Here is a 60,948-nt window from a genome sequence, read left to right as displayed (position 1 = left end):
CCGCCAGCCTGATCACCCCCAACTACCTCCCCTGCCAGCCTGCTCACCCCCAACTGCCCTCCTCTCCTGGCCTGATTGCCCCTAACACCTCTGCCTCAGCCCCGCCACCATGGCTTTGTCTGGAAGGACATCTGGAAGGTCTCCCGGAAGGTCTCCTGGTTTGATTAGCATATTACCCTTTTATTAGTATAGATAAGAACATCCACTAACCCCAAGTAAGACAGAAGTCAAAAGTAGGTAAAATAATGGCACGGCTTTATTTCACTACAAGGCAGTAAGTACATTGTCGTATCAAAAATTCAGTGCTAGTGATGATGTACCAAATGCTGTTAAGGCAGCCACTGGCCACGGACCCTAGTCTCTCCAGCCTAGCCGCAAACACAGGTTCCACATGTGCGGTAGTTCTCAGACCAGACACTTCAAAACCAAGAGGAATGATCAAACACATACATCTGAATTAAGGAACAGTCAGGCGAAACTCAAAACAAAACATAGAACACCAACAACATAAATCTCCCAAAAAATAAGTGCAATCCATGCTCTTATGAACCACAGTTAACAACAACAAAAAATAACAAAAAACAAATGCAAAAATCTCCCAAATAAGTTTTCCAATGTATTACAAAAGGAAAAAAAAAAGTATACATATAAAAAATAAAAAAGTCTGAAATACTAGTGCATAGTCAATTACCTAACACCAAGTCTCTGTCCAAAGCTCTACTGCTTCTCTCATACTAGCAGCATGTCTACAGGCTAAGACCATAGCAGCAAGACACATCTTTTCATTTGGCATTTACAAAATTAAATTACTGAATAAAAATATAATTTGTTTTATAAAACTATTTCATACAGTAATAATTTTTAAAGCAAGCCAACAAAAAACTCACCAAATGGTTTAGTACAATAAATGTACCTCCAATGTTAGTAACCATAAATGAGCATTTACAATCTCGATTAATTATCCCATGGTATTAAACCAACATTTATAGTAATGCATTGTGTTTAGTGGTTGAGAAAAGTGAAATATTGGAGTAACATATTTTGGGTAAAATTTCAAAAACCTCATCATGAAAAAATACTGGTCTGTTGGATCCTCTAAAATACAGGTAAATCGCTTTACGTTTTAAAACATCTGCACTAAGATATTAACAACTGGATACAATTCATTACCTAATAATTTAGGTAAGACTGTTATTTATTTTTTTTAAAAAATCCTTTTAGTTGGGTGAAATCTGATAAGATTTCATCCACCTAAAATGCACTTGGTGCTGCTCTCAACTGTTGTACCACAACAAAAATAGGTTCTTCTCCCTTTCATGAAAAGTTTCATGTAGAGGAACGACATATCCTAAGCCGACGTGAAGTGTTCTGAAACCATAATGCTTGTCTGGGAACGTCTCACATGACCAGAGTCCGGGTTGAGAAGGCATTCCCATATTTCCGAGCCTGACCGGAGGCTGTTACCTGATCTTCCATCTTCCCACAGGATGCAGCTTCCCAGGCCCCACTACAAGGCTGGTGGGGAAAAGAGGGCAACAGCAAGGTCAGACAGGAAGCACATATGTTAGCACCCAAACGGAGTCCCAATCCTAGCACCACCAGCAGAGGGAATTTTGACCTCCAGGTAGCAAGTGGTGGACACCAGCGAGCCTTGGTCAGGTAAAATTTTAACTCTCTGACACCCAGGAATCCAGCAGAAATTGTTTATACCTAAGAGAAAAACATCCACTCCAATCAGTATCTTAAAATATAGCCACATTTTCATACTTGAGTGCCTTTTGTCTATTAGGCGATTTTACAAAGACAAGAATGGGGATAAAAATTCCCCAGACACCAAAGGTGAGCTCTATTTACCCATTAAGCAAACTCGTGAGTGCGTGAGTTCTCTGAATGAAGCTCTCATAAGTGCTAGAATTGATCACCAATTCTTAAACATGGCATATGGTTTTTTAATAGCAATTAAATAAATAATTTAGAATATCTGTTTACCAGGAGAGCTTACTTTTATTTATTTATTATTTTTTAAATTAAATCTTTATTGTTGAAAGTATTACATATGTTCCCTCCCCCCATTGACCCTTTCTAGCCCCCGTCCCCCACTCCAGGCCTTCCCCACCCTATTGTCTGTGTCCATGGGTTATGCATTATGCATACAAATTCTTTGGTTGATCTCTTTCCACCCAGCCACCCACTCCTGCCTTCCCTCTGAGAATCCAGTCTGTTCCATGCTTCTATGTCTTTGGATCTATTTTGTTCCTTAGTTTATTTTGCTCATTAGATTCCACAGATGAGTGAGTTCATGTGGTACTTGTCTTTCTCTGATTGGCTTATTTCACTTAGCACAATACTCTCCCTGTCTCTCCATGTTGCCTCAGGATAGCTCACTTCTCAAAGACACACTGGAAGATGGAATGGGCAGCATCCAGACCCAGGTCCAGTGCCTGGCACCTCACACACATGATCTTATTTGCACAGCACTGCTACCCCATGAGGAGGTTTCATTCTCTCCTGAGTCGGGCAGAAAACGGACACTCAGGGAGTGGAAGTAACTTGCCCAAGGCCACTGCCAGGGTAAGTGGTGGTGTGGCTTTGAGTCTAGGTCTGTCTTCCACAGAGCCCCAGCTCCTGCCTTCCCTCCGTGTTGCTACAAACCAAAATAAGTACTCTCTGTGCCCTACTTAGTTCTCAAAAGGATCTGAGATGCTCACAAAATAAAGACAAGATAACAGGTTTTTAAAAGTAGACAAGGCAGGGCCACAAATAAATGGATAAAAATTAATAATAATTGTACTTCCCATGAAGCACAATGCATCTGCTAAGTGTAAACCTCAGTTTTGGCCCTGAGCTCTCCAGCAGTCAGTGCAAAGAGGGAAATAGAAACACAAACTCAAATCTAAACCAATGGTTTTAAAAAAGCACAACTATGCCTGGTATGGACATCAAAGAGATGTTTCTTTTCCATGGGACAAAAGAAGAATAAGGAAAGAAAGGCCTCTGCTCTCTAGAGCCTCGAGTTCCCTTCAGGAGACAGAATGAACACATGAGAAACAGCCGGGACAGTGTGAACAGAGTGTGGTGGCAGGCCCGGGGAGGAGGTGATGGGACAGCCAGGAACTGCCAGGGCAACACTAGGGCAATGATTTCCAACCCTCTGCATCTCATGGCACACCTCAACTAGTTACTAAAACTCTGATTTGACAAAACAATAGGTATACTTTTGATTCATTCACATTGGATGGCTATTATGTCATTTGCTGTTGTTGTTATTGTTAATTCTCACTCAAGAATATTTTCCCATTGATTTTTAGAGAGAGTGGAAGGGAAGGGGTGAGACACAGATGGAGAAACATCGATGTGAGAGAGACACATCAATTGGTTGCCTCCTGCACATGCCCCGACCGGGGCCAGGGATTGAGCCCTTGACCGGAATTGAACCCGGCACCCTTCAGTCCAGGGGCCAATGCTCTATCCACTTAGCCAAACCGGTTAGGGCTGTGCCACTTTTTTAAAATTTGAAAATCTAAAGGAAAAGAGGTCAGTATCTAAATAGTCAGGAATTGCATGTTTTAAACATTCTGCAGCACACCAGTTGAAAATCACTGCTATAGGGAAAGGGCAACAACAGGCAGGATTTAGGTAGACTGGACAGAGAGGAGTGCAGCCCAGGTGGGGAAATAGCATGAAGGAGTCAGGGAGCTGAGATCTGTACATTCTTTGTGGGAGGACCTGGGAGAGAAGAGATACAGTGCATTAAATGACCCTTCACAGGTGCTTACGACATACCTCCCATGCTTCCAAGTGTTTTACATGATCATCTCATTTAATTCTCACACAACACACGTGAAACACTGTACCTGTTTTACAGACCAGCCATTTAAAAGGAAGAGAGAATTTAGGGAACATCCCCAAGGTCACCCAGCTAAAAAGTGATGAAGCAAGAATGTGAACCCAGGCCCTAGTGAGTGTAAGAAGCTGCACCCACTAGAGTTCTTATCAGTGGACAATTGTGGGGTCAGGCCAGGAAGGCCTTGGAATGCAGAAAGAAGCACTTAGTTGGGGTGTCGAAGTTATCAGACTTTAGCAAGGAAGTATGATAAGTCTGAATGAATGTGGTGATGGGGTTTCCTCACCTAGTGGCTGGGACAAAGTTTCAGTGACATAAGGTGTATAGCACATGTGTCTAACTTGCAAACTTTCATAGGACACAAACTGGGTTCACTCACTTCTGCCCAATCTGCCACCCATCTCCACCACCAACATCAAAGGCACCGGCCAAGTTTACACATGTTTACCCCAAAAGGCTCAGAGGCTCCACATGTAACCTGAACTGAATGACATAGCAAGGTGGATTATTATCGCAATATTTTCCTGGAAGTGGGTCACAAAGATGGCAGGACAAAGATGCCAGGTATCAGGGCTGACATCTGCCACCGAGCCACTTTAATATTTTCTCAAGCAAAAATCATCAGGGTAGTTATAGCCTCCTATGAAATAGTTCTGAATAAGTGATGTTTCTCTAGGTTCGAACAAGTAGATAATTCTCATACAAATTTCATGTTTTAGTTACTTGACTGTTAACATTTTTCAGTGCAGTATTGAAACACCAAATTGACACAAGAAGCCCAATTAAAAAATAAAATGCAATGTTATCATTTGAAATCTTGAGCTCACATTTGTAGTCACTGTAGCAGTGTGACATAATAATAACTACCATTTGAGAGCAAACAGCTTTACTATGGTGGATGTCTACCATGAAGTATTAAGCAGTGCTTGAAGTACTTGGATCTTACAAAGCTAGTGTCTAAAGAAGTAGCAAAATGAAATATCTTAATATCCTAATATCCTATGTGTAAATCTAAAATTACATGAAGATACACACAAAAACCAAAAATACAAATTTTGAAAGAATGCATTCAAAAGATGGAGGGAAAGGGGAATCTAAGTGAGAATGGAGATGAAAATGAGGAGCAGGGAAGAATGTTCCTGTTTTTCCTGCTTAAGAATTTTTCTACTTAATTGTGCTTCAATTAATATAGAATTAATTTCTAAAATACTATGTTGAAACAGTCTTATGCTTGCTTTTACTACACCTCTTGGTTAAAGTCAAGCTCTGATCCTTGGCTATATGATACTTAAGCTAATTCAGAATTCCCAAAATCTGTTTGGGAGAATCTAATTCCAAGTATTACCAGTTCAATATATTTTCAACTTGAAATGTGGCTGTGTTCTTGCTGGATCTCCTGCACGTTATCGCTTTATTCGTATTTGGCTCTCCTCCAGGACCAGATGTTTAAAATATGATCAGTATAAGGAAGATACCATATATTTTAAAGTAGGATTTTGAGATAAACTTTTCAGTCAACTTTTCTTAAGTCAAAGTGGAATTTACCAAGAAATAAATCAAATGGACTGAAATATTCAAATTCCAGAAAGCAGAGCATTTCAGGGGCATATAAGCCCTGAAGCTCAGGGCCTAAGAAGGGCAAGACGACTTGAAACACCTGACTCTCCCAGTGCAAACACCAGGACAGAGTACTACTGTGCACAAGAGCCACTGTGTGCAGAACAATAAGCCAACAGGTAAGTGTGCGGGCACCTCCTTTTCTGCACCGTGAGAGCACAAAGCAAACACTTCTTACAGCAATGAATGAATAAAACTGGTCAGAGCGGGCACATACCCACGCCTACAGCATGAAAGGGAGAGCAGAAGGCTGAGTACTTGGGTAAGAAAAGAAACACTCAGGTGCAACAACCCAAATGGCAGCTGCCTCCTCGTCTGCTATTTCCTTCTCCCTCCTTAACTTGAAGCTCTGGGGCCCTGGGCCAACTTTTCATGCAGACAGAATAGTTTTGACAAACAAGGATTAAATGTCTTTGGGCTGGAAGAAGATTTTTTAATACTGTCATGTAGATCTTTGTGCATCCTTCTCATTTCCTCTCTTTAAATTTTAGTTTCATTTACCATAAAGGATTGATAAGAATTACAGATTTGTGCACACAAATTCTTGTTAAGTTATAACCCATGGTACTATTGCAGACATGTCACTCTACCCAGATTTATTTCAACATTAATAATCCTACCACACATCCTCCTCCTCTTGCCTGCAAGTCACCTTGCTTATCCTACAATCTACCTTTACTGCCCCTGGGCAGAAGTGAACTGTAAACAGACTGTCAGAGCTTTCACTGAGATATCCTGCTAAAGCACTTTAAATAAATACTCGGATCCTTTGTAGAAAACAGAAGAAATAAAAGGAGACAAGACCATGTCCGCAGGTGGTTTTCTGTCAGATTATCTTCACATTTTTCACTTAGAATGTGAATAGTTTTTTCATCATGCTGAACAACAACTACTATTATCATTACATTCAAATAGCAACCTCACACAATAGCTGCTGATGTCAAAGGCCTTGGAAAGGTATGTGCTCTGCAATCCGCAGGCCTAATAAGAAATTTGCATAAATCATAAAAACCAATGCAACTTGTGAGATGATATTATGTTTTTCTTTTAAATTATAAGCAGATACAAAAGATGTCCAAAAGAGTATGAATAAGAATGATCTGATTTTTCTATTTAGCCCATCTGAAGAAAATAGTTTGGGCTAAAATTATAAAAGTTAGAATTCTTTCCTGAAGGGGCATGTTTTTAAAAGTATCAGTTATAATAGATAATAAAGAAATATTTAGTTGTATCTTGAAAGTCAAGGATGAACCTGGGTGAACTGTCACTAAGATAAGGTTATTTTAGGTTTCCAGACTTTTCTCAGGCATTAATGCCACCCTATGCATAAATGCACAAAACAATGACTGTCCCTAACTTCAGGATGTTAACTTTTCATAGTAAAGAGCCCTAAAAATTAGGGGAGAGAAGGCCCAGGCAGTGACAGGAAGTTGCCTAATCCACCAGTGTCTCCACTTCCCATCCAAGCCTAAATTAACAATTGCTAATACGCAGGGACTTTGCCTAAATTTGGAGTTTGTCCCAGATATCTCTAGGGGTCTCTTCACTTTACATCTTTATAGATTTTCCAACAGTTTTTATCTTATAGCCTAGGGTGTTACAAATTTTTGGAAGAATAGCTCTTTCCTTAGTCACATATTAGTTCCAGACTATTAAGATTAAGCCAAGTGCCAAATTGCTCTAAAGTAAGTCTATCTTTGCTGGCCCGAGGAAGATTCAATGTCATAGTGTTAGCAAACCAACCCAAACAAAATCACCACATTTTGTAATATCTGGGGCAGGGCACCCTGAATTGGAGAACTTGACATACCTTCCTACTCATTTAGCCTTTCTCAGGTCAGCCCCAAAATTATACCCAGCAAGCTAGCTTAATTTATTTATTTTTAAAATTTTTTATTGAATTCATTAGGGTGACTTTGGTTAAAAAAAATTAAGTAGGTTTCAAGTGTACAACTCTATAATACATTATCTGTATATTGCATTGTGGGTTCACCAACCAAACTCAAGTCTCCTTCCATCACCATTTATCTGCCCCTTCCCCCCATCTCCCCTCGACCCACCAAACTTGCTTATTATATAACGTATCTTAAATGCAGGTTGCTGAAATATTACTGACAGTTATGCAAAATTCTTGCTAGGACAAGTGGAAAAAAGTGACCCAAAGGGAGACCCAAATGAATATGAACGTATATGACAACACACTGTACTAAAGAATGCCCGGAAAGCTCGATGCCACATGGAGACAGACTGTTTCCATATCTGTTGACATGCCAACACAAGTAACAGAAAAAATAGAGAAAACCAGTAAGTCAGTTGTTTCATTTCCATAGCACCAATGAGATCTGACTACCTTTATTTCAGGAATCAGTTGAATCAGCCCTTTCTTTTGGTGACCCACTAACACAGTTCTGCATGAGTGGAACAGGGAATGAGACACAGTTTGCTAGAGGAAATAATACACCACAGTGCAAGAAGACTGGTCGTTGGTGAGGCCTCCTTGCCTGTGTTTCTAAGGAAAGGGCTGCACACAGCCTTTGCCTAATAATAGACACCACCAATGTACACTGGCAAGTGAGCTGCCATTTTGAAAGCATTAGAATATCCACTTGAACTTCATAGCAACCTTGTGGGATGAGTGAGGGATGTGCCATGATCCTAATTTTCAGACAAGAGCATTTTGATCTGAAGAGGCTAATGAATTAAAGACATGCATGCAATTAGAAAAGGATGGTGTCTAGACTAAAACCCAGGTTCCTGCTATCTGTGTGGTAATTTATTACACTCCTTAGCAACGCTGATCAGGCAAAAATGTTTTTACCCTATTAAAATATCATAAGTAATTTATATAAAAATAGGAGCAATCCAAAAGACACGAAGCTGAAAAAAGTGAGCTTTAATTGTTTGTAATAATATTTTAAGATTTTTTGATGCTGTGCAAATGTGTTTAAATTATAATGGCTTGAGAAATTGACTTAAACTCACTTTTTAGAAAAGTAAGGCCATGACAAGCCAAGTCAGGAAATTAAAATTTAAGGCTGTCATTCTGTGGTTACCAAAAAGAGGAAAGTGAGTGAGTAAAAAGCATATGAACACATCTTTTACACTTGGGTTTTAAATAGGAATAAAAGGAAATTATAATTTAAGAGAAAAATACAGAAGTTCAGAAGGCTTATAACTTAAGCACAGTTTCAGATCTACTAATAAAAATGTCGATCTTAAGAAATGCTTGGCGGTAAAATGTATTTATTTAAAAATGTAAAGCAAATTGAAAGCATATTGAGGAAAATAGGCACCTCTTTTCTTCTTGCCGAGGAGGGAGTGTGTGTGTGTGTGTGTGTGTGTGCACCCGCCGCAGGCTCTCTCAGGGTAACTTTTGAACAGCTCAAGCTTTCTAGGCTGAATGTTTATTTCCTCACTGTGATCGTTTTTTAGCTTTTAGACTCCATTCTCTACCCCCCACACAAAATGGGGGGAAAATGGTCCAAGATGAGGAAAATGGTCCAAGGTGAAAATCTCACATATTTTAAGCTACACAAAAGACACAAATATCAAACATGTCTCAGAACATTTATATTATGATTCCCTGTCTGCTTTTATAATTTAAAATTAAAGCACCTTAGAAACCAACAAGAAACCCAATAATTATAAGATTATGTAGCTGTCACAAACTACTTTTGGCAAATATTCAACATAAATAATTTTAAAAACAAATATAACATTAGTTGTGCATAATGGCTAATAATTGCCTCTAAGCATTCTAGCTTATGTGTTAGGAGATATATGGAGAGTTCTGATTTATAAAATTTATTGCTTCTCAATGCACATAAGGAATGGACATATTTAGTACCCTGACTTTGGTTTCTACAGACATTTCCCACTAAAATGGCCAATCTTGGGGAAATGGTTGGTTTCTAGGAAGAGAGGAAGGAAATGTGGCTATTAAATTAAAGCCATTTGAATTAAATAAAATTAAAAATTCTGTTCCTCAAAAGCACAAGCTACATATGACAGCAGCATACTAGTATGGAACATTTTCATCATGGCATAGGTTCTATTGGACAGCATTGGTCTAAAGATTAAGAGAGATTTAAGAGACTTAAACACCAAATGCAATGTGTGAAATTGTTTCAATTTTGATCAAACAAACAATAAAAAGATTCTTTTCTGAATTAATGGGGAAATTTAAATAAAGCCCAGGAATTAGAATATCAAGGAAGTATTATTAATAATGTCATCAATAGTATTAAGTTATATATGAAAATGTTCTTACTTTTAGAGATACATAAGGATAAAACGTTGCATTGTCTGGAATTTTAGAATGCTTCATAAAAAATGGATGAGATATAAAAAATAGATGGCAAAGTGTTAATAATTGCTAAATCTAATTCATAGAATATTTTCTAAACTTCTATATATGTTTGACATATATCATAATGAAATGTTAAACTCATAGCTTCTTGCAGTTCTAGTTTAATATATCACATGTATTTACACATATTTCTGTATAAGCATGTGCATGTATATGTACATGAAAAGCTGAACCGTAAGGCCCAGTATCTGGGCTTCGATCAGAGTAATTGGTTTGTGTGAAGTGTTACTGCCATAATAAAGCCAGCGATGATTAAAACCAAAGTGACAGAACCCAGAGTTGCACAATTATGTAGTCTTCAATAAACTGTTCTTATACCTAAGGAAAGTTATTTAGACAACCAGATGGATAGAAAATAGTTATGTAATACTGCACTATTACAAGTGGCAAATATTTTAGAAGTCTCAGAATTTTAAAATACTGTAGGAGTCATATTTAGTTGTTTTAATTAAAAAGCACTATGATAAAATATGTAGTTTGGCTAAAATCTCACTTAATATATGATTTATTGTAAGTATAAATAAAGTTTATAGAAGTTAAATGTATATAAAGTACTTTAAATCAAATAGCCACATCATTTAACAAAAGCACAATAGGTTCAATAATACCCTGCATGAGAGATCTGCCTAATTAGGTCAAATTATCAATGGATACATATGATAAAGCACTGTTTTAAACAAACAAAATTACCAAATTGCATAAAAACCTATATATTGTTGAGCTAGGATTATATGAAGTATAGGCAATATATGCTTAAATATTTAGAATTATTTGATGCATTCTTAATGTTCATCATAAGAGTTTGAAGCATTTTAGAAATCACATATTTCGCCGTAACCGGTTTGGCTCAGTGGATAGAGCGTCGGCCTGCGGACTGAAAGGTCTCAGGTTCGATTCTGGTCAAGGGCATGTACCTTGATTGCGGGCACACCTCCAGTAGGAGGTGTGCAGGAGACAGCTGATCGATGTTTCTCTCTCATCGATGTTTCTAACTCCCTATCTCTCTCCCTTCCTCTCTGTAAAAAATCAATAAAATATATATTTAAAAGAAAAGAAAAGAAAGAAATCACATATTTCTATGGTATCAGAAGCTAGATCTTCATGTCACAAAACAAAGGAGATACTTGGTGTGTACGATTCATTCATTTAATAAATATTTCTTAAGATGAATTGGTTACCCATTATAACAGGTTATTAAAGTAAATTTGAGCAGTGTACATCAGTAAACCATATAGTGCAGACAGAGAATTGACTCTAAAAATAACTTTCAGGTCTCAGTTACTCAGTTTAGTAGAATTGACAAATACCACCTTCACTGTTGGATGAACATAGCTGGCTTAAACTTAGTATATAGATGTCAGAATCGCTAGAGTTCCAGATAGGACTTGTTAACATGCTGGAAATACAGATTAATAAAACAGAGCTATTACTTAATTTTGAATTTCAAAGATAAGTAATGTCTTCTTGAAATAAAATATAAATATGTTGATAATAAAGTTCCATACTGATTTTTAAAAAATGCAGTAGCGTTAAAAACTTAAATACAGTTGACCTTTAACAACGTGAGGGTTAGCAACACTGACCCCTGCACAGTAGAAAATCAGTGTATAACTTTTGACTTCTCCAAAACTCAGTTGTCCTTTGGTACCCATGGGGAATTGGTTCCAGGACCCCCTCAGGTACCAAAATTCACAGATGCTCAAGTTCTTTATATAAAACTAGAGGCCCAGTGCACGAAGTTCATGCATGGGTGCGGTCCCTAGGCCTGGCCAGCGATCGAAGCGTGAGCATCTGGTGTGGAAGGGCAGGTCCCAGCTGACCTCTGGGCCCTGGGCAGCACCTGGGCCCCCAAGCCCTTGTGCACTCCCCTCCACCTGAATCATCGGGCCCCCACCCAGCTCCCTCAGCACCTGGGAGCCAGGCAGCACCCCCGCCCCCAGCTGGTCGCCATCTACAGGAGATCGGCAGGGCATTTGGGCCCCACTCAAACTCGACTTGGCCTGGCACCGCCTGCTCACTTGCTCCACCATCCTGTTGTGGGTCTACTCTCTTCGGGGCCCATCGGGGCCAGCAGTGCCTCCACTGCCACCCGCTGCCAGCACTGTGTTGCCAACACCCATCATGCTCCACGCTACCCCCTGGTGGTCAGCACACGTCATAGCAAGCGGTTGAACTTCCAGTAGAATTCCCGGTCAAGGGGACAATTTGCATATTAGGCTTTTATTATATAGGATAGTGTAGATCAGCCCTTTGCAATCATAAATTCAACCAATCACTGATTGAAAATACTGTTTTTGATCCAGGGTTGGTTGAATCTGTGGGTGTGAAACCTGAGGATACATAGGGCCTACTATTATATATTTATTGAAAAAAATCCGCATATAAATGGACCAGAGCAGTTCAAACCCATGTTGTTCAAGGGTCAATTGTACTGATAACTTGCCAATTTTAGATAATATATATTTTATATCAGTACCATGTTCAACCCAATGGTTTTGGCTAAATACTAATTGGTTATGCCACACACTTTTAGGATTTGATTTTAGAAAAATAACCAAGGGTTTTCACCTTAATCATAACTACTTAAGTGTATATTACATAGTTGCTCTTTGAAATTTAGAATGCCTTTTATATACTACTAAAAATGTGGGTTGAGTCCCACAAGCTAAATTACAAAATATATGCAAAACTTAATCTACCTTAATGTACGAATAGCACTTAGTCAAATTCTGTGCTGTGGAAACCAAGGGCCAAGTAATTTAGGAAGGGAAAGGGAAAGAAAAACAAGGAAGGCATCTTCCTTCTGGAGCCAAGATCAGCGCCAGGTGAAACTAAGAAGTACAGTGGGGCCTTGACTTATGAGTTTAATTCATTCCGAGACCGAGCTCGTTAAGGAGCTCGTTAGTTAACTCAAATTACTCTATCAACTCAATGCAAAAAATCAGCCGAGAGACAGCTGGTATCTCAAAAAACTTGTTAGTCGGGACACTCGTAAGTCAAGGCCCCACTGTAGCTACCTTTGCCTTGACACCCTTCTAAACCGCCTTCTGTGTCCCTCTTGTGCTTTGGTGGAGTTCGTTCCCTTTGTCATCTCCCAACTCTTTGTGATATTCTGAATCTTCTGCACATGGGGCCTACCCAGGAGACACTCCGGGTGCCCCACAAGCACCGACTCTGCCTACCCACACTTTGGTTAACAGCCACCTTTCACCAATGCCCGTTGGATCAGCTAGAGGCCACAGGAAAGCAATATGATCGAATGAAGCATCAAAATGTGCCTAGAGCCCTTCCAGCTGTATTACTTGCATTACATTATTTGTATCACTTGAAAAATAATGCTAAATATCACAAATCATTAAAAGGGGGAAATTTTAAGATACTCACAATTTGGAGAGAGAAGGCCTCCCCAAAGATGGGAAAGCCCTTTACAGAAAGGGCAAGCTCCCAAAGCACACATCCTATTCCAGTGCACTTAACTCACAGGATACCCTTGACTGTCCACTTCTAAACCCCAGTTATTTATATGCTCCAAGGCTTATGAAGTTCCCCTTCATGTAGCTCAGGGAAGTGGAGGGGGCGCTCTGCAGGTGGCTGGGCAAGGAGCTATTTAATGTTGGGAAATGCTTTAAATAATTTAGGGGAGTAAATTTGCATTCTCATTTACATCTGGTGCAGGGTTAATTTGGAATTTGTTGCATTTCATTAACACATACTGACTTCAGAGTTATAAGAGAAATTCTTTTGACATGAAAACCCAGCAGCAGATGGTCAACAACAGGTTAGCCCTATGATATTGACACTTGACTTTCTTATTCTCATAGTCATATATGTCGTAATTATTATTATTATTATTTTAGCTAGCTCATTTCAAACTTCATTTAAACTCTAAATAGCGGCTTGAGTTGATGGCTTAGTGATGAAGCATAAAAAATTTTTGGAACAAAAAGTAAACTATAGCAATGAACTTTATAGAATTTTTAAAAGCAGAAGGAGATATTGACACATGTGTAATATATGAACTTAGTCTCAGACACAGTAAGAAATGTTTCATCTCATCATGCATTGGGAACCTGCTCTAATAAAAATTTCCAGCATGTCTCATATGAGTGGCAGCAAGGAATTTTTAATTTTTTGAAAAAATATTTTTATTGATTTCAGAGAGGAAGGGAGAAGGAGAGAGAGATAGAAACATCAGTGATGAGAAAGAATCATTGACCAGCTGTCTCCTGCATGCCTCACACTGGGGATCAAGCCCACAACCCAGGCATGTGCCCTGACTGGGAATTGAACCCTGGCCTCCTGGTTCAAAGCTTGATGCTCAACCACTAAGCCACAACTGAGTTTTTATATCAAGAGTTGTTTAAAAGTACCACTCCTCTATGCCTAAAAACTCTTATCAAAGGATTATCGGTCGATGGACTGATTGATTGTCAAAGTGGACTTTACTTCAGTAGCTCACAGTGGTCCTGCTCACCCCACATGAAAGAGGAGTCCTGATTGGGGTTGAATGGTCCACCTCAATTGTTGCCAGTTGCACCCAGCCCTGGGCCGGGGGAGGGACAGGCTTTGCCCAGCCCTCACCCCTAGGGAATGACTTTTAAGATACCAATGTTGGAATGGTAATTACCTGCAAGGGACTTGCCAGGGACCTGTTTTTAGGTACTGTAAAAGCTTTGAGAACGTTGTCTTCATCTTCTGATACTGGCGTCATTAAAACGGAACTTGTAAGAATATTCTAAAGGGAAAGAGAATAATTTGAAATTCAAATGAAGTTGGATAATATGAAAGCCAACACAATTCTGACACTATAGTGAGTAGATTGCTATGAGGTGATACACATTAGTGGGGAAAATTCAGGTATCTGCCAGAAATTCTCTTCTCAATGAACTAAAAGGAAAACTCAACTATGTATTAACCCTAATCCCACTGTGGCCAACACCAATAAGAAAAAAAACTAGGCACTCTGCTAAATGAATTACTAAATACATCTTTAAAAATGAAAGTTTTACTAATCTCTAGTGAGAAAATTACTTATTTTATATATTGGCACAAAAATATTTCAGAGGTACAAATTAGTGGCAGTAAATATTAATGGTTAAAAGTATGTAATTTAAAACTAGACTTTCTGAGTTTTAACCCACTTATTAGCTATATGATCTTGAGCAAGTGACTATGCCTCCTGATGCCTCAGTTTCTCAACTGATATAATGGAAATAATGTTACCAACCTTGTAAGGATGTTGAGAGCATGAAATGAGTTAATGTATCTAAAGCTCTTAGAATAGTACTTAACACTTCGTACATATTGAAAAAATATTAGCAATTGTTACTAGCTTTGATTCACCATAAAGGACAATCATTTACAAATTAGAAACTTAAAAAAATAGTCATAACTGGTACTAAAAAAAAAGAAATGAGCCATCAAGGCATGGAAAGACTTGAAGGAAACAAAAGTACATATTATTAAGTGAAAGAAGCCAGTCTAAAAAAGCTACACAATGTATAATTCCAACTATATGACATTCTGGAAAAGGCAAAACCATGGAGACAGTAAAAAGATCGGTTGGTTGCCAAGGGCTGAGGGGGAAGAAGGGCTAATAGGTGGAGCATAAAGAATTTTTAGTGAAACTACTCTGTGTGATACTATAATAGTGGCTACATGCCATAAATTTATCTAAACCCATAAAATTTACAACACTAAGAGTGAGCCCTGATATAAACTATGGACTTCGGGTGATAACTGTAACAAATGTATCACCCTCGGGGGATGTTGATAATGAGGGAGACTGGGCATGTGTGGGACAGTGTGTATACGGGAAATCTCTGTACCTTCTGCTCAACTTTTCTGTGAGCCCAAAACTACTATAAACAATAAAATCTATTTTAAAAATGGTTGTAACCAAAGCAATCTATTATAGGGTACAATAAAGGGCATCCACTACAGACACTATAGCACTATGCCACATGCTACATAGAACCAACCAGGTGACAACTTAACAAGGAAATGCTACATTTAAAAGACAAATAAATGAAAAGAAAATTTAAAAATTAACATTCTGTTTTCATGGAAAATACATATGTTCATACAGGAGATTTTTTAAATGGCAAGGACTTTCAAATCCTAAGAAAACAAATAATGACAAAGTCTGCAATGGAATAGAACCTATTTCCAATACATAAACAAAACCTCAACTTTACATTCAACATTAATAACAGTAAGAAAATACTCATGCAAGAGAGTATTTCGATGATGCATTGAGGAGTGCCGAAACCACAGTAGCCCACGGGCCACACACAGAATCCTGTGTGCACCAACATCTCATCACATGGATGTGTACTTACTGGCATATCTGCCACAGGTGATGCCTGTGTGAACAGCTGAGTGTTCAGATTCTCGCCTTCCCAATGGTTCGAGCAGAAGAAGTTTCCTGCTTTATCAGTTGGAGATTCCACCTAAAAGCAAACAGGAAGTGCTTTGTTGTTTCAAGAACCAGAATTCCCCAGGAAACAGTTCTACTCAAGAGTAAATTTCTGTAAAATGAATAGGGTCTGAGAGGATCATGTATAGCATGGTAACTATAGTTGATGTCACTGTATTGTATCTTTCAGTGGTTCTCAACCTTCCTAATGCCGCGACCCTTTAAAACAGTTCCTCATGTTGTGGTGACCCCCAACCATAACATTATTTTCGTTGCTACTTCATAACTGTAATTTTGCTACTTTTATGAATCGTAATGTAAATATCTGATATGCTATATGTGTTTTTCGATGGTCGCGACCCACAGGTTGAGAACCGCTGGTATAATTGCAATCTGCTAAGAAAGTAGAGTTGAAATTTTCTCACCTATAAGGGCGAATATGTGAGGCGATGGATGTGTTAACTAACTCAGTGAGGAAGAATCCTTTCACAGTGTATACATATATCAAATCATCACGCTGTACACTTTAAACAATTTACAACTTTACTTGTCAATTACATCTCAATTAGGCTGAAAAAGAGTAAATGTCTAGCCAGTCTCCTAGTCACTATCCTTATATGAAAATACATTCAAGAGGCACTGTATCTAAGCTGTTAGAAACATTTCTTACTACCAAGCTCAAACTTTGATCCTTGCAATTTAGATTCCTTTTTTTATACCATGAATTAAAGATACTATTATTTTAATTTTCAATTCTCCATAACATCTAAAACTTAAATATATATATGTATCAATAATCTTTCCATCTATGTAGCCAGGGACAAAAGTAAGTAAAAAGCTCCTTCCTTCTCATTCCTTTATCCTCTCCAGCATGTTTTCTGTTCAAACATGAAGTAGATAGAGGTGGCTTGGCTTCCCAAATGACAGGCCACATGCCTGCAGTCTGACAGCAGCTCTGAACTGCCTCTGGCATGAAAATCTTGTAGGAAAAGTGGTATTGTTCCACAGTGATGATGCAGACTCGTCAATAAGGAACAGAGGGAACAGCATTCACAGCCTATTCCTTTCAAAGGATTGCGAATTTACCTCTTGTTTGATCTTCTTCAGTAAAGGTCCATTTCCTTGAAACTCGGTAACAATTTCAGATTCATCAGATTCCTGTTTGATCACATCCTGCAGGTCTTCTACGAGATGAGATGGTGTCTGAGGCTGAAGGGAAGAGTGGGCATGCCGTTTGCATCAGAGGAAAATTTCTGTCTGAACTAACAAACCAGCTAACCCAAGAATTTTACGAACACTTACTAGCATCTTCAGGGGGCCATATTTTATTTCTTGAGCTGCAAGTGCATGTTTAAATGGTGTAGGGGTTCTCGGAGAGCTTTCTAGGATTGACTTTTTGATAGCTGGAGTTCTGAAACTTTAGAAAGAAAACAAGTGTTGGCTCAATACACAAGAACATATGTCCCTCACACTGCTCTCCCTATTACATTTAATATTTTTCTACTGAATAAAAGACTTTGTTATTGATATGGAATTGGGTATGCTGATTAATCACACATGTATTGTTAACAAAAAGATATTAGGTACATCAATCGCTCTGAAAACACATGTACTGCCTGCCCCTGGGTTTCTATAATGATCATAAGCATTGTGAAGGTCTGATGTAATTTACAAATACATTTCACCTATTATTAAAACAGGGTCCACAGTAGAAAACATGTTAATATTTTAAACTACTTATTGTACTTGGAAATAATAAGATTAAAGGTTGATTATAACTCATATTGATGTTCTCTGCCATTTCTTTGAATTGGTTAAGCCTTTATTGAATATAAATGACTGCTTAATCATTCCTATGATATCCTATAATATTACTGGGGGTGTCAGAAGCAGTCCTAATCTATATAAATTTCAAAAGAAAAAAAATAAGATTAAAAAATATGAACTAAAGAGAACTATTCTCATTCTTGTTCTGAAGTGTATAATCAAAGAGAAATGGAGGCTAAAAATCTTATTTTCAGTGAAGAAGAAAAGGCCTATTGAACAAACAGAAAAACTTGAATGGAAAAGTTATATAAAAACTACCTCTGCAAATATGGGAAAATTTGAGGTAAACTACAAAAATTAATTTAGTTTATCCTCCCACCATCTACGTCTGGATAGTTAGAATAGGCCCAGGACACATATTCAATGTGGAATATACATGATGAAATACATACAAGTGGATCCATAACATTATATACATTCAAATGGATCACAGTGTTGATGCCAGACACTGGGGACTATATTGAGACATTGGAGACTATATTCTCTTAAATAACTATAAGTAAATAAGATCAATAATTTCATTCTTGAACCAAGAACTTACATAGTATTTTCCTTTTGAGCTTTCACAGTCTGGTCTCTATGAAATGGTGTTGTAACAGTCAATTTGTGACCACTGAGAGGGGTGGCAGTTAAAGAAGGCATTTCCAAGTCTAAGTTTTCATGATTACTGGAAGTGTTTAAGAACTAAATATGGGAAGAAAAAAATTACTTAGATCAAGCAGTCATTCTTCATTGAGCCAAGTTTAAAAATTACACTGTGAAAACAAGCAAATATGTTTTACTGACCCACCATATAAAATAATAAAGATGCTCACAACATGTAGTGTTGGACAAGGGTATCCTTTTTATGTTAATTGAACACCAAGATTTGGAGTCTGATTTCAAAAAAAAAACAAAAACAACAACCAAAAATCTAGGGTCAATGCTGGAAAAATTGCAAAATCCTAAGAAAATATTCTCAATAAATGACATTTGCCATTAAAGAAATAAGATGCGCTCTTCATGAAGATTAAAAGTGTTCCAGTGATTTGGGGGAAATAATGATTATTTTTCTTTTATACTCTGTTGTCTCTCTTTAATGATCGTTGAGCCATTATATTATAGAAGGCTTACATTAGGTGGAACATTTTTTAATAATAAGCTATTTCTCTCAGAACATTAATGTTCTAGGAAAATAATAGGTGTTCCTCAAACAGTTCCAAGGTAAAATAAATTTGGGAAACACATGTCATAATCTCCTCCTGGACATTCACAATGCACATCAGTGAACTAAAATCAATCTTTAACTTAGTTTGAGTCAGTGTTTCCCAAACTTATATACTTTATATGTGGATGGAACATCTATCAAAATCTTTCAGGATGAATATTATCTAGAACACAATTTGGAAAATACAAGCAAAAAGCAGGATAAATTGTTTTGGTGAGTGCATCACATTTGTTCATACTTAGTGCTGTTCTTAACACTCAACAGACATAACTGGAAAAACGTTTTAAAGGGCCAAATTACCTATTAATTTCAATTATTTTAATAATTAAGAAACACCCAAGTTTTTAAAGGAATTATAATTTCCATGCCTTTAAAAAATACTGTATGAAACAAGAATATTCATTGGCAATAAACTATGCTAATAAAATCTTATGGCACAACTCAATATGCCATAATTGAGAAATTGAAATTAAAACATAAATTGTTTTCCTTAAGCATTTGTCCCTCATGCTCTTCCCAAACTTCTCCACTTAAAGATGGAACGGAACCTTTAAAATTTCTAGTTGCAACCCAAACATAGTTTGCTTCCCTCCGCCCCTGGGTCAGTGAATCATGTAAGTGAACAAAGAGGCAGAAAAACCTGTGAAAATTTTTAAAGGGAGTGAGGGAAGGGAGAAGAGAAAGGGATAGAAATGTTAAACTCTAGTAGTGGAGGAAATAACAGCACATCTCATGCAACTAACCATCTTTCAAATCACCCGAAAGAGAGAATTATGACAAAATCATCAGTCAACGTACAGACAGCCTAAACTTTGGGAGGCAGTATAACTTAGCAACAGCTAGATTCAACAACGCAACAAAATCAGTGAGGGTAAGAATAATTAGTCATTTGTCTCTAGGATTAGTTTCTAGATTATTAAGGCTTGATTGTCTGTTGAAAATTAGTAACAGCTGCGCAGAAACTGTGCTCTACCTGAGAGGGGGAGAAGGACAGGCTTTTGACAGGGGACCGATTGGGAGGTGAACTGCTGACGTCAGCAAATATGAAGGACCTAGGGTCTCCCGCGGCTAAGGGGCTGGCCTGGCGCCGCTTTGTTCGAAGGATGACCAGTGGAATGGCGCTGTGCCTCGCAGGAGGTACGGGCTTGAGCGGGCCAAGTGAACCCTCGCTCAACGTGCGTTTGCTAGGCTCTCTGGCGGGTCTATTCACATTGCCCTCTCTTTGCTGGAGCCGTAGGGCTTTGCCTGCATGCTGTTGGCTAGGTGAAAATTCTGCTTCTCCAAAGAGTTCAAAATTGCTGAGGTCACACCATGATGAAGAATCCTGAAAGAATGTGGGAGGCGCAGAACTCTGAGACATGTGTGCATGATATGTGCCATCACCTGAAACGGCACTGAGAAAGAGATGCTGAATGCAGAGAAAACACCTGCCGGGCCCCCTTCTTTACCGTCTTCAGGGTTAACAATTGTTCTGATACCGGGCTGGTCCTACAGGAGCGGTGCAGGGGCCTCTGGGTACTCTAGCATTTGCATGCAGTCCAAAGCAAAAGGAAACCCTTTCCTAGATGGCACACTTGGCAATGGTTATCCCCTGCCTGAGGGGGACTGATTGGAAGCTGAACTGCAATAAAGGCTTTTTAACCACCGGGAGACAGTGGAAATGAGTGGAGTGTTTGCTCTTGAGGGGCTGAACCCGAGTCTGTTTCACGGAAGGTGGTTTGTCTCAGTGAACCGTATGAGACTGGTAATAGATAACCAATGCTTTGTGGAGAAAGCCATGCACCACCAATGAACCTATTACCACTTCAAATATATTGAAAGATTGCTTTAAGCTCTGAGCAAACATAATTCTGAATGTGCTGTCCAAAAGCAAGGCACAATTCTAGAGAAACACAAAGAAGGAAACAAATTAAAAAAATAAAAGATAACTCAAACATCATTCCCATAACCCACGCTCTACTTTTAGGTCACTAACTTCGCTATTTTAAAAAAATATGCATTTTGAAGGAAATGTGTGAAAAGCTACCTTTTATCTGGGTAGCCTATGAAATCAGATCTTTGAAAAAAAACATACACAGAAAAACTAAAATAATATTTTTACCTTATATGTTAATTACATGACAGTTGGCTCTAGAAAATGGCAATGCTTTGAGAAACGGGTTTCCTCACTCCCCTTCTAGCAACATTAACATGCCTGAATAATCTACTTACAGAATCTATAAATTGAAGTGTTTCTGCAAATTCTAAGAGGTTCTTAACATTATCCAGAATGGCTCCTTGGTGGACGATCATGCACCTCGCAGGAGAGGCGCTTTCTTCAGGTAAGCAGCCGGGATCCACAGGCAGAGATGGCGTGGAGTGGTGCTCTTCCAAACAGGAAACAGGTGCACTGTCTCCGTGAGGTCTGGTGTGGTCGGCGATGGTGGTGCTGTGCCACCCGGGGTAGCTGCATGTGTGGTTCTGTGTCTAAGGAGGTGAGGGGGGGGAGGATAAAGAAAGAGCGGGGAGAAGAAAGGGAGAAGGAACTTAGCAATGAAGTTGCACAAGGTATCAGATGCTGTTGGAGGAAAGATAAAAGTAGTTGCATCATTCAGAACTTGCGCCTATGAAACAGTTGTCAAGATGTTTCCTTTTATTAATGCAAGACCCTGCTTTTTAATAGTGGTATAGTCTGTCATCTACAGGGTGACCTTAATTGCCCATCCTTTCGTTAAAAATGCAAACAGGGGGACCATGTGACAAAGCCCGACTCTCACATGGAGTTAAAAATCTATTAACATAATTTCCAATAGGACCATAAATGTTTGCTGTGAATTAAGAATTCTCCTATTCTTTCTAACCTACATATAGGCTGGAGAATGCAAGAGTTAGAGTTGCCTTTCTCTGAATATATTCTTGTTGCTTCTATCCCCTTCTACTGCAAAGGATTGCACCGGTGCAGAGAAGGAGTGCCAAATCGACGTGGTTAGGAAAGCAGAAGAGCAAATTAACAGAAGTCTCCTTTCAGCATGACCACGAAACAGGAGAAATTGCAAAACATTCAAGTTAAAAAGTGGGTGAACTAACATAAGCACATAATAATGGTATTATTTAACCAAAAAAGTTTTTACTCCTAGGAATACCTACTCTGTATCACATCTCTTTTATTTACTTGGTTGGTTAACTACATATGTTACAAATTACAAGCTTCTTTCCCAGTTTGCTGCTCAATCACTAAAAAAGATGTCAACATTCAATAATGGTTCACATAGCTTTCACATATGCAAACAAAAGAGAGCAGCTAATGTTATTCATGGAGAGAGTATATGCATCTTTTTCACATGTATACACTGAACATGCACCAAATCACGTATAAAATAATAAAGTATGAAAATCTAGGTTAAGAAACATAATAAAGAAAAAATGAAATGAACAGGCATCATACAGATGCAAAGTTTTGTGAAAAATAGTTTCATTCATTTTTAACTTTGATAGTCTTCGAATTGATTCCAGTCCTTCTAAAAAAAAAATCAATGATGACAATCACTAAAAAAAAATCAATGATGACAATCACTAATAGATGTTGAGTGTCTATTGCAACATAAAAGGACCACTTCCAATTTAGTCAACATTCTTATACCAACTGGGTTTTATTACACAAAACTCATGTTTAAATGTCACTAATGGATATATAGAGTATTGACTATGTAATATTTAGAAGATAAGAAAAAAGATACAGAGGAGCACTAGGGTAAAGCCACACTCCTCCCATTTCGGCCCACGGTGACATTCTTACTGGTAGCGCCTGCTGTCCTTTGAGCTCATTCTCAGTAGACATTAGGAGCAACTCTAATTCCTTTATTCGTTTTTCTTTCTCAGGGTCTTCATCATTATAGTGTCTCTGAAATTAAAAGTTAAGAGAGAAAAAAAGAAAAGGGCCTGAATGGAAGCTGTAAACACAATGGTTGTGGCCTTTAGTCAAGAGGGAACACACAGCCCAAAGAGCCTGGGCATGAAACCCAACTGAATTGGGCCACGGTTGAAATCTTTGTGAATGTCATTCTGGATGTAAGAGAGTGATGGGACATCTGAGGCTAAAGTGGAGGCTGACTGATGAGTTGTTTATAATATGAGAGAATCTGAGAATCCCTGAGCAAACTCACTCTCGAAGTGAAGACTGGCAGATGGCTGGCTGGAGTTCCCCCACCTTTCCACTTGTCCCTGCTTTTTTTATTTCAGTTGGTCAGGTGACAATATGTGTTTAGAAGAAAGAAATAAAGCATGTCTCAAAAATGGTGCCTTAAACAGCTAGTGAGTTTCTTTAGGAAATGACCTTACAATGGTCTTACCTGAATGGCTGCTGCAGCAGGCTGTGGAACATTGACTATATTGACATGTAATGCGACAGGATATGGGACATGACTGGAGACCTAGACACAAAAAAAAAGGCAAAACAAAGGACGAATCATTCATGGTTACATATGCTTCAGGGCACTTGGCTTGCTCGAGGACTGAGAAAAAGAATACTTCACTGATCAAATTCACTAAACATTAAACATACACACTCACACACACACACACACACACTCCTCTAATTTGAAAATTTAGCCAGGCTTTTAATAATGGCTAAATAGCTAAAGCAACATAGTGAAAAAAAAAAATTTAAAGTGCTCATCATCGATCCTGACAGGAAGTATTCCTTAGAGAAAAATACATCTAAAATACATTCATAAATGGATGAAAGGAGTTTTGGTGGGAAAAACTGATGGCACTAGCTGTTTATAAATAAAAATATTTCTCTGGGGATAATATGAGTTTTAGTAAATAGCACAGAACTGCTTAAGATAGTTCGTTCACCTGAGACCTTTCTGGAAAGTCTGTAGTCAAATATATGTCAAAACTCTTCACAAATATGCTTTGTGTAGAATTTGCATATGAGCTCTGTATTCTTGGGTAAATTTCACTGTTTCTTATTGTTAATATAAAGATTAAAACTTCTTGCTTTTTTTCCTCTTTATTCTTCTCTTTCCACTCACTAAGAATATTTTTTTCCCTAAGTATAAATATCAGGAAATGAAAAAGGAGTCACACTAATCCAAGAAGAATAAAAGGAGACACCAAAGAATAGTGTCACAAAACTGCTCTTGAGCCCTGGCTGGGTAGAACATTGTCCCCATATGCCAAGGTTGCTGGTTTGATCCCCAGTCAGGGCACATACAAGAATTAACCAATGACTGCATAAGTCAGTGGAAAACAAATCAATGTTTTTTTTCTCTCTTTCTCCCTTTCTTTCTCTAAAATCACTAAATAAAAAACAAAAATTAAAAAACAACAACACTGCTCCTGTCCTAGAGTATGAAGGTAAACACAGAATAAATAAATTAGGGCATTTCTGCTCCATCACTACCAGAATGGAACTTACAATTATCTGTTGAATTTCAATGTTGAACTATCTGCTCTTTAAATGTAATATTATGTTCACTTTCATTTTGGAAGACAAAAATATTTGACTACAACTGCATCCCTATTTCCCCAGTCTTCTTCAGCAGGACCTTGTTAAGTAAGGTTACATTCAAACTCTAAACTCCAAAATTAGATTAAAAGCAGCATCAGAATCTAACAACTTGGCTTGCAGCCTACACTGTCTCTAAGAGTTGTGTAACCGTGGACAAATCATTTAATGCCCTTGTTTCCAGAACCATATCAGGAAGAACAATACCTATGCCATGATCCTGTTTATGAAAGCTCTCTGAAAAGTATGCAACTACAGGGTATTATTACCTGGAGCTAAAATAACCACCTCTCTTGTTAAACAAAATTCTCAGGAATGGCTTACATTTTGTGCTTCAGAAATGTGGTAATAGGAATAGTCGTTGTTCACTGAGGGCTGTCCAGTTGGAGGGAGGTGAGCTGACGGCGGAGCATGAGCAAAGCCCATTAAATGACTGTTCTTCTGGAAACTTGCGGCCACCGTTGGCTGGCTAGCTTTGGAAGACTCCTGTAGATAACCTTCCTGCTCCACCTTCCGACGCATTGTAGAATTCCAGTGGTTCTTGATAGCATTATCAGTTCTGCACAGAAATATATCACATACAAATTTCACAAACAAAAACTTCAATTCAGATTAGAGTTAATTGACAGAAAACTGTCCCTAACAGAGACCTTTTCTTTTGGTCCACTAATAGTGTCATTTCTTTTTAATCATTTCAATCTTTTCTACCTCCTAAAATCATGCTTTCCCTATTACCTAATTTAAATTCCATGCATTTCTCTTAATTACATAATATGGAGTTGTAGTTTTCTATAAATATTGAAATCCTTAAACCATTTTGTTTCCTTGATAAGAGTATTTTCAATACAACTACCCTTCATATTTATTTTGACTGGTATAAGACGTAATACAACTGTCCTAGAAAATTACTCCTTTGATTTGGCTTAGTGGAGGCTACACGGACATCACAACAGGTCCTCAGTAAAGTTGGGTGAATGATAATGATGCTGCTGCCACCTCATTGTCCTCTCTTTATCGACAACAGCATCAGCCAGACATTTTGAGTGAAAAAAAACCAACTCCCATCTTTTGAAAACCATTTCAAATTGTTCTGGTAACCAGACAGAGGTGAGAATGGAAAACAGGATCCAGATAGGAGAAATGCTAACTCCCGATGTATTTTCAAACTGCAAAGCATTTTTACTGAAGTGTTTCAATTCTTAGGAAAACAGTTTCTCAATTTTAAAAAACCGTTTTAAGCCTCCCTTTTACTATTTTGATGGGGGTGGGGAATGTATGCTAAAGAAAGAGGAAGTTCAATCGCCCCTTAAATTTTTAGAAGAATCAACAGCATATCCTCTCAGACCATATGGGAGAAAAGGCGTCCTATTATCTACCTCCTGAATTCTCTAAGCTCACACTGAATCACAAGGGAGGAAATGCTTTGGAACATCACAAGAGAACACCAGATAAACCATCAGAGCCATGGCCTTCCTTTAAATGACCCTTCTTCCACTTTTGGATTATATAGCTCAAGAACAAAAATATTTAAAATATTTTGTTTTAGATATTTTTATGTAAGCTTCCCCCACCCCACCAAAAAAATCTGTTATAACTGCTTAAATAGGGAAAGGGGCAAAAATGAGCTTCCATACATTTCCCTCATAATGAGGTCATTTTTGTGCCTCTTTCATTAGAAAGAAAGGATAACACTGACATTATTTAAAAACCTGGAAGCAGTATGATAATTCTATAATTATACTATCTCTTTCTTTAAAAGAGGAAAATTAAGCCAAATGGTGTAATGAAATGCTGGTATCAGGAAAATGATAGCGAGGTCCTTCTGGTCACTTAACCAGCTATGTGAACTTAGAGCAGAGACAAACTGTCTAGCTCAGTTTCCTTCTGTACGTTTAGAGTTTTGTAGTTTACAATGTGCTTTGACATGTATTTTACTTGACACTAACACTTGCCCTGTGAAGTAAAAATGGGGAAAGTGAAGCTGAGGAATGTTCAATGACTTGGCTCAAGGCTCACTGTTGGGTGGATTCTGGAAGTACTCAACCAGATAAACTCCAAGATCTCCTCCAGTTCTAAAAGCTATGGATCTGGTCTAATGAATGAAACACAATCGATGGAATGTAATTCACTCACCATACAGTTAAAACAGACTGTTCAATACCCACTCCCTCATTCCTCCCAATCAATATATTTTTTGACATATGATTACCGTCCAGGCAGTAGTTTTGCGATTTCTGCCCATCTGTTCCCCAGCCTCTTGTGTGCCTGGTAAATAATTCTGTCTTCCTCTTCTGTCCAGGAGGTTTTCTTAACTTCTGGATTCAAGTGGTTATGCCACCTCTCCCTACATTGCTTTCCAATTCTCCCCTTTAAGTGCTTGGCAATAACAGACCAACGTTTCGGACCGTATTTCTGTACAAGCTCTATCACCTTCAGATAAACACACAAAAATAACCTATGTTTTAATGTTATGTAATGAGTCAGTGTAATCATTCTGTTACAAGATCTTTAGAAAATTTCTAAAAACCTGCTTTCATTCATTTAAAATATGGAAAAAGAATTCTTTTGGTTCTTGTTTGTACACCTTACCTGTTTCTTAAGTTGGGAAACATTCAAGGAAGTAGTTTGGGGAATATTCTTAATTATGATTCATACAACAATGAAGAAGGAACTTACTCTCTGATCTTCTTCTTTGGTCCAGGGACCCTTGATGAGCTCAGGGTTTAGTACTTTCTGCCATCGGTGCTGGCACTGCACATCTGTTCGATTCTAGACAAATAAGATAAAGTAGGCATTGTCATATAGATATGACGTGATAAGTGCACACTAAGATTTTGTTAGAATATGAATCATACATAGATAGCATACAGTGACAATGATCAAGAACATTCTAGGGCATGTTTGGAGAGCCCACCCATCCCTCATTACTTACAGCTAAAGAACATACAAAGAATATAACAAAGTTGCATCTAAAATTAGTTCTTCCTCCTGAGGGCAACAGTCCTGCCATGTGAACAAAAGGACCATCATATTGCATGAATGGCTGAGAATTTAACTTAACCTTAACCTCAGTCTGTTGCATGTGAAAGTACCTAGGACTAAGACTAAGCCTGTTAGGGATTCCATATTAAGGTCAAGCTTTTATGGAAGCCCACTCTAGTGACTCCCATTCAAACTAAGAGATGTGCTTCAATTTAGGGCCACCAGTGTTAATATTCAGAACAAAGATGAATAAACATAGGCCCTACCTTATACGAGCCTGTAATTTTATAAGGAGGAAAAGACAAATACATAATGAATAGAAGGCAGAATTTGATTCATACGTGAGAAGAAATAAAAGCAAAATGATATTGGGGTGGGAAAAGAAACCTCTTTAGGAGAAATGATGTTTCCTTAGGAGGAGTCTGGAAAAGCTCTTGTTATGGACTTTGAAGGACATGAAGTAACTATGCAAGACATTCTAGGAGGTGGCATCACCAGAGGAGGGACAGCAGACATAAATTCAACTAAACCTGCTTACAGAGGGGAAGTCAGAAACAGAACTGGAGCTGTATGTTGGGGCCATATGGGAGGACCCTGTGTGCCAGGTCCAGGCAGTGCACTTAATTTGTGAAACTAGGTTACTGTTGTTGGTTTTGAAAAGATAAAGTACAGCTGCATTTTAGGAAGCTCCCTCTGCTAAAGGATAAAAAAGTGGAAAGCTATAAGTAGAGAAACCAGTTAGGAAGTCACTGTAATCATCCAGAGAAGAGGGAAGGGAGAATAGTGAGGAGAATTAAAAGACCAATGACAAAGGAATTCCAGAACCCTTAGTCACTACTTAGGTGTAGGCGATGGGGGGGGGGGGGGGGGAACAAGTCTAGAAGGACTCAGAAATTTTCAACTGGGGTACCAAAACATGGTTTTTTTTTAAAAAGGAAATTTAAAAGAAGCTGGCTTGGGGGAAATATCACAAGGTTAGTCATCTATCATATAACAAATCACCAGAGTGCTAATTTATAGTATCCTATAAATGAAAAGATATTTATATGATCCAACAAATGAAAGGGTAAAATAAGAAGAAAACATTGGAAAATGTTGTATGTCCTTTAATAATAGATTCAGAAACCCCAATTATATGTATTATAATATACACTACAGGTTATGGATGAGGCATTTCTCCCCCAATTTCTCATATATAGCAAATAAGCAATGTCTTCACATACTCTCCCAAAATATCTTACTTAAATCTTTGGGAGATTTCCTTTTACATGAAGAAAAAATTACTAACTTACCGGGAGATAATTGGCTATAACTTTCCAGTCATCTGTTCCATTCTGTTCCACCAACTTCTTTAGTTTTTCATCCTAAGACAGTTAAAGGTAATCCAAGGACATCAGTCATTTACTGTACAACTCTATTCAAGTTAGAGTAGAGGGGAATCAATTCAATAACCTAATTCACAAAATATCTCTCAAAAATATCCAAATACAACAGATAATTAATGTGACATACTGATTTTGAGTATAGATTTATTTAGAGTCAGACAGACCAAAGACTGAACCTTGACTAAGCTATTGATTAGTTGTATAAGCTTGATTATATCATTTTGCTTTTCTGGACCTTAGTATTGTCATCTATATAATGGGAGTGCTGATGTCAAAAGGGTTATTTGGGGATCACATGAAGTAACTATGCAAAACATTTAGCATAATGCCTGGCTCACTGAATGTTTAATACATGGTAACTATTAAAAGTTTTACTCTGTGGGGGAAAAAAAGACCTCCAATGTTAGATTCAAGATATTTAACTAGACATGGCAATAGATAGGATCTCGAGTAAGAAATAGCGCAACCACCATTCTAACATTTAGTTATTTTAACCTCTTACAAATAAAAAAAAATGGAAGATCACTTTTCTTAATTAAACTTAAAGGTATGTATGATGTAATAAAGTCATTTAGTTTTTGTATAAAGATATGCATAATTTAAACTTATTAGAATACAGAACTTAATAGAACAAACTTGTTAGAACACAAAAGACACCAAACATCAGGGGAAAATCTTTCAGTTCACTCTTTCTAAACATGATCTACCAAGTGAAAGAGAACCCTCACATTTTTGCACAGCTAACTTCACACGCAATGTGGATCCCTGGTATGACACAGACATGGGAATTAGGAAACCAGTGTTAACAAGAGAACTTCGCTATGTGGAAGAATCATCTAAGACTTAGATTCTAAATCAAAATCTCCATAGGTAAATTATGTATTTCCTATGGACCTTACTGGAAATCCTGCCTGCCTAACAAGAGGAGCTCTGGCTTATGTGAAGTAGGGTGGACCGAAACTGCAGAAGAACCAATACCATTAATTCTAACATAAAATCTTTAAAAAATCAATTGCAAAATTTTTGAAACTTCAAAGAAAAAGCAACTTTTCCTATACATTCATACTTTTTCTCCTTAAATATTTTTTCATTCCTACAAAGATCAAGCTTTCAATAAGCTATCAGAAAAAGGTAAGCAGATATATCTCCTTCCATTTTTGATTGCTTTTAAAAAATCTTTATTGTTGAAAATATTGCAGATGTCCCTTTTCTCTTCTCCAGCTCCGTTGACCCCCCTCCACTCCGCTCCTAGCCCTTCCTCAGGCCTTCCCTGCACTATTGTTTGTCCATGGGCGATGTATATATGCATATAATTATTTGGTTAATCTCTATCCGCCCACTCCTCCTGAAATAAGTCAATGTTTCAATGTCTCTGGATCTGTTTTGTTCATTAATTCATTTTCATCATTAGATTCCACATATAAGTGAGATCAAGTGATACTTGTCTTTCTCTGACTGGCTTATTATGCTTAGCATAATACTCTCCAGGTCCCTCCATGCTGTCTCAAAGGGTAAGAGATCCTTCTTTTTTATAGCTGCATAGTATTCCATTGGGTAAATGTACCACAGTTTTTTTTAATCTATTCATCTACTGATGGGCATTTGAGCTATTTCCAAATCTTAGCTATTGTAAGTAACACTGCTATGAACATAGGGGTGTACATATTCTTTCTGCTATGAACACACGGGTGCATATATTCCTTCAGGCTTCTTAGGATATATTCCTAGCAGTGGGATCACTGGGTCAAATGGTTGTTTATTTTGCTTTTTGAACAGATCTCCATGTATATGGCTCTGTGAAATACTATAGATTATATTTTAAGAATGTTAAATGAATCCATTAAAACAAGTTCTATGAATGTTCTTTTTACTCTTTTGTTTGTTTTGTTTTTGGAAATAGCAATTCATCTATTTGTTCAGGGAACATTTGTTAATAGTCCACTTTGTGTTAAGCAATTCTGGATTCAAGGACCACAAAAATGAACAGATATGTAGCCCTGCCCTCAGTAGACTTGTCGCCTCCTGTAAGAGGCATATATATTACAGCAATAATAAGAACATGTGTCCAATGATTGCAGGATGCATCCCAGGAAAGTGAAGGATGGCTTCACAGAAGAGGTGATATCTCCACAGGTAATAAAGAAGTAGTAAGAAGTCGTGGAGCAAAAGGATAAGAACAGGATAGGCAGCAGGAAGCATAGATGAAACAAATTAAGAGGAGAGGACATTCAAAGAACTACAAAAGGGTTGGATATTGAAGGTATAGTGCACATATGGGGAGTGGTGAGAGGTAAGTATGAGTATGCTGCACAGGTAGGCTAGGATATGATTTCAAAGATCCTGACAATGAGTATGAGCACCTGTAGTTTAGCTGAAATTTTGTTTTTCATAAACGGATACATTCTACATTCTATTCCCCATGTTTTAATGACATGATTAGTTACCTCTTCCCTGGTCCACCTAGTTTTCCCCAAGTGACGCTTTCCAGACTTGGGAAGCAGCCCATCATAGTCATGGTCACACATCTCAATGTCTTCATCATCCTCATCGCTACTGTATATGCTGCAAAAATAAAAAATGGGCAGATATAGACTGAAACAAGAAGGTTTAAACTACTGGATTACAAAAATTCCACAAAAACTCAACAATCATTTCAAAGGTTAAGATGATAAAACTTTGAAAACTTGCACAAGATTGTTTTCTGCATTCTGTGGCTCTAGTATTGGAAACTGGTTCTGCTGTTATCGGTCTCCACAGATACAGCAAAGGACCTGGCACTTTCTTATTGCTCTGCATGTTTAAACCTGCTGTTACTGTTAGACCAGTGACAAGTTACACACTTGGCAGGCAACCTTCCAACCAATGAAGGTTTAAGTTTAAAACTTAATATTAAGGACAATAAAAGGCCTGAGAGCCCATGTCCTTTACGTAATTATACACTCAAGATCTTTGGCATACATCACAATATTTAAATAATATTTCCCAAGTACAATAAATAACTCAGTTATGTTGTTCCAATGGGACTGGTGTTTTATTAAGAGAAAAACATTCAGGAAGTAATATACCTAACAATATAATTATAGTCATTCCTTCAAGATTAGAAGACTAAGAGAATCTAAGAGGAAAGGATTCTAAAAACCTGAGGAAGAATAAAACATTCAAGTGATCTACTTTGTAAATAACATTAATACCAAACACTTCAAAACTCTAGGCCAGTTGATCCAACTTGTGGCCAGATTTACAATACTCAGTTTCCAGAGTGACTAAGTGTATAATTACACCACCTGATAGTCAGACTCTTACTTACTCTTTTTTTCAAAAATCTCTGACTGAATGGTATTTGAAATATCTTAAAATGTACCTAATTCAAAACTAAGGAATTCCCCCAGATGGGCTTAAAAAGAACCCACTACTGTTTTTAAAGGAGCCTTTTCTTTTACCTCATTGACCCAAACTATGAATTTTGATGACTTTTGAAGTTACTCTATACTTAATGTTTATTAATCATATTCTGAATAGATGAGAGTAATTTTGCAGTCACAGATTACTTTTACTTATAATTTTACTTATCAAATTAAGATATGAAGAAAAATTGTACTAACTGAAAAACTTCAATAAAATTTATTCTTGTAATACTGAGACTAATAAAATAATGATATAAAGCAATATCATAATGTAACTGATTCTTTTTAATAAGAAAGTTTATATTCATATTAGGTATGTCTTCCCAAACTATTTTACAAGTATACATTACCCACCCTTTATAAGGCAAACAAAAGGGCTTACCAAAAATCCTGAATTTGAGGTTCTTACAATTTAAAACTATTATTTGGGGCAACAATCTGAAGGTCCAGGATGCATGGTGACAAGCAGGATGTGATCCAAAAGTAAAAGGCATCACACACACACACACACACACACACACACACACACACACACACACACACGACATTAAACTGTACTTATAATCCATAACCATTTCTTTCATTTAGTGTCTATCCCTTCCAGCAAGAGCCTGAAGTTCTGCAGTGTCAACCGGAGGTTCTTAACTTCTGATCAATAATTACAATAGTTTCCCTTGAATAAAAAATACTAGCATCATAAGTGAAACCATTATTAGAAGCCCAGAGCTGTAGGTCAGCATCTTTTGAAAGATTCACAGGGAACTCCTTGGAAATCCCCCAATGAAGTGGCACCCTTGTGAAATATCCGGGATACCAAGAAAATCAGAGTAATCTGAAAGTGACCCATAGATTCAACTCAATTTAACTTTTTAGGTTGGGCGGGATCTGGAGATTACATTTTCAGAACTTCTCTCTTGAAACAGCTCAACTCCGAGAAACAAGCAACATATTCAGCCACCCATAGGGGGCAGCCAACATCAGTTGAGAGAGAACAGGCATCAAACAGGACTAGAATTCTGGAGGCAAAGGTGCCAGTCCTAGTTTTGCCTCCACCTAGCTGCCTGACTTGGACAAATCACTTCCCCTCTCTCAGGACCTCAGTTTCTTGCGTCTACCTAAAGGGCTTGGAATCTATTTCTAAGGTACTTTCCAGTGCTAATAAATAATGGTTGCATGACTTCCGTGTCTCTTAAAAATGAAGCACAGCCGCAGAGATGTGCTAAAGCAGACTTTTGGGGGGAACGTGGCGTGTGACTTCCGCGGGTCCTGAAGAGGCCGGGTGGGGAGCAGGGCGAGCCCAGAGCTGCTCACACGCTCCTGGGTCCATCAGCAGGCTAGGCACGGGGGCTCGCCTTTGAGATTTGCATGCGATTTCCGTGCTCTAGGTTGTCCGGGTCGCCTAAGTAGCATGATTAATTTCTACTAAGGGCCTGAAATAACTTTTCCTTCATCTGTACTGACAAGATCTCAGACCCAACAGTCAGAGAACTTTCAAAGGCTGATTTCAGGCTTGATGCACTTGACTCCCCCACCTGCTAGACCTGGTGTGGTTACAAGAGTACGACTATGAATATTACATTCTGTCAAGGAAACAAACCGTGCAAAGAAACGAAAAAGAAAAGAGGTGCTGGGGGTTGGGAAAGAGGGAGGGGAGCGGGAGGAAGTGTCTTGTGGCCGCTACTGTGATTCTAGAAATGGGGTTCAGACTCATTTCGCTGACCTGGTTAATAATCCCTGCCCAGTTGACGCCGGCCTTGCAAGAAACGGCTTCGGGCCCGCAGCCGGGTTTCTCTTCCCCCCCGGAGGCAGGTTCAAGGCTCCCGCCCCTCCAGGCCGCCTCCCCCCTCGGCTACCTGGGAGCCGCAGGGAACCAGAGAGGCCCCGCCCAGCCCCGCCCCGCCCGGCGGGGACGATCGAGAGCTCCCCGCGCGGAGCGTCCACCGAGCCTCCTCCCAGCACCCCTTCCCAGCGCTCCTCCACTTCCTCCCAGTTTCTGCTCGCAGAGAAAATAGGTGACCTTGGCTCTCTACTGTGAAGTCCCCAAAGCGAAGGTGAAACCACTCGAGGAGGAGCAGCACCCTCGCCCCGCTCGGCCAGGCTCAGGGCGAGGCGCAGGGAGCCAGCTCCCCCCCCCCCCCAACCCCAAGTCGCCTCCCTTTTCCTCCGGCGCCCAGCCATGCTTCGGCGCTGCCCCCCCGCCCGGCCAGACAGGGTCCGAGGGTGCTGCTGCTGGGCCCACACCCACTCTCGGTGCAACTTCCCAGTGCAGCGCGGGGACCGGCAATAGCCGGTTCAAAACCAAATAAGCACCAGAAAATCAAACCAGCCGTGGGGAAAGGGGTTGTGTCCGCTTTGCCTTCAGGACCTTTTTGCCAGACCTCCTTGCTAGGGTCCGGCCGGCCACCCCTCCTCCGCCCCGGCGACCTCAGGCGGCGGGAGCACTGTGCGGGGAGGAGCCGGCGCCCTCGGCCGCATCCACGTGTGCGCGCCTCGCCAGGAGCCTCCAGCCCAGGGGAAGAGCCCTCGGGGATTGCGTCCCGGTTGCGCAGCAGCGGCCTGGGGTGCTGCCCGACTCGGTCCCTTTCCGTTGGGTGGCAACGCTGACGGCCGCCGAGCTGGCCCCCGAGCCCGGCCGCTCCTAGTGGGCTCCCGCGCGTCCAGTCCGGGAAGTCCAGGGGCGGGTGGAAGCCCGGGCGCCAGCAACTGACAGTTCGGACCCGTGTGTGCCTCCCTCTCTGTTCCCTGGTCCCCTCCGTCCGGCCAAAATGTAAAGGGACTTCACCCATCCGCCCCAAGCGCGGTGACATGTGCGGCGCCGGCGCGTGTGCAATGTTTGCATTAGAAATAATAACTTTCCCAGAGCATAATGATCAGAACCTTCAAAGCCAGGGCTTAAACCAATTTTGCAAATGTAGAGACTCATTCCCTCCCCGAAAATATTTTTTTTTCCCCCGGCCGCCTGTCAGCTGACGCTCTTCTTAGGCTCCATAAAGAATGAATGAAATTTAAATGAACTACCTGCAGCTACTACACAATCCGGCATTTTCCCTATATCTGCCATATGTTCAGCATTTCCAAGTCCAAACAAATCGTAATGCATCCAGCAATTATGCCGCGACTCCCTCGCCGACAGCCGCGGCATCAAGCCAGGGACCTAGTGGGCTCCCCGGGGCCGGTGGGCACCGCTCATTCCCCCGCAGGAACGTGCTGCTCTTTCTCCCCCAGAGAGAAAGGCAACTTGCAAAACGAGCCGCAGGGAGTGCTTCCCGACGTCCCGACACATTTCCTGCACCGACGCTTCCATTCATCAGTCTTTCCAGCGGCTTCTGCTGCGGAGGCAGAGGTCCCAAGTACCGCAGGATCTGACAGCCCCGCACCGGATCCGGGATGGAATTCCCACCTGCTCTCCGGCAGCCTCGCGCCCGCGCCCCGCGCGCCCCCACCCGCGGCCGCCCTCCCGGGCGCCCCGTTACCTGTGCCGGGGTCTCCGGGCCATGGCTCGGCGGGCGCGGGGCTCCGCCGGGAGCCGCGGGGACCGCAAGGGGCTGCAGCCTCCCGCTGCCCGCCGCCTGCCTGCGTCCCTCCCGGGCTGCGCAGCGGGCGTTCCGCACGGCCGGGCGAAGTTTCTCAGGAGAAAGAGGAGGAGGAGGTCGCGGAGGAGGAGGAGAAGGAGGAGGAGGAAACAGGTTGATATTAAAGTGTAAACTCTGTAAACAGAGATGCCATCAAACAAAGAGCTTTGGACACTCCCCCTCCCGCCAAATCTGGCGCCCCTGCAGTGCGCACGCGCCCTGCCCGCCGCCTCCACGGTCGCCTTGGCTGCCGCCCGCCGGGCAGCGGACCTGGCCCGGCCGCCGCTCCTCTCCGGCTCCCGCGCCGCCGCGCTGCGCCTGGCGCGCCCCGAGGCCCCAGCGGCGCGCGGGCGGGGAGCCCAGGGCCAGGGAGGGGCGGCCGGAGGCTGCGGCGGCGCCTTTTCCTGCGCAAACCCCGCTCCCCGGCCCCGGCCGCGAGGGCCCGCGCCGCGTCGCGCTGCTGCCGCCTCACTGCCGCTCGGTGGCCACGCCAGCGCCTCCCCGCTCGGCACGCTCCGGGCCCCCGAGCCCGAGCTCGCTGGGCTCTGACTCACTGTTGCGGGGGCGGCGATGGGCGCGCAGCGGGGCGGGGCGGGGGGCGCGACGGCCGCATTAGGGATTGGGGTTTAGGCTGGGTTAAAACTTAGATTTCTGGAGATGGGGGCGGACGGGGGCGGGGGGCGGATAGTAGGGATGGGAGCCTATATGTTCATAGGAAGTTTGGCTAGGTCTTTAAAAAAATTTAATTTAACTCGTTAGTGCCAAAGGACACTCATTTCGAGTGGAGCTGGAGCGATCACGGTTCACGTACGGGACACTCCCGCGGAGCTTGGAGTCCCCTCCTAGATCCTGGAGCCCACGCGCCGCCTTCGTGCAGTCACAGGCCCTTCGCTCTCGGCCGGTGCACGCCCGGCCCCGGCGGCGCCCCCTGCACGCCTCCGCCCCGGCCCCACTCGGGGATCGCGCCTGGATTCCACACCTGCAAAATCCACGGGGCTGCAAACAGCCCGCCCCAAGCAGAACTCAAGAAACCCCACGTTTGCACGCGCGGTTTTAAACCTTAAACAATTTGTAATGCGGAGATCGGTATCCATGCTTAGTGTCTTACTAGATAAAAATCGCCCAAAACGTTCGTGTTCATTTAACGAGGGGCTCCCGAAGAAGTGAAGGGAGAAGATAAGTGCTGCATTTATAAGGGTTGGTGATTGGGGGATTTTAGGGGAGTTTTAGTTTTACTTCCGTTTATAGACTTGTACCATTGGGGATTTTTTTTTTTCTTCATTCTCTGTATACACTAATTTATTTTTCCTTTAATCTTATAGGAGTTTGAGACTTCTGCTGACTGGGTTTGTGGGTGTCCCATGTGCCCCGGCAGTTCAAACTTAGCTCAGAAAGCATTTTTCTTACTAAAAAAGCATTTTCTTACTGAAATGAGTCATAATTTTATTAAATGGTGAAGCATGTTAGGTTTCAAGACTTTATCTGGTGTTTTAAACTTTGTTTCGTAAAAATTGAAATACAGTCTAAATTCTTATCAAAAAATGTCAGTTGCTGGTAAGATTAAAACATTCCTTTCTTTGGGAGAAAAACAACACTGAAACAAAATTACTGTGAGATATTTCAGTTCACAATTCTGAAAGACAAGTCACTTGTAAGTTTACATATTTTTAAAGCCAGTATTTATTGCTAGGTTCTTTAACAAAGTTTCTCCACATCAAAAATAAACACATTTAAAAAATATCCAGAACAAACATCTAGAAACCACCCGTAAAGGAATTGTATTCTGTCTTTGGGATTATTTTATGAATCTAACTGGCATGATTCCCAAACACTGAGCCTCTGCTACAATGAGAATATCTGAACCCTTCCCAAAGTGAGTTCATAACCTCTTTCCCAAGTTTCTTAGGAGTTAAAACTGCTCTATGATTCTTAAACTCCTTTTAAGTGGAAAGTTACTAAATTCCGTTATTTCCTTTATGTATCATTTTCCTATGTGTTGTTTTGAGAATTTATACTACTTTCATTCCCCAGACGTTTTGGGGTATCAGTTCACGTTTTTCCTCGTATGTGTGACAAAAATACATTTGGGGACAAGCTTATACATAAAGAGTATACATGCAATGATTCTTACTAGGCTAATTTGGGATATATTGCCACCTGATAAGTATATGGGAGGATAGAATATAATGGAGTTACCATAAATTCTTGTGTATATAAAATATATTTTCAAAAACATTGCAGAATGTTCACAATCATTATATACATTTCCTTTGTCCACTTAAATTACAAACACATTTTAGATGACTTCATATATTTTCCATTACTCTCAATTAAAAAAAAAATCTGCTGAATCAGTTATTTTAGCTGTGGCAGGGGCTAGGATAGTGCTAACTTCAGACTTTTAATTGCAAAGCACTAGGCAGGAGTCAGCAGACTTTTCTAGAAAGGGCCAGATGGTTGTGTTGCGTATTATTTTTCTTTCCTTTTCTTTTCTTTTCTTTTCTTTTCTTTTCTTTTCTTTTCTTTTCTTTTCTTTTCTTTTCTTTTCTTTCTTTTCTCTTCTCTTCTCTTCTCTTCTCTTCTCTTCTCTCTCTCTCTCTCTCTCTCTCTCTCTCTCTCTCTCTCTCTCTCCCCCCCCTCCCCCCCCCTCTCTTCTAACAACACTTTAGAAATGTAAAAATCATTTTGAGCTCAAAGGCTGCATCCAGGCAGCAGGCCTACTTGAAACCAGTGATCCTCAGTCTCCAGTGTGTATCAGAATCACTGGGTGTGGCCATGAAAAATGCACAGTCCCAGGTATTTCCCCTAGAGACAATGATCAGTATGTCTGAGGCAGGGCCCCGGAATCTGCCTTTCAGACAAGTACCCATGTGATTATGGTAGAAGAGGTGTCCAGACCACTGATTGTCAATCTGGCTCAATACATTTGTACCTTTGCCAGTCGTCTCTCACCACCTTCCCCTACTTGATTCTCTGTCACCTCTCCTGGCCTAAGGATTCGGGCTCTCACTAACCCAAATTAACTCAACTCCACGGGAAAGTTGATACCAAGTGATCACAGGGCTGTGTCAGCCTATTCCTTCTTCCTTTACTACGAGACGTCAGCCTCATATCTGAAATTTGGAAGAAAAGGAATCACTTACTGATTGTCATCATGATTCTCCTCAGGAAAGCTAGCACTTAAAGCATTTTATTTTACTCTGAACACCGGGGAAGAAAGATGTGTAAAACGTACATAGCCAACGTTTTTGCTTCTGATTACTGAGAAATCCTGGGCATGTGGTGGCTCTTTAATACCTGTGATCAGTGTTTCAAAGATGAATGAATTTTATCAATGATGGTGACAGACAAGGCTTTAGGGACTCTATGTCTCTAACTGCTCACCTTTCCCCACCACCTCAACACAATTTGGGTCAGAGCATTAAGAGGGAGATAATTACAGTAAACACCAAATGGTGAAAATACGTAAAATTCTTGATCATTTCAGTTAATGAATGACAGAGAGCCGGATCATATATAATTGCAATCCATAGGTTTGAGATAAACCTCATGTTGGCTAGCAGTAAACTTCTAGTAACAACCACGGGAAGTGCAATGTTTCCTAGAGCCTCCATATGGGATTGTGACTAAATTACTGATGCCTGGGTTTTGCATTTCCTGTGTGTTCCCAACCTCCTGATTCACATAAACTTATATACTCCTATGACAACTAACCAAGTGGGGACATTTTCATTGCCACTTAAATGGAGTCTTGAATATGAGGTATGAGTTTTTTTCATGATGAGGGAAGAACACTCCTGTGTAACGGAAAAGTGTGAGCAAAAGCACACAGTCAAGGAACCACAAGGCATATTCCAAGCAGGGGCAACAAGGAGCTGTCTAGATTGCTTGGAGCCAGGAGCGCTTTAGAGGCCAGATTAGAGAGAGAAGTGTGTATGTGTATGTGTATGTGTATGTGTGAGTGTGTAATGGAAGACCTACACTTGAAAAGTTAATCTAATAGTATCATCACATAAATCAGAATGAGAAGAACATGAAGGGGAAGAGGTCAGTTAATTGTTCTGGACCCTAATTGGAATGAAAAAGGAGCGGGCAGATCAGAAGAACATTACATAGGCAGAACCTTCAAGACTAGTAACTGATTAGATGGCTCTTGGAGGCACCATTAATAGAAATAGGGAAGTCAAGAGGGGAAGAGAAGTGTGCGCTAAGGAGATTCAAAGAGGAAAGTGAGTTTAGATTTCAGTATGTTAAGTTTGTGGTTTCGTATGGAAGAGATCCGGATAGAGTTGTTCGGCGTGGTAGAGAGTGTGGGATCAGACTCTGCTGGAGAGGTTGAACTAGACAGTGGTTACTAGAGTGAACCAGTTGTGAGCCAGTTATTAGACACGTACATTATTAAAAATGAAATTATATAAACCTACAATTAAATATATATTTAAAGGTAATAAATTTTTAAAACCAATAATTTCCTAATTATTTTGCTACACTTTACTATTACATATGCTCCCGAGGTTATTTATCTCTACCATATCTACATGGTAGAAATACTGTGTAATGTATGCTAATATGTATATCTTTCCAATTCTGTGTTCAGTGAAGTCATGTGGGTAGCTTGCAATGGGCTAAGGCTGGAGTATTTATACCACAAATAGCAGCAAGTGCTATAAATAGGGCCTTCCCCCAGAATACTGGTGGTTAAATCTTGACCAGGGCAACACTGAGTAAATGCTATGTTAAGAGTTATCTGCATGAAGGCAACAATTGTGCAACCTCATGGATTTGCTAATACACATTTGTATAGAAAGATGATCAAGGAAAAGTCTTTGGAGAATACTTAAGAGGTAGAAAGATGAGACTGGCTGTAGGGGCTAGGGCAGTGATGGCGAACCTATGACACGCGTCAGAGGTGACACGCAAACTCATTTTTTTTGGTTGATTTTTCTTTGTTAAATGACATTTAAATATATAAAATAAATATCAAAAATATGTCTTTGTTTTACTATGGTTGCAAATATCAAAAAATTTCTATATGTGACACGGCATCAGAGTTAAGTTAGGGTTTTTCAAAATGCTGACACGCCGAGCTCAAAAGGTTCGCCATCACTGGGCTAGGTGGAGAGATCTGTCACAGAGCAAAGGAAATTGTGTGTGTGTGTGTGTGTGTGTGTGTGTGTGTGTGTGTTTTCTTCTTTAGACTCATGTAGTTTGTCAACTGATTTTGACAGGTTTTCATTTACTTTGAGGAAAAGTATTTGGGGCAGTGGTTTTCAAATATTTTTGGCTGTGACTCACAATAAGAAACCCATTTTTCATCTCATCTCAACACACACAAACACACACATATTCATGCAGAACTAAAAAAAAAAAAGAAAGAAAGAAAAAAAAGTTGTTTCACCAAACAGTACTCACCTCTAGTACCAATCATGTAATCTGATCTATTATGTTCTATTTTACTCTAAATAACTCCTGGTCAGGAACCCTATATTGTTTTGTGCCCTGCTTATAGATAGTGAACCAGTTTGCAAAACACTGTTGAAAGGATTAAGGCCTTACCTCTTTCTACTTTAGAAAATATGCTTTTTGGAATAGCTAACTTTTCCTCAAGTGACAGTCCTATCTTCTCAAAGCTTTGGGGGAAAGTCCTCAAACCAGTTTGCAGAATTTATTTTTCTCCCATCTCTTCTCACAATTATTTTAGCCAACTCCTCCTCCTTCTCTACACATCTATCCTATATAATAAAGATGTAATATGCAAATTGACCCTCGCACCCTTGCATCACAAGATGGCTGCCCCCACGTTGTCACAAGATGGCCACCCCCATGTTGTCACAAGATAGCCAACAAGGAAGGGCAGTTGGGGGTGACCAGGCCTGCAAGGGAGGACATTTGGGGGTGATCAGGCTGGCAAGCAGAAGCATTTAGGGGCAATCAGGCAGGCAGGTGAGTGGTTAGGAGCCAGCAGTCCCGGATTGTGAGAAGGATGTCCAACTGCCAGTCAGACATCCCCCGAGGGGTCCCGGATTGGAGAGGGTGCAGGCTGAGCTGAGGGACACCCCCCCCCCCAGTGCGTATATACATATATATGCCTAATATGCAAAACTCCCGTGGGAGTTCGACTGGGAGACCAATCGCTTGCTATGACATGTGCTGACCACCAGGGAGGGGTCAGCATGGAATGAAGGAAAGCCCAGGCCAGCAACCGGCAGCTGGGGAAGGGAGGCCCTAGCCGGCAGCTGGAAGGCCCTGATCGTAAGCCAGGTCTAGGGACCCTACCATGTACGAATTTCATGCACAGGACCTCTAGTACAGCCATGGGCAAACTACGGCCCACGGGCCAGATCTGGCCCATTTGAAATGAATAAAACTAAAAAAAAAAAAAAAAAAAAAAAAAAGACCGTAGCCTTTTATGTAATGATGTTTACTTTGAATTTATATTAGTTCACACAAACACTCCATCCATGCTTTTGTTCCAGCCCTCCGGTCCAGTTTAAGAACCCATTGTGGCCCACGAGTCAAAAAGCTTGCCCACTCCTGCTCTAGTATGTTATAAATGTAAAAGGGCAGCTTTCCAAGTCAGTCAACAAAATAACAAACTTTTATTAATAGAAATTCTAACAGAAACAACAATGACACTTAGGAGCTTATATTAGCAACAGAACAATCAGGTGTCTAAGCCTGACAATATTTTCATAATTTCTCTTATTGATAAACACACCGCATTTACTCATTGCCAGACACTGTGCTAGGCATGGGCTTTTAGAAAGAAGAACATGGGCCCTTTGCTAGATGATTCTTGCACATTATAGGCCTCTTTTCCATTTCCATTGTCACCACTCTCTTCTAGATTATCATTACTTCAGCATGAACTACCTTCACAGCTTCTAACTAATTTTCCACTCTATGATCTCTTTCTCCTCAACCCATTCTCACCTCACTGCTGAATCAATCTCACTATAACCACTTTTGGCGGTTTAGTCATATGTTTAAAAACTCATAATTGGCCTCTTCATGTTGAAAAGATAAGATCTGAACTCCTTAACTTGGCATTCCCTGTCTTGAGCTTGCTCTGGCTTCTGTGCCCACACAACCTTGCCCCCAGGGGTGATGGTGTTTAATAATTGGTGGCTCATGTACTGACCAATCAGAATGGGCCTGTGCTATAGACAACCTGTGCAGCTGGACTGGGGTGCACTGGCTGCACGTCATTCTACTTCACAACACAACCTACCTTCCAACCTTATCTCCTACCACCCTCTGTTCACTCCGTTTCCTCCCCCTAAAAAAACATTGGCAATCTCAGGGCCTTTGCTTACACCATGCCTTCTGCCTGCAATGCCTTCCTTCCTCCTCTCTGCTTACATAAGTGCCCCCCATCCTTCATGCCCAGCTAAAGCCCAACCTTTTTCATGAAGTTATCTTAGACTTCCCTAATCCACAATCATTGCTTGCACATGTCAGCTGTGATAATGCCTACTTTCCTGCCCTTTACTGAGCATATGATCTTTAATACCTTCCTTTGCTATTTATTTACTTACCTACCTATTTATCTATCTATATATCTATCACTTTCTATTTTATAACGTGCCTTATCTTGATTATTGATTACAAACTGGAAGGGAGAGACAGTATCTTCTACCTTTCTACATACTAAGTTCCTGGGTCAGGATTTTAAGCACAAGTATACACGGAAATGTCTGTAGTGCTGATGACAATTCATGAGGGATTAGTTGGAGCTGTTATATGTGTGTGCTTTTAAAATATATTTAATAATACCTTATATTTTTTTTCTAATTCTTTACTGTTGAAAGTATTACATATATCCCCCTTTCCTCCCACTGACCCTCCCACCCCGCCCCTGCCCCCATGCCTTATATTTGGGTTTTAGAGATACAATGAGCTTTTGTCATATACTAGTATTACCTCATTTAATCCTTATAGTAGTTCTTGTCTTTCTGTCTATAGTGCCCCTCCATATTATTTTTAGGTGGAGGTAACTACGGTTGAGAGAGCTGAAGTGATTTTCCCAATGTTACACACACATAATAAATTGAAGAGCTGGGGTTGTTGAAACCCAGTTTTTCATTCCAAATCCCGAGTTCTTTCTACTCTATGGTAGCTTCCAACTTTCATTGCTACATTTTTTTTTTCCTTGTAATTCTACTCAAATTGTGAATACCTCACATGGATTCAATTTAGTCCTCAAATGAAAGATGATAACCTTTTATCAAAACCATTGCTTAATCTTACTAGCAGTGCCTTCTTTCTAATATTTGCATAGATTGCTGTCCTTTTGGCAACTTGAGTCTGGAACGACTTTCTTTCAAAAAATGCTTTTTTGTATGCATGCATATAAGCATAACCAATGGACACAGACACTAGGGGGATGAGGGCACAAGCAGGGAGGTGGGGGGAGCAATGGGGGGATAAGGACACATATGTAATACCTTAATCAATAAAGAAAAAAACATGCTTTTTTCACACAGTGTTTGTGTCTTATTTCTTTCCTTTCTTATCATTCATATTTATCTATCATTACATATTTATCTCCATTTAGTTACTTTAACATATCTTTATAGAATATTGAATTCCATTTTTTTTACATCAAGGAGCCATCCATTTTGAAACCAGTCATAAAATCAATGAGTGCTTAATTCCAACAACAAGGAAAAGCTTTCTTAGTCTTTGTGAAATTCATTTGGTAAGAACTGACATCTTTTCCAATCACTAGTGTGCCTTTCCTCTTTCTTTCTTTTCCCCCCTCTCCCTTCCTTCCTTCCTTCCTTCCTTCCTTCCTTCCTTCCTTCCTTCCAACTTGGAAAAAAATCTCACTGCAATATACTTAAAGGTACCTTTCAGAATGTGAATAACAGAATTTTCATGATGATAATGTTGATTAAAACTCCCAAAGCATTTCATAGTAAATAGGTTTCTTTGTAAATGTAATGTGGGAACAGACTTTATTAATGCAATACCTGATTCAGCTCCTGTGGAGTGCTATATAATCTTGTGCCATGTTATGGCTTTATTGGTTCCTTTTGAAGCTTGTCAACAGGTTTTGCGTAGAATGACTCATTCAAAAGAACATGCCAAGCAAAGTTTTGAAATTGGAATAGGCTGACTTGCTGGTGTTCTCTCTGTGAATGGCATCACCACCTTTTCAGTCAGTCAGGCCAGACCTGGGGAGCCACTCTAAACTCTCTCTTGCTCCATATTCAACTGAGCACAAATTCTTGTTAAAATCTGTCCCATAGTTTCCCTCTTTTCTTATCCACTCTACCATCACCGCAGTTTAGACATTTACCTACTCCTTGATGCTGGGCTAGCCTCCTTAAAACCATTCTTGTTATAGTTGCCAGACAGAAAAATTTGTAAACATAAACCTGTTCATAATACTCCTTTGCTTAAAATCCTGCTTATCGTAGTGGTTCTTGACCAGCACATCACACTATCTGTGTCTCCCTTACCACCTTGACCAATGTCCTCTTCACCCTAAAAAACAACCGACCTACAGGTTAAAGATCAAAATCCTTAGCATGATTTCTAAGACTCTTCATGTCATACTTATGAGCGAGTAAGAGTCCATTGCTTACATGTCACTACATATGCCATGAGGATCTGTGCCCAGGCACCCTGCTCATTCTGACCCTCTGCCTGCTGCTCTCCTCTCATCCTGCTTTGGTGACTAATTCCTGCTTATCATCACCCCAGCCTCAGTTTGGAGGCCTTTTGTTCGAGAAAGACTTCCATGGCACACTGTGAATGCTTCAGAACCTTTAACAGAATACTTAAATTACACCCAACCTTTGTTTCATGTCTCTCTCACCCTTTGGAATAGTAGGTCTCATATATTTTTTAAATATTTTTATTGATTTCAGAGAGGAAGAGAGAGGGAGAGAGAGATAGAAACATCAATGATGAAAGAGAATCATTGATTGGCTGCCTCCTGCACATCCCCCACTGGTGATTGAGCCCACAACCCAGGCATGTGCTCTGACCAGGATTCAAACCGTGACCTCCTGGTTCATAGGTCGATGCTCCATCACTTTGCCACGCCAGCTGGGCAGTTCTCATATTTTAGTGGCATAAGAACTGCTGTTCAGGACAGAGATTCCTAAGTAACCATATCCAGAGAGTCTAACTTAACTGGCCTCACTGGGATTCAGCTGATGCTGATACGATGGTTTATGACAAGCATTTTAGAGGCCAATATTTGGGGTTCTACTAATCTCCATGTAACAATTTATTTTTCACTCGGTAGATACTCCATAAATGATTGATGCACTGGGTTAGATTGAACAGAGCTTTTAAATCAAGAATTATGTCAATTTTCTTGAAGGCCTTTTGCCTATCTTTCCATTTTTATCTCAACAAAACACCCCACATGTCCTTGCCTTCTGTCTGGCTGTCTCAGAGGAAGTAGCATTCCTGAAAGATGGTAGCAATGAAGAATCTGAGCCTAGGGCCAGTCAGAAATTAAAATTTATCAATAAAATGAAAAGTGATATTATCTGTGATTTTCTCTAGTTACATAGGTAATTGGATTTGCTGTTGAGTGGTGCTGCCAAATAAAGTTTAATGCCAGCTACATATTTACTTTAAATTGTTTCTGTGGCCATGTTATAATAGGTAAAAAGAAACTGACAATCCTAATTGTAATAATTTTGTAATTTCATTTTATTTCACCTGCTATATTCAAAATATTATCATTTCAATGCAAATCAGTATTAAAAATTATTAAGAACATCCTTGGCATCCTTGTTTTCTGGTAGTAATTCTTTGAAATCTGGTGTGTATATTATACTTATAGAACATCTCAACTCAAATGCTAAACTCTCACCAGAAATACTTGATCCGTTATTAGAATTTATAAAATGTTCATTTACAAACCCAAGTTGTTTCAAAACATACTGAAATGTTTTCTAGTAACTGAAGCAAGTATCAGGTTTTAAATGTATTATTAAATTAATTGAAAAGAAATAAAATTTAAAGTTCAGTTCCGAAGTCACACAAGCCACCGTTCAATTGCTCAGTGGCTATATCTACCTAATGGCTACTATATTAGACAGTGTGGCTACAGGACAGGGAATTGTTTAAGATCAGATACTTATTAATCAGCTGTCTTCAAGCTGTTGAGCCTCACCCTCATCATTTTCTTATAAGTTTTGCAGAAGTTTTGAATGCTAAAATTGAGGACTATTTTTCCTGATAGTTTTAATTTAAATTATCTAACATTAGAATTTTACTTGAATAGTTAGCATTTTAGCTTAAATGAATGTAAAGGCTGACGGGGTCAGTGAGAGGAGGCAGGGTACTATGAGGGCAGAAATATGTATGTGATTGGAGTCAGAGTCCCTGAGTGGTCTAGTACTCCTAAACAGATTGGGTTACTTCAAGCAAAATGCTTAATATCTAAGCCTGTATCTTCATCTACATAATAGAGATGGTACCTATTCTATGCACAATCCTATAAAATCAAAGTGAGGATCAAATTGTAAAAACAGGTTAAAGTGTTTTATAAACTGTGGGTAACAATATAAGAACACAAATATAGTTTATCACTAATAAATCGAAACACTGGATTAATAGCTATCATTTATTAAGCATTTGCTATATGGAAGGCACTTTGCAAGCTAACTCTAATTCTTTCCAGGTAACTGATATGCTCTTCATTTGACTGAGAAGGAAACAAGCAGTTGAAAGTTTAAGTTCATGTGCAAAGTTACATGATCTTTCAAGTTTAGAGCCAGAATTTCAACATAAGCCTTTTTGATCCCAAAGGCTTTCCTAGAAACTTGGCTCCTTCCCCCAACCCCCAGCAAAAAGGAAAGGTTCTTAATTTCTTTTCAATAGTGGGAAAAGATAATCCAATTATGATTTTTTGGAAATAATGAATGAGCTGAGACTGTAACTCATTTTGAGAGGGATTGTGGAATTCCAGGCCTCTACGAGGGTTTATCCATTGCAACAAATAGAATGAAGCAAAACTCCAAAGGTATGTTGAGTGTGATTTACTCCAAATAATTTCCCAAAGAAAGGGTATATGACCTTCTGAGGTCAGCAACTATTGGCATTTCTGGCTGTGACTCATGCCTGGAGCCATGGGAATTAGTTGGCAGTAATTAGACGTACACTCATTAAAGAAAACAACTGGACTCTAGTAGTGCTGTAGCCAGATTTCATGTACATTTGAAAGCTTTGCTTTAGGGACAACATAATTTGATGTTCAGAGAAGAAAGGGAATCAACAGCAAACACTCAGATCATCAGAGGTGACCAATGTTAATTCCGAAAATAAGAGGCAAGGCTTTAATTATATTTATAGATTTAGGTACCCTGTTTTGTTTTGTTTTGTTTAGATACCTTCTTGATCTCCCTTTTATACCAAAAGGATGTAAGGCAGCTCTGGCAATGGGGCTTACAAATTTTATGTTGCTTTGGCATGTAGAAAAGAATTATATTTGTCTTTCCTTTTTTCTGGGATTTAGAAAATAATTTTCAAGATTCACAGTTATAATAGTGTGTTGGCCAAATTCATATAATAGAGCGTCTTATTACTGTTTGGGGGGCCAAGAAACACTCAGAGTTTAATATGTGAAGGCCATGGTAGATTGGCACACCCCATCAATCTCCTCCTGAGAAGAGAGTCTGTCTGCTGCCCTCCCCAAGGCCTTATCTCCTGGGTTCTGGGCAGGCCGGGGCCCGTCCCCTGCCCCCAGCACAGTTTAGGATAGTCCCCAGGCAGCCAAGGGGCAGCATAGCTGGAAGACCTTGAACACCTTTCTCAGGGTCAGCAGGAGCAGGAGCAGCAGCAGAATAATGCCTTGAAGGTCAGAGCAGCAGCCAGCCAGTCCTGCAGTGTTGATGACAATGGTGACAAGTCCCTGCTCTGAAGGAGCTCAGGGAGGGAAGTATAGCAATTACCATACAAGGTGCATAAAGTTGTGTGGGAGAGAGCTTACTAGTAGGTTATCCATAATTATAAAACAACCAGAGAAGACATTGGTGAGGCTTTCCCCTGCATATCCCAGTCTAATGTGTTTTCAGTAGGCTGGCCTGTTCAAGGAGACTTTCCCTGTCCACCTGACAGTAACCAGAAGGTAATATCTCACTCCTGTTCAAACCATTGCATATTGGTCCATTTATAACAATTACATGTTAGTGTGCATTCAATTTTGAGTTGGGGTTTGTTTGGTTGAGAATCAGATTAAACACTGGAATAAAAAACCTCATTCAGTAGAAGATAAATCCTAGTGAGTGTATCCCATTTGGTGAACTTGGGAGAAAATCCAGAATTAACCTGGCTTTTTCAATTTTGCCCAGGTCTTAACTCTATCTAAAATAAATACAGTACCCATAATGTGCACATTATACTAAGCATGCTGTAAAATGTTTTATTCAATTTTCTTCAGAAAATATATATTTAAAAAACAACAACACTGAAGTCAATAAAATTATATATTAGATTCTTGTTTTCCTTGATGTAAACATTCATGCCAATGCCACTTGAACTACTGTGTGAGAGCAACTATATACCTAAGTGAGGTGAGTTAATTCATTGATGGTATCAGGGACTCCATTTGTAGTCCAATATCCTGAGATGAATTCTGTAGCCAGGTATGTGATCCTAAACTGTTATTTACTTGGGCTGGCCAAGAGATTAGCTCCTGCAATTATTTGCCCCAAGGAATAAAATTTCAGGTCAGTATGAAAAATGCTATTTTCACTTTGCTTTATCTCCTCAATATACATGTGAGAGAACCTTGATTTTTGAAGGTAGCATTGCACGGCTTAACTGAGGGCTTTCAAATGAAACCATGGTTTGTCTGTTGCCAAGCAAAGGAGAAGCCGCAGATATTTCTAGGAGACTCAGATCCCTTCTCTGAAACTGTTGTATCTCCGCTGCTGGTATGCTCTGGTTAGCAAGATCTCTCCAGTTTTCTGCTTTCTCTTCACAGCTCCCCAGCCCCAGCCTTTACTGCGGTTCATTTGGGAAGGAACTTGCCTTCAGAGCCATGCTTCACCTTGTGACCAGATTGCTCTGAAGGTAGGTGAGTCTTGAAGTCAAGACCGAAGCTGCCCATCTGGAGCCTGCTGAGAGATCTGCCCAGGCCACCTCACTTTGGGGGCTCAGATATGGCAAAACTGCATCGAAGACAATGTTGCCTCAGGAATATGTGGGAAAATAGTTTATATGTGTAAAATATTCTGAGCCTATATGAAAATTCACCAAAGGAAGAAAGGGTGGGGGAGTAGCACTAACAGCATTTGTAGTATTTGTATACTAAAAGTTGGTTTAATTTCTAAACCAGTGTTTACTGCCGGGAGCCAGTCCATCCTTGCTGTTTCAAGGGACCTGACATATATGGCATACCATTCTTAATATGTTTGCTCACCTTCTTGGCACTATGTGTTTTAACCAAGGTCTCTGAGAAAGGTTGTTTCCCCAGGTAGGGATTTTCCCCTGAAGTTAGGGAGGGAATAAAACCTCTTAACTAAGTGCCAGGTGGGTAATTAATCACTTTAACTATGAACAATCATGCTTAAGCTACATAATCTTTACTCCCTGGAATGGAGATAAGAAACGCCCTAACCTTTGTAATAGAGATTGATAGGATTTAATCAACTGGTATAAATACAGATGTAACAAGACAGCAAGACACAGAACTTAGAACACAGAACTTAAGAGACAGAACCTAGGCACAGAACCTACACAGAACCTAGAGACAGAAGAACTTCGCTGGAGAGAACATGGCAAAAGATCCTGGACTGAACCTGACTACAGAAATTGGCAAGAGAACCTGACTAGAACCTGGTGACTGAACCTGGCTGGAGAACCTGGACAGAACCTGGCTGGAGAACCTAGCGAGGGAACATGGCTACAGAACCTGGCTGGAGAACCTGGAGAACCTAGCAAGAGAACATGGACTCAGAACTTGGCTGGAGATCCTGAACCAGAACTTCCCTGGAGATCCAGACCAGAACTTGGCTGGAGATCCTGGCTAGAGATCCTGGCTAGGCTGCTGATCAACTGAACGCTGTCTCCGTGTCATTCCTTCTTCGCCGACTCCATCCACACCTTTGGGGACCCCTGGACCTGCTGGAGTTGGACCCCAGCATCTGGCGCCCAAACAGGGACCCCTAGGTAAGCGCCCCGCACTCGGGACAGATAGGACTCCACGGAGAACCTAGCAAGAGAACATGGACACAGAACCTGGCTGGAGATCCTGGCTGGAGATCCTGCTGGAGATCCTGGCTAGGCTGCTGATCAACTGAGCACTGTCTCCGTGTCCTTCCTTCTTCGCTGACTCCGTCTACGCCTTTGGGAACCCCTGGACCCGCTGGGGTTGGACCCCGGCAGTTTACATTATAATATTGCCAGTATTCTGCATTAGACATTATCATCACATGATTTTCTTTCATGAAAGGATTTTTTGTTGTTGTTTTGTCACTTTTCTCCAAAGCTTCTAACCCTGAAAACTCACAATTCAATAAATAATACAAATCCAAAGTGTATTTTAGGAATTCCCAACTTGGGCCTGGGAGTAGACTTTAGCGGACACTTTAAATTGCATGTAAATTATAATGAATATACTCATTTTATTTTTTTAAGGGGAGAATTTTTATAGTAGTCATTATATTCATGAAGTCATTAGTGCACCCCAAAAGTGAGGTATATTATTATGTGCTATTTTGTGGAATGAGTCTATTTCTGCCTCAGGGAATGAAGTTGATAGAAGGCAGAAGTTCTCATTTAAATCTAGTTTTTAAATAACTATTTAGTCTATAAATGTGAATTTGATGAAACCATGGTCAGGTATGTTATCCACTACATACACAGATTAGAGATAAATATTTTATAATTATGAAAAATAAAATCATGTGCTTTCTTCCCAAACTTAGAAATGTCCACCTCAAAAAATTAAAACTTTAATTTTTCAATTTTTGAAAGAATGTATTAAACTTATTGCGGTGACATTGGTTAATAAAATCAAGGTTCAAATGCACAACTCTATAATACAGCATCTGTATATTGCATTGTGGGTTCATCATCCAAAGTCAAATAAGAATTGAAACTTTTAAAATGTGAATGTTGATTTTCAAAAAACATGGAAACTTGTGTAAGATTTTGCTATAAGAACAAAGTTTTCCTCGCCCCAGAAATAAACATTAAACCAAAGAGAATCAGAATTATAGTCACAAGCTTTTATTTTTTGCACTTGAAGAACTGAAAGCTTTCTCTGTTTGTTATTTTCTGAGGGAGGGGGTTTCCTGTGTGTCTTTCTGAAGCTCTGGGGATCCCCTCATCTTTTCAGGCCTAGCTGCTTTTTCCTTCATGGCAAGCATCCTCTGAATTGATAGGGCTGCTGTGGCCACCATTTGCCATCCCCTGGCAGATCTATTTGTGATTTTTTGGGGCTGAATCAGTGTACTGTTTCCTGGTATAAGGTTTGAAGTGCCTCCAAATGCTGACTGCAGGGCCTGCCTCCAGGGGAGGCAGAAGATGTCTGATTTGAAAGGACAAAAGGCTGGATTCGCAGTCTCACAAAACATGCTCACAAGGTTTGAAATTCAATTTCTAGAAATGTAGTACTTTGAGATTTTCATTCCTCTGATGTTTTTGTCCTTCAAAATACAGTCTTACCTGGCAGTCCTACTGTTATTAAACTAGTATTTTGGCTGGGACATTGGGACAGCTCTGCACACATAAACACTGAGAAAAGAGGATGGTTTGTAGGTACAGGAGAATCCAGGAGGGAACAGCTGGGGGCAGTCCTCCAGGATGAGCCTTGGCTGGGCCACTTCCAGGGGAAGAACTCAGGGCTCAGGCTCTGCCCCCTGCCACTGCAATTCCAGGAATGGCCACTAGGGAACTGGGCCCACTTGTCAATTTGCATTCCACCCAGATTGCTAATAAAGTCTAAAACCTGTATCAGCTTTTCAAACCATATGGGTATGAAAGATACATTTTTCTTTTATGCCTGAGATCTGGAACTTTAAAAATCATAAGTGGTGCCTTACATGGATTATTAGTGCAGAGCACTTTATTGTAGCTCAATAAAGAGTTCTATGTCTCCATTACACAGACTAATGACACCTCCAGACATATTTACAGTAATTCCCAGCTGATATAGTTTAATTAATGATATAAGGACATAATTACATGTTTTAGTGATCTTTCACATATTTACAGGAACTGCTATAACTAGCTTAATTAGAGTAATTATGTAAATAGCTGATAATGCACAACAAATTACAGAAAAAAAATCTCCTAGAGTCTAGTATGTTCAGTTTCTAAGCAAGCTTATAAAAGGAAAACATTTACATCTGGGGATTAAAGTTAAAACTACATGGCTTCTAAATTTTGTTCTTTCTAAACCAGGCAGAACATAACAGTTGGGGGTTTAACAGTTAACTTTTCTTCCTTTTGTAGTTCTGCTGCAGACTTCATGTCCGTTGTTGTTCTATGAAATTGCTCATTCTGCTTTGCCACTGGCTCGAGTTTCATGATGAGTTTTCTGTCATGTTGGGGAGTTACACTGCACTCACTGCGAATTGAAGATGGTGCTTAGGGAAAAGGCTGACAAACCTCACACCTCTCATTTCCTTTCTTGTCCTTTCTTTAACTGAAAGCTTGTGTTTTCATCACACTCACGCACAAAGATGTTTCTCTGGACCAGGCTCTAAGAGCTCTTTCTGTATTTAAACACACATTTGTAGGGTCTGTAATTGATGTTCTAATGTGGAGTTCTAACTCTTGTTTGCCCACCTCTCAGTTCCTTTCGATGTGGCCTTCCCTGTCGAAGTGATCAGACTTTTAGTCCATAGCAGGAAGCAAGAGGCTCCTTTTAAAGTGAAATAACGCCCCTCCTTAATCACCTGGTGTGTTTCCCTTGGTTGATTGACATCAGGCACACCTTCTCCCTTCCTTTACTTTTGCAGACTGCTGGATCCATATCATTGCGCTTCCTGTGTAAGAAGACTGAAGGCGACTCAATTGAGACAAAAGAAACATCAATTTTAAGTAGCAAATAGGATCAAATTTTAATTATAATTTGCTCATATTAATGACTCTTGATGTCTTTCATTATTAATCTCAATGGACACAGTCTGCATCATGTAATTCAATTAATTCTGCACTGTCATGTATTGTGCACCCATCTCTTTTCTCCAACTAGATGAAAGGCCCCTGGAGGAAGGAAGACTATGCCTAACACTTGTTCATTCCTCACCAGTGCTTATCATGGTGGTGGTTACAAGGCAGGCATTTAGTAAATTCCCATTAATGAATTCAAGTGTATTGAAAGAGGATCTTCGCATGTGGCAGTGCAGGCTAGGCTGTGTATGTACCACTCTAAGAGGCACCATCCAACATCATCTTTGCAATGCTTTCTGCTGTTACAAAATATCAGCCCTTTTCTTCTCAGTGCCACTTGCTACCATCACAGGCGTCTTTAGCTTTACCCTTACCAATTAGTGTCCCTCTGCTGAAATCTGGAATTAGTCAATCATCTCCACAATAAGATCCAGTATCCTTCCTTAAGCAATTCACAGGCTAATAGGGAACACAGACATAGAAACACATAATTGCCAAAGCAGGAATTACAGACGTGGGATAAGGGAGGAAGTAACATTTAAGTTGTAGAATTAACAAGATTAACTGGATAGTAGATTGAGAAAGGGACAACGGGTCACTCCTAGGTTTCTGGCTCTGAGGACTTCACAAAATGATGATGCATCACGTGGGAGAGGCGATTCTGGGTAAGGAGGAGAGGGTCTGGAGAGAAAATAGTAGTTTGGGATATGTGGCTTTTGAAATGCCTATGGAAGATGGGAGATGCCCAGTGAGGTGCTGTTTTGATTGGCTTGGTGCTCAGCAGTGGAAAATAAGGAGCATCAATTTAATCAGCAGGGGTGGTGGTGGTATGGAGTGTTTGAGCTCCCCAAGAGAGTGTCTGCAAGATGAGAGGGGGAAGACCCCAAGAACAGAGTTCCTTGGGTGGGGAGGAAAAGTTAGCTAAAAGCAGAGTATGAGCAGAAAATCCCAGGAGCTCTGGGTGTCACAGGCCATGTTGTGATAAATGAGAATAGCCCATTCCAAGATCCTGCTTTAAAAATCGATAGGAATGATTCCTAATAAGTGCAACCATATTTCACAAAAGCATTACATTTTCTTTGCATATGAAGTAAGTAGATAGACATTTCCTTTCTAAACTTTAGAATTATTATTTATTTGTGTAGTAAGTCCTCTAGTAAGTTGTTATCTGTTCAGTTGAAAAATTAAGTTAGAATTAAATAATGAAGCAGGTGTTCCTTCAATGAATATGGAGAGTAGGCTGAGGTGTAAGAGCTAACAGTAAGGTGAGATCATCAGGGCCAGTTGGCAGGCAAGGAAAAGGAAGAATTGCTCATATTTGTTCACAGCCCTGCCCCATGGCCAGTTTCCTGTTACAATGAGGTGTACTTGACACCCTTGATCCTGAAGCCCCTTGCAGCAAACCCTCATAACCCATCCTCTTGCATTTCCATATTCTTTTTCTCTGCTCTCCTCTGCTCTGCTTGCTAAGTCTGTTTTAGGTGTTTATCAAACCCTTGTTGCTTTAGAGTTTCTTACATATACTATAGTCTATATACTTCTATGTACTTAGGATTCTGAAATTTTATCTCCAGTCTGGATCTGTCTCTTGAAGACTAAAAGCCTGGTCCTCATTTCCGGACCCTTCAAATCTTTCCTTTTTCAGTAAATGGCAACTCCATTTTCCCAGTTATAAAACTTGGAGATTACAGTAGTCCCCCTTTATCCATGGTTTCGCTTTCTGCAGTTTTAGTTACCTGTGGTCAACCATGGTCCGAAAATATTACCTTGAAAATTCCAGATATTTTGAGAGAGAGACCACATTCACGTAACTTTTATTATAGTTTATTGTCATAATTGTTCTATTTTACTAGTTATTGTTGTTAATCTCACACTGTGCCTAATTTAGAAATTAAACTTTATTGTATGTATAGGAAAAACATAGCATATATAAGGTTCAGTACTATTTGTGATTTCAGGCATTCCCTGGGGGTCTTGGAATGTGTGGACCCTGGATAAGGGGGGACTACAGTATCCTTGATTTCTCCATAATCCATCAAGAAATCATATTAGCTCTACCTTCAAAAAATACCCAGGATGTTTTGGGTGGTGGGCACATGGTGCAACATACAGACCTTGTAACCTAGAAATCCATACCTGAAACCTATGTTGACCAATGTCACCCCAATAAATTTAATTTAAAAAAAATCCAGGATGTAGCCACATCTCATCACCTAAATTGCTACTATTTAGTTATTAGCCACCATCGTCTCTCATCCATAACATTATACTGTTCTAGACTGGCTGCCTTCAGTCTAGTTTCAACATAGCAGTCAGGTATTTTTAAAGAAGTCAGCCCAGTTCGGCTCAAAACCTGATGGTTTCCCATTTTAGAGTAAAACCCTAAGTCCCTATAATGACAAATGTATGATTCACCATCCCCTTGCACCTCTCCCAGTGCTCCCACTACCAGCTTTGTACCCGAGTCTATCGTTCTTGCTCGGGCCACTCCAATCTCTGCAGCCTTTAAGCTGATCGTGCGAAAGGCTAAGCATGCTCCCACCCAGGGCCTGCTTTTTCTTTGGTCTGGGTGTTTTTACTGTATCTGCATGACTTGCTCCCTTCCTTCCTTTAGGTCTTCATTAAAATTTCCCTTTTCAGTGAGGCTTTCGTGTGCACTCCAATATTTCAGCTCCCCACTCCCACATCTCCAATGCCCCTTCCTTGCTAAATTCTACTCTTTATTGCATAACCACCTTCTGATGTATAATTTGTCTAAGGTTACACAGTAAGTGGCAAAGTCAAAAAGTCTCAGATTGCTACCATCCCTAATTTCCTTTAGATTTATATCTGGATACTTGATATCCTATCTAATAATAGAGAAACATGGTAATTAACTGTAACTTCACTACCCTCCCCATTGGCTAATCAGGGCGATATGCAAATTAACTGCCAACCAAGATGGCGGCTGGCAGCCAGGCAGTGGAAGCGAACAGGAGGCTTGCTTGCTCCAGTGACGGAGGAAGCCAAGGTTCCCTGCCTGCGGCTGCTGGCTTCTGAGCTGCAGTCTAAGAAACAATGTTGCAATTGTAGAACCTAAACAAACCCCAGAAACCTGCTTTCAGCCAGCCGGGCTTCAGCCAGCAGGATCGCAACAGTGTTTCAATTATAGAACCCAAACAAACCAGATACCTGCTTTCAGCAGCCGAGGTCTCAGAGCTGGAGCCAAGCCTCAGAGCTAAAGCCAGCTCTCAGTTCCAGTGACAGCCATAGAAGGTAAATAAATCCCAGAATAAAAAAAAAAAAGAAAAAAAGGAGAGGTTGGGAGCTTCAGTCACCCACCAGCCTGAAAACGGCCCTCAGCCCCTCACCCAGACTGGCCAGGCACCCCAGTGGGGACCCCCACCCTGAATGGGGTCTGACCATCTGCAAACAGCCATCATCCCCTCATCCAGGCTGGCCAGGCACCCAAGTGGGACCCCCACCCTGATCTGGGACACCCTTCAGGGCAAACCAGCCGGCCCCCACCGGTGCAACAAGCCTGTATCCTATATAGTAAAAGGGTAATATGCCTCCCAGCACCGGGATCAGTGGAGCCGCGAGGCCTCACGGCACCGGGATCAGTGGAGCCACAAGGCCTCCTGTCACTGGGATCAGCGAAGCCGCGAGGCCTCCTAGCACCTGGATCAGCTGAGCAGAGAGGCCTCACTGCCCCGGTGTCAAGCGGAGCCAAGAGGCCTCCCAGCACTGGGATCAGTGGAGCCGCAAGGCCTCCTGGCCCCTGGAGCAGCATGACAGGGGGCAGCGCTAAAACCCCCTGATTGCCCTGCGGCTCTGTTTGTGACAGGGGGCTGGGCCACAACCTCCCTATCCACCCTGCTCTGTTCGTGGCAGGGGAAGGCGCCCTGCCGGGGTCATGCCCCAGCAGGTCCAGGGGTCCCCAAAGGCGTAGACGGAGTCGGCGAAGAAGGAAGGACATGGAGACAGCGTTCAGTTGATCAGCAGCCTAGCCAGGATCTCCAGCCAGGATCTCCAGCCAAGTTCTGGTCTGGATCTCCAGAGAGGTTCTGCTTAGGATCTCCAGCCAGGTTCTGAGTCCATGTTCTCTTGCTAGGTTCTCCAGGTTCTCCAGCCAGGTTCTGTAGCCATGTTCCCTCGCTAGGTTCTCCAGCCAGGTTCAGTCACCAGGTTCTCCAGCCAGGTTCAGTTACCAGGTTCTAGTCAGGTTCTCTTGCCAATTTCTGTAGTCAGGTTCAGTCCAGGATCTTTTGCCATGTTCTCTCACTAGGTTCTGTCTCTAGGTTCTGAGGCCAGTTTCTGTCCAGGATCTTTTGCCATGTTCTCTCCAGCGAAGTTCTTCTGTCTCTAGAGAACGTTCTGTGTAGGTTCTGTGCCTAGGTTCTGTCTCTCTTGGTTCTGTCTGCTAAGTTCTGTCTCTTGCTGTCTTGTTGCATCTGTATTTGTTCGTAGTTAAAGTGATTAATTATCCGCCTGGCACTTAGTTAAGAGGTTTTATTCCCTCCCTAACTTCAGGGGAAAATCCCTACCTGGGGAAACAACCTTTCTCAGAGAGGAGACCTTGGTTAAAACACATAGTGCCAAGAAGGTGAGCAAACATATTAAGAACGGTATGCCATATATGCCAGGTCCCTTGAAACAGCAAGGATGGACCGGCTCCCGGCAGCGCCCCAACCCCCTGATCAGCCCTGCTCTGTGCCTGATAGGGGGGAGCTCTCCAAACCCCTGATCAGCACTGCTCTGTGTGTGACAGGGCACGGCGCCCCAACCCCCCCATGGGCCCTGCTCTGTGTGTGAAAGGGGGGAGTGTCCCAACCCCCTGATCGGCTCTGCTCTGTGGGTGACAGGGGGCAGCGCCCCAACCCCCTGATCCACCCTGCTCTGTGTGTGACAGAGAGCGGTGCCCCAACTCCCCTGTCAGCCCTACTCTGTGCGTGACAGTGGGGAGCTCCCCAACCCCCTGATCGGCCCTGCTCTGTGTGTGACAGGGGGTGGCGCTGGAACCTCCCCATCGACCCTGCCTTGAGTGTGACAGGGGACGGTGCCCCAACCCTCCAATCGGACCTACCCTGAGTGTGACTAAGGGTGGCATCGCAGCCTCCCAATCTGCCCTGCTCTGTGCATGACAGGGGGCGGCGCCCCAACTCCCCAATCGGCCCTGCTCTGAGCCCGACCAGGGGCTGCACCTAGGGATTGGGCCTACCCTCTGCCACCTGGGAGCAGGCCTAAGCCAGCAGGTCGTTATCTCCTGAGGGTCCCAGACTGTGAGAGGGCACAAGTGGGGCTGAGGGACCCCTTCCCTCCCCCTTCCCCCCCCCCCCCCCCCCCCGCCACCAGTGCACAAATTTTTGTGCACCGGGCCTCTAGTATACATATAAAATGGGGCCATTTGCAAATAGTTTGGACCACATGTTAACAGGTAGTACAATGAACCCACCATGAATAAAGCTACAAAAACAAAATGAAGCGTTCTTTTAAAAGCACATGCTGTTAAGTAAGTTGAATTATGGGAGGCACTATTGTATTTGGGAGGTCGTTTATTTCAATGGGAAATGATAGATAAGATCCCATGCTGACTAGTTTATTGGAAAAAAACCTGTCTTTTTCTTAAAAGTCAAAGGTCAATTTTTTCTTTGGTAAAGAACAAAAATAAAACTATAACTAATGTCATTATGTCTAAAATATCTTGGTGAAACTTTAGTTAGTTGTCCAAAGGAAACAATTTAACTCCCTAGAATCAAGAAAATGAATTTGAGAAATTAGGTTTTTAAAAAATATTTATAGACTGTAAAGCTGATACTTTGACATTCATGCAAGTAAAATAAAACCTTTAATTAAAAAAAAACAACAAAACTGGTGGCAGGAAAGGATTTGACCATGATAATAGATGTTTTAGAATGATAACGTGGAGACATACTTTCTTCTTCCCAGAATAAGACATTTCAGTGCTTCCTCTTAACATTTCTACTTCTTATTTGCTTATAGAGCAAAGGTTTGGGGGACCTGGGATTGAGAATGAATGTTTGCCAGGCACTTTCTAACGGCATAAACTGAAGTCAGAGATACTGAACACAGTGTTTAAAGAGGCTGTTATTTCATCATGAGTTTTGTAACCTCATAGAAGATACTTGAGGAAATTAGTATCTTATACTCAGATGTGCATGTTTTATTTCTTCAACAGGATTTTGTAAGAGAAAGAACACTTTTTTAAAAATTAAGAGCACACCACTAACTTGCTGTTATACCAGAAAAATATGAGGTTCCTTGAAGTCAATCAAAATAACACTCCCACATAAACTTGTCACCTTATAGACACTACATTTCCTTTCCTTCATTTAAGAGATTGGCAACTGGTCTTTCTAGGTCAATAACTCTGCTTCTTTCTTCTTCCTTTTTAAGTAGCTAATGGAAAAGAAGTAGGAGTAGGTTGTAGATTAATAGTAGGTAATGTAAAGGAAACATTTAAATGCATGTAAGAACACATGTGTCAGAGTACTTCAGTTAGAGGCTAAAGGAAATGCTCTAGAATTATACAAAAGGGCATGTGTAAGACTTAGAGTACTGAAGAAGACTCCATTACACATACTAGACTTGCTGTTTATTAGCACAGGACATTAGTTATGTTGTTATGATGTGGGCAAATAATTTTTACTTTTCATATGCCTCACCTAGTCAACAACTGTTCCAACTGTTTCCCTATTTTTATTGCTTACTGGGATTCATTTAAGATGCAAGCAAA

At 40.6% G+C, this 60,948-nt stretch overlaps 1 protein-coding gene across 4 annotated transcripts; it reads right to left on the bottom strand.

Annotated features, from left to right (window-relative positions):
- Positions 1–233: 233 nt before the first annotated feature.
- Positions 234–36,574, bottom strand: MYB (MYB proto-oncogene, transcription factor). 4 transcript variants are annotated; one of them, XM_036317464.1, is made up of 16 exons: positions 36,018–36,573; positions 31,585–31,702; positions 29,048–29,119; positions 27,450–27,542; positions 26,983–27,203; positions 25,098–25,332; positions 23,611–23,691; positions 23,058–23,162; positions 21,494–21,748; positions 20,256–20,606; positions 18,617–18,759; positions 17,551–17,665; positions 17,335–17,457; positions 16,172–16,282; positions 14,458–14,565; positions 234–1,515 (listed from the first exon to the last, which is right to left on the bottom strand). In XM_036317464.1, exons 1-16 carry the CDS (start codon positions 36,038–36,040, stop codon positions 1,399–1,401), a joined length of 2,271 nt encoding a protein of 756 aa, XP_036173357.1. In that variant the 5' UTR covers positions 36,041–36,573; the 3' UTR covers positions 234–1,398. The 4 variants fall into 4 exon arrangements, with proteins under 4 accessions (XP_036173357.1, XP_036173358.1, XP_036173360.1 ...); XM_036317465.1 differs by lacking the exon at positions 36,018–36,573 and adding an exon at positions 32,927–34,309; XM_036317466.1 differs by lacking the exon at positions 234–1,515 and adding an exon at positions 1,532–1,710 and having other exon boundaries at positions 36,018–36,574.
- Between the last annotated feature and the right edge of the window lie 24,374 nt (positions 36,575–60,948).

Source organism: Myotis myotis, unplaced genomic scaffold, assembly GCF_014108235.1.
Source record: "Myotis myotis isolate mMyoMyo1 unplaced genomic scaffold, mMyoMyo1.p scaffold_m19_p_7, whole genome shotgun sequence".
In the NCBI taxonomy this organism is placed as follows: Eukaryota; Metazoa; Chordata; class Mammalia; order Chiroptera; family Vespertilionidae; genus Myotis; species Myotis myotis.
Note: the sequence above shows the minus strand (reverse complement) of the source record. Positions and strands in the feature narration are given on the sequence as shown.

Excerpts from the sequence above, each read along its gene's own strand:
- MYB (XM_036317464.1), bottom strand. The coding sequence starts at position 36,040 with ATGGCCCGGAGACCCCGGCACAG. Across the intron at positions 18,760-20,255 it reads TGTCCTTCTCCCCCTCTCAG|TTCTTAAACACTTCCAGTAA; the intron begins GTAGAGCACAGT and ends TCCCATATTTAG. Across the intron at positions 17,666-18,616 it reads GCTCAAAAGGAAAATACTAT|TTTCAGAACTCCAGCTATCA; the intron begins GTAAGTTCTTGG and ends TTCTTTCTAAAG.